We start from the raw sequence: 72,089 nt of genomic DNA, 5'->3' as shown, positions 1-72,089 counted from the left end.
AAAATGGGAAGCGTATGCTCTGTGACCGACATGCTTCTCATATACTCCCTCCCCTTTGAAAATTGCTAACTATAAACTTGCTGGTTTTGCGGCTCAGGGGGCATCATGGAACCTGCCAACATGTGATGTAACCCCCAGACACCCAGCTTTAAAATTTCTCTTCTTTATGCTATTTCCCTTTATTTCTCAGACCGGTCAACAGTTAGGGAAAATAGAAAAGAACCTGTGTTGAAATATTGGGGGCTGGTTCCCCCAATAAATCACTTGTCTCAGGTATAGGTCAAAATGTCATCAGTGGGCTATAACTAGGCAGGATTATTAAATCACTCAGGAGCTGGGCAAAGGTATATGTCACAATAAAACCTGTGGAAAGTTTAGGGTTGAGAGTCACCATCCTGCACATGTCCTGGCTCCAGGTACAAAAGTCATTGTTAGACCTTTCATATAGTCTCAGGTATATAGCACAACATCACCTGTGGGCAGGGAGAAGAAAGGAAAGCCACATCACCTGAGTGGGATCTGGTCCGGTGAAATGTCACAATCCTTGTGGGCTGTATTCTGCAAGAAGAGTCACATTACATAAATGTTGGTTTCACTGAGATATCTGAATCCCTGCTGTGAGCAGGGGTTGGGTAGGGCCCAGGCAGTATAGGAGACAAACTTCACCTAGACAATTGGCATGGATATATGTCACAATTTCCACTGTGTGCAGGACCATGCAGGAGAGGGACCAGACTTGGTGGTGGGTTCATCGATATTTCACAATCTCTCTGGTGATCAGGGCCCAAGCAAAAGAGAAGAAACCTCACCTAGATACTGAGACAAGTGATATGTCACAAAATTTCCTATTGGCAAAGCCCTCCCCAAAATAGAGTCACATCCCCTAAGTGCAGTACCCAGTGATGTGTCACAAAGCACCGTAAGTGCAGGGCCAAGGCAGTAGAAGAAAGTCACATAACTTATGTGATGAACCTAGACATAAGCCACAATGCTCTTCACAGGCAAAGCCAAGAGTTCACATCAACTGGGTGCTGGTCCCAGGGATATGAATAAGTACCCTTTGTCACATTGCCACAGGTGCTTGGTGCACATATGTCACTATTTCAACTGTGCTCTGCTCCCAGACAGGAGGGTCAAAACACTCAGATGTTGGGCAGTCAGACTTCTCAATCACAAACTTGAAAATATTTAGAAATAAGCTTCACAATATCACAAATCCCTGCATTGAGGTATGAGAGTCAAAACCCCCTATGAAGTAGAGGCATTACAATCTCAACAACGGGAAAGATCCATATACAAGAGACCCAATCCCAGCTAACAATTGTGTTCCAGTAAGAGACTCAAAGCACCACAGTTCTACTGAATCATGGTTCAAACGTCATCAAACAACATGTGGAGTAGACTCATGAATGAGAGTAACAATATCAACTGCTCAGGAGTGAGAGATTTAGCACCTCATTCATAGGCTCTGTTCATGTGTAAGAATGACAATTGTGTCAGCTGGGTGTGGATCCAAGAATCACAATAGTACCTGGTTGCTGGTGCCAGTTATGACAGTCCTTGTACCACTCAGGCTTTATACTATATTACTGAGTAGCATACTTTTCTGTGAATTCTTACAGGTGGAAATCTGGGACATTTCCCAAGGCTGTATGACTGGCTATGAGAGTTGAAATATCTTCCCTGGCTGGGTCAAATATAAGAGTTATTATTTTGCATATGAGCTGAATCCAGGTATATGTCACACTTCCACCTTTAGACAGAGACAGAGAGAAGTGTTATGTCATCAGGGTGCTGAGCCAGGGATACATTATAGTCTCCTTTGTAGGGAGGACCATGTCAGAAAAGTCATATCACCTGGGTACAATCCCAAATATGTCATCATGCTCATTGTATACAAAGTAGAAAAAATAGTGCATAGTCACATTCACTAAATGCTGAGTACAGTAATATGTGATAACAACTGCTCTTGGCAGAGTCCAGGAGAAAGAGGAGAGTCACATCACCTCGGTTTTGCACTCAGTGGTATGTCACAAATTTTTCAGTGGGCAGGATCCATGCAAGACAGGAGAGTCACATTACCTATATGCTATGTTTACTGATATGTCAGAGTGTCCTCTGTGGTCAGAAAACTAGGAGGAGAAATGAAAAGTTACATTTTTATGATTTTTTTTCTTTTTCTTTCTTTTTTTCTTTTCTTTTCTTTTTTTTTTTTTTTTTTTTTTTTTTTTGATAGAGTCTCCCTCTGCCACCCAGGCTGGAGTGCAGTGGCATGATCTAGGCTCACTGAAAATTCTGCCTCCCAGGTTCATGCCATTCTCCTGCCTCAGCCTCCTGAGTACCTGTGACCTGAGGTGCCTGCCACCATGCCTGGCTTTTTGTATTTTTAGTAGAGATGGGGTTTCACCATGTTAGCTAGGATGGTCTCAATCTCCAGACCTCCTGATCCTCCTGCCCCAGTCTCCCAAAGTGCTGGGATTACAGGCATAAGCCACCATACCTGGCCACATTATTATGATTCTAACTCAGTAATATTTTACATCGTACCCATGGGAAAGAATTTAAGCTAAAAACTTTCAACATCAAGGTACTAGGAATAGTGACACATGACACATTCTTCTCTTCATTTAGTGTAACACCTTTAACAGTTAGCTCAGTGTGTATATAAGGGTCACGATCTCATGTGTGTTTTGAGTTATTTTATAACACACTCTACAACATCTGGAGGCTTTATGCAATATGCATGAGAGTTGCAAATCTCTCTGAGGCCTACATGCTCTTATTGACTGACAATCTTACATATTGCCCTCAACTCAGTTATGATAGTCAATATCTCTCTTATAGGCTGGGTTCAGACAGGAGATCAATTATTATGCCTGTAATCTGGGTCCAGAAATGATTCACCATCTCACCTACAGCAAGATCCACATATGAAACTCACAACTCCATCTTTGTACTTTATTTACTTGTTAAAATCAGGATTTCCATGCTGGGTTTTGTAAATGTGGTGACAACTTTTGCTCTCACCTGCCTATGTAATCAAGAGTCATGGGCCCCTTTCTCTGGGCCCTGTTATAAAACTCTGTGTATTACCCAAAGGAGCTTATAGAATATGAGTTAGTGTTGAAAGCTTATGTGAGCTTTGTACAAATACACAACTCATAACCTTACCTATTGCTCGAAACGTAAGGATGAGGGGTGAAATATCACTGTTAGTGGAATCTCAATTTAAGTTTGATCATCTTGCCTGTGAAATGAAGCAATGTAAATTTCATAATCCCATTTGTAGGGAAAAAACTTGGCAGGAGGATAGCACAAAGAAGATGTTGTGCCAAGCAATATGTTGCTGTGCCAAGCAATATGTCACAATGTCATTGTTAGGCAGGGTCTAGAAATGAGGGTTACATTAACTGGGTGCTGGACACAGCAATATGACTCAATGCCAAATGTGGAAAAAAATAAAACACAGAAAAATAACAAGAGTGCAAACGCTTACAGAATAGTCTTAAAATAAGTAAAAATACTTTCTGTTGCTCTGGCACAGGCAGGAAGGTTACATCATCAGGGTAGGGGCCCAGCAATATACCATAATTCTTTCTTTATGCAGGACCCAGACAGAAGCGGAACATCATCTGGGAAGTGGGCCCTGCAATCTGTCCAAATTTCCTTTTCATATGCATAGTGCAGGATAAAAAGCAGAATCGAATTTGGACAGGGCTCTGCAATGTGTTCAAATTCCTTTTCATGTGCATCGTTCGGTGCAAAAAGTAGAATCATATTGCTAAGTATTGGACCTGGGCTCAGATAATTGGCCAAATGTCAAAAGTAGGCAAGGGTCAGGTAGAACAGTAGAGTCATATCACCTAGGTGATTCCCTAGGTATATGACACAATCTAACATGTGAGGTGAATCCAAGCAGAAAAGCCACATCACCTTGATGCTGGGTCCTGAAATGTGGCTCCCTTAAGACGGGACCCAGGCAAGACAGTTACAACAAATAGGTGCAGGTTCTTACCTTATGTCACAATATTCCATGTGGTCAGCGCTCAAGAGTCACATCACCTAGACAATAGGCCCAGAGATATGTCACAAAGTCCTCCTTGAGGCATGACCCTGCAGAAAGAGTACCATCACCTGCATACCTAGCCTAGCAATATGTCGCTATCCAGGAAAGAAGAACCCAAGCAGGAGATCAATGTAACATAGGTGGCAGGCCCAGAAATTTGTCATAATGTCCTCTTTAGGACAAGACCCTAGAAAAAGACAACCATCACTGGTGTGCCTTATCCAGTCATACGTCACTATCCTCCACTGTATGCATTGTAATGAGGAGAATTATGTCACCCAAGTGGTTGACACAGTGATATGCCACAGTGATTTATGTGGGCATGGCTCAGAAATAAATGTCACATGATGTGATTGCTGGATCTCATGCTATGTCACAATTTCTACGGAGAGCAAAGGCCAGGTAGGGGAGTCACATCACCTAGAGGTTTGCCCAGGTAGATAACACAACAACATATGGGGGTTGAAGCCAGTGTGCAGAGTCAAATCACACAAGTTCTTAGCAAAATTTACATCACAGTCACACTGGCAGAAAATTCCTGAGATGAGATTTACAATTCCACACATGTCCTATTTTCATGAGTGACTATTGGGTTTATATATGTGAGACAGTGACAGTCATTACTGACTGCTGGGTGTGCATGTAAGACTACAATTTTACCTTTCTGCTGGGTTCTCTTATGATACTCTGTACAAGCCAAGGGCTTTATAAAATATTGGAGGTTGTTATAACCTTCTGTGACTTTTTCCTGAGCTGAAAGAGATATAATCACTCCTGTTTCTAAAAAAAAAAAAAAAAAAAAAAAAACTTATGACAGTCTAAATTAGTCCTATTTGTGGGGTCCACATATGAGAGTCTTTACCATGCCTATGAACAGTGCACAGGTTTATGTCAAAGTTTACTTTGGGGTGATGAAATAGTCATGACAGCCAAATAACCTGAATGTTGAGCCAGAAATATTCCAATATTTTCTTTGTAGGCAGAATACTTCGTGAAATGTGACATAACTTGTGTGCTAGATTCAGCTCTGTGGCACAATGTCCCTTGTGGGCCACGTTCAGGCAGAAGAAGAGAGTCATATCACCTAAATGTTTGATAATATGACTCAGCTAGATTTTGCATTCAGCACTATGTCACAATTACTTCAGTGGGCAGGATCCAGGCAGGAGAGGAGAGTCACATTACATAGATTCTATATCTAGCAATAAGTCAATGATTCCTGTTGGCAGGGCACTGTCAGGGGAGACATATCACCTAGCTAATAGGCTCAACATATGTGATAATATCCCCTGTTGACGGGGTCTAGGTGAAAGAGTCACATCATTATGATTTTGACCCAGCAATATGTAACAATTCCCCCTTGGAAAGGAATATGAGCTGCAAAGTCTCAAAACCTGGGTACGAAGCCCAGTGATATGACACAATTTCCTGATCTGTGAGGGTGGCAGCTAACTTTTAGATGAGTATGTATATTAGTGTCACAGTCTCATGGGTGTGCTGGACAAATGTATAGCTCTCTCCACAACATCTGAGGAATTTATAAAACTTTCATGAGGGCTGCAAACCTCTCTGAGGTCTCCCTGCTTGTATGGACTCACAATCTTATATATTGCCCTAAACCCGGGTTTTTTAATCAACATCTCTTCTATAGGCAAGGTTAAGTGAGAAGACCTATTATGCCTGGGGACTTGGTCCAGAAATGAGTCACTATCCAATCACTATCCAACCTTTGGCCAGATTCATATATAAAAGCAACAATTCCAACTTTCTACTGTATTCACTTGTACACTCAGAATCTCAACAGTGGGATTTGTATGTGTGGGATAATGGCAAGTTTTAATTTCTCCTTGGTGTGTAACTTAGAATCCCAATCTGAACTTTTTTGCTAGCTCCTGTTATGAAACTCTCTACCAAGAAAGTGTTTATACAATATAAGATAGTGGTGTAAGCTTCTGTAAGCATGGTACAAATATGCAACCCAAAGCTTCCCTTTTGCCCTAAGCCTAAGTATGAGAGGCAAAATATCCCCTATCAACTCAATCCCAGTATGAGTTTGATTATCATGTCTTTGAACTGAAGCAAAGTATATGTAATAATTACCTTTGTGGACAAAAATCAAGGCAGGAAGGTAACATCACATAGGTGCTGTGAAAACCAATATGTCACAATGCCCCCTCCAGGCAGGGTATAGAAAATTGGGTCATATAAACTGGGTGCTGGACCTAGCAATATGACACCATTTCACATGTGGAAAAAACCCAGCCTGATAATGAGAGATAAAATACCTAATAATGGGCCCAAGATATGTCAATATACCAACAGTGGCTTCAGCATAGGCAGCAGATTCACATCACAAGGGTGCTGGGCCCAGTAATATGCAATATGTCATAATTTCCTGCTTATGCAGAACCCAGGCAGAAGAGTAACATCATCTGATGATGCATCCTGCAATATGTCAAAATTCCGTTTTTGTGGGCATTGTCTGAAAAAAGAGGAGAGTTATGCATCTTGAGTACTGGGCTCAGCAATGTTTCAAAATCCTCCTATTGTGAAGGCCCAGGCAGAAAAAGAGAGTCACACCAGTTAGGTCATGGGCTCAGAGGTATGTCCCAGTGTGAGGTCCGTCCAGGAAACCCTGACACAATGACAAATGAATAATGTACACTGATGCACATATTATGCTCATCAGTCTGACTGAGAGTCCAGGCCACTTTCAGGCTCCAAGGAGAATGCCATCAGCTGTGGCCTCAAGTCACTGGCTCTTGTGGCATTTATTCAGCACATATTAAATGACAAAATTCTCAGATAAACACCATTGGAAGGTAATTACCATTGCCAACCCCCCAAGTTCAGAGCAATCATGCACTCACGAATGGCCAAAATTTAGATATAGGACGACATGAGTAAACAAGCTATTTAAATAGACTCCTCTACATTCCCTTGTTAAAAACCATTGCTATAGCTCAAAAATAAATAAATAGATAAATAAATAAATAAATAAATAAATAAATAAATAAAGACTGCCTTCAGTCAAACACTTTGTGCTGACCTCCAGGCCTTTCAAGAGATTCTGTGTTTCTATGGTATAACTTTCTCTGAAAACTTTTCCCACCAGACTGACTGAAACCCTGCATCCCAATGTCCATGGCAGGCAGGGTTCAGGGAGACGAGGAGAGTCATATTACCTAGGTGCTTTCCTAGGAATGTGTCACAATGTAACATGGGGACAGAAGGTAGGCAAATGAGCCACATCACTTGGGTGCTGGATCCTGAGATACTTCACAAGACTCTCTTAACACAGCATCCAGCAAAGAAAGTTACATCACCTAGGTGCAGGTTCTCTGCTTATGCCACAATGCTTCATCTGGGTAGGGCTAAAGCAGGGAGTCACTTCACCAAGGTGATAGGCCCAGATATATGTCACAATATCCTCTACAAGGCATAACCCTAGCAAAAGAATATCATCATGCCTGGCCTGAAAATATGTCACTCTCCACTTTGGCGAGGCCCAAGCAAAAAAGCCACATAAACTCTGTGATAAGCCCAGAGATATGTCACAATGCCCTCCTTTGGGCATGGCTCTGGCCTAAAAATACTCTCACCTATGTTCCTGGCTGAGCAATATGTCACTATTCTTCCTTTGTGCAGGGCCAACGACAGAGAGAAGAGTTACATCCCCTAAGAGGTAGACACAAAAATATGTAACAGCAATTTTGGTGGGCATGGGGCAGGCAAGAATATAACATAACCTGGATGCTAGATGCAGTGATACATCCAAATCCTTACTGAGCAAAGGGCCCAGGGAGGAGAGTCACATCACCTCCATTTGGCCTAAGTAAATATCACATATTTATCACATAATATCATATAATATAATATCACATACATATCACATAAATATCACACAGTCTCATATATGGGCTGATACAATTCTGGTGAATCAAATTACACAGATACTTGGAAAATATTTAGATCACAATCACTCTGTCAGAAAATTCCAAAGATAATATTTACAATACCACACGTCGTGTTTTCATGTGTGACAGTTGGCTTCATATATGTTAGATGATGACAGTCATTACTGTCAGCTAACTGTGCTTACAAGGTTCACAATTTCACCTGTGTGTTTAGCCCCACTTAGATTCTGTGTGTGTAACCCAAAGACTTTGTAAATATGTGTGACTGTTATCATCTTTTATGACCATTGAACAAGAAGGTGATCCAGGACATCACACATGCCCCTAAACCTAGTTATAAGACTCAATGTATCCTTTATTGGGTGAGTCCACATAAGAGAGTCATTATCATGCCTGGGGTCCTTGCCTAGGTATATGTTACAATTCCCTCTGTGGTTATGAAGCAGGCAGAAAAGCCACATCACCTAAATGCTGGACCAGAAGTATTCTAATACCTTATTGTAGGCAGGTTCCAGACAGAAATGTCCTATAACTTGTGTGCTAAATTCAGCTTTCTGCACAATGTCCCTTGTGGGAACTGTCCAGGCAGGATAGGAGAGTCATATCACCTAACAGTAAGACCCCAAAATATGTCTCTTTCCTGGGCCCTGTCTCATGTTGACAGGGCCCAGGAAAGAGAATCATGTCATTAGGATGCTGTGTTTAGAAATGCTAAAATTACTAAAGGAAGCAGGGTACAGTCCAAAGAGGAGAGTCACGTAACCTAGATGATGGGTCAAGAAATATGTGACCGGCCGGGCGCGGTGGCTCAAGCCTGTAATCCCAGCACTTTGGGAGGCCGAGACAGGCGGATCACGAGGTCAGGAGATCGAGACCATCCTGGCTAATTCGGTGAAACCCCGTCTGTACTAAAAAATACAAAAAACTAGCCGGGCGACAAGGCAGGCGCCTGTAGTCCCAGCTACTTGGGAGGCTGAGACAGGAGAATGGCGTGAACCCGGGAGGCGGAGCTTGCAGCGAGCTGAGAGCCGGCCACTGCACTCCAGCCTGGGCGGCAGAGCAAGACTCCGTCTCAAAAAAAAAAAAAAGAAATATGTGACCACATATTAAGACAGCACAATCAATTCACCAAGATTCTTGGCCCAAGTGTTTGTAAAAATCTCATTTTTGGACTATATCTAGGCAGAATGATTAAATCACTCAGGAGTTGGGCAAAAATATATGTCACAATTACACTTTTGAAAATGTTTGATAATATGACCCACCATCCTGTATAAGTTCTGAGTTCAAACATATGAATTGCTATTAGGCTTTTCTTATGGTCTCAGATACATGGCACAATATTATTTGTGGCAAGAGAGAAGGTAGGAAAGTCACATCACCTCTGTGGGTGAGGGAGGGTCCAATGAGATATCACAATCCATCTTATGGGCAGGATCCTGGCAGAAAATTTGCATCACCGGAATGTTCATTTCAGTGACATACGAAAACTTCTTCTGTGGGCATGAATTTGGCAAGAGAGGAGACTCAGTTCACCTAACAACTGGCCTCGCTATATATCAAAATGGCTCTAATGTTCAGTACCAAGGCTGAAGAGTGATCTCACATTGGTGCTGAAATCAGGAATATGTCACAATTTCCCTGTACTCAGGGCACAGACGAAAGCAAAGAAACATCACCTAGGTGCTTAGCCAAATGATACAATGCTTCCTATTGGCAGAACCCAAAAACAGAATCACATCACCCAGGTTCAGTACCAAGTTACGTATTACAATGTATTGTAAGTGCAGCAACAAGTCAGTAGAAAGGAGTCACATCACTTATGTGATGGACCTTGATATGAGACACAATTATCATTGTAGGTAGGTTTTAGGCAGATAATTCACCTCACCAGGGTGATGGTCCCAGTGATATACAAAAATGCCATTTGTAGGCAGAGCCAAGGAATGTGTTATATATTGCTTAGGTGCTTTTTCCATATATGGCACAATTTCATCTGTGGTGTGGGCATAAAAAAGAGATTCAAATTATTCATGTGCTGGGGAAATTTACCTGTCCTAATCACACTCTGAGAAACATTTGGAAATAAGTTTCACATCCTACACAAATCCTGGTTTTGTGTATGAAAGTTGAGCCAACACAAAGGTGTCACAATTTCAACAATGAGCCAGATCCATGTATAACAGCCTGACTCCCACCTGAAGATTGTGATTTACTCAGGGACTCACAGCACCACAGTGTGCTGAATCATGGTTCCAATATTACCAAGCTACTTGTGATTAAGATGCGGGCATGAGAGTAATTATTTCAACCTTTGACTGCTTTTTAGGTGTGCATACAAGATTCATATTCTTACCTCGTTGTTTGATCTCTTTTATGACACTCTTTGTACCATTAAGTGTTTATATGATATACCTGAGTAGTGTAATTCTTTGTGAACTTCATACAAGTAAAAATCCCAGGATTTTACTCATGGACCTGAGAATGGCTATGAGATTCAAAATATCTCTACCGGCTGGATCCAGGTATGAAAGTTGTTGTGCATGTGTACTTAACCCAGAGTGTTAAAATATTTCTGCTGGGGTTGGTCCAGTTATGACAGGTATTATTGTATATGTGTGCTTAACCCACGTATATGTCACAGTTTCACCTGTGAGCAGGGACAAGGCAGAAGAGTCACGTCATCTGGGTGTCAAGCCAGTGATACAATATAATCTCATTTGTAGGCTGGGCCTAGTCAGAAAATCACACAATCTGGATACAGCCTCACATAGTATGTCACCAAGTCTGCTATAGACAGGGAAGAAGCATAAGAGGAGAGTTACTCCACCTAGGTGTAATAATATGTAATAATGTATCTATTGGCAGAGTCTGGAATATGAAGGAGAGCCATATCACCTAGGTTTTGCAATCAACAGTATGTCACAAGTGTTTTGGTGAGCAGGGCCTTGGCCAGGAGGAGAGTCACATGATATAAATATTTTGCCAAACAATATTTCACAATGTCCTCTAGGGGCAAAGCACAGGCAGGAGAGACATGTTACCCAGCTTATAGGCCCAGAGATATGTGATAAAATCCCAGGTTGGCAGGGTCCAGGCAGAAGTATCATATTATTGTGAGTTATTTTAACTCAGCAATATGTCACAATGCACCCATCTTAAGGTATTTAAGCAAGAAGTCTCATAACTTCAGTACTAGGCCTAAAAATATGCCAAAATTTTTGGTCTTTGAGGGTGACACCATTAACTGTGACCTGAGTGTGCATATGAGAGTCACAGTCTCACATGTTTCCTGGGCTGTTGTATGGCACTCTACACATTTGAAGTATTTATGCAGCATGCATGAGAATTTTGAAACACTCTGAGGACTATATGCTCATATGGCTTCACAATCATACATACTGCCATGGTCAAAATCTCTGTAGGCTGGGATTAGGAATGCCTGTGAACTGGATCCAGAAATGAGTCACTATCCCACTTGTGGCCAGATCATGCTCGTAAACTGAAGTAAAGTATATGCCATAGCCCCATTTGTGCGCAAACAACTAAATTGGCAAGTAACATCATTTAGCTGCTGTGCCAAGTAACATGTCACAATATCCTCTCTAGGCAGGATATAGAATTAGAGTCACATTAACTGGGTGCTGGATTCAGCAATCTGAAGCCATCCCACATGTGCAAAATCCAAGCCAAAGAATGAGAGTCAAAACACCTGCGTAATAAGCCCAGCATATGGTTAAAAAAAGATAACTCCATAGCTATGGGACAGGCATGATAGATGAAATAATGTCCTGCTCTGAAATGACATTTTCAGGGTGCTGGTCTCAGCAATATGCCATAATTCTGTCATTTTCTGGGCCCAGAAAAAGGAGTAACATTATCTCAAGGCTGGGCCATGCCATAGGTAAAAAACTCTGTTTGTGGGCATGGCTCCAGAAAAAAGTAGAGAAAATAACCTGAGTGATGAACTCAGCAATATGCCACAATGCCCCCATTGTAAAGACCAGGGAGAAAAAGAGAGTCACTTCATTTAGGTCATGGGCACAGAGATATATCTCACCGTCCCCAGTAGGCAAAGTCCAGACAGAAACAGTGAGTCACATCACCTAGGGACTTTTTTGGTTATATATCACATTCTAACATGTGAGCAGACACCAAGCAGAAGAGCCACATCACCTGGGTACAGCATCAAGCAATATGTCACCATCTCCATAAGGACAGGTTTGAAGGTAAAAAAGAGAGAATCACATCTCCTGGGTGCTGGGCTCAGCAATATGTAATAATTCCCACTCTTGGCAGAACCCAGGACAAAGAGAAGACTCATGTCTCCTATGTTTTTGACTTAGTGGTCACACCTTCTTCAGTGAGCAGGATTCAATCATCAGAGGAGGGACACATTTCCTAGATGCTATATCTAGCAATATGTCACAATGTCCCCTGTGGGCAGGGCAGTGGCAGGAGAGCCAATATAAACTAGCCAAGAGGCCCAGAGCTATATGAAAGTATACACTGTTTGCAGAGCCCATGCAGAAGAATCATATTGTCATGATTCTAACCCAGTGATACGTAACAATGTCCTTATGGAAAAGAATTTAAATCAAAAGTCTTAACATCAGGGTACAAGGCCAAGGGATATGACTCAATTTCCTCATCTTTAAGGGTGACAACATTAACTGTTAGCTAGTTGTGTATATGGGAGTCACAATCTCACATGTGTGCTGGCCATTGTATGACACTGTCTACAACATCTGAGAACTGTATACAACATGCATGAGAGTTGCAAATCTCTCTGAGGCCTGTGCGGTTATATGGGCTTGTGATCTTACAGATTTCCCTAAACCCACATATGACAGTCAACATCTCTCCCACAGGCTGGCTTAAAGAATGAGGCCACTATTATTCCTGTGAGCTGAGTCAAGAAATGAGTCATGATTCCACCTATGGCCAGATTTGCTTATGAAAGTCACAATTCCAACTTTGTGTTTTATTCACTCGTTAGACTCAGGACATCAACAATGGGCTTTGTAAATGTAGGATGGTAACAACTTTTACTTTCACCTGTGCAGTCAAGGGTCACAATCCTAATTTTTTGGTGGGCTCTGTTATAAAACTCTCTCTACCAACCAAGAAGTTTGTATGACATGAGTTAGTGTTGTAAACTTCTGTGAGATTTGTACAAATATGCGATAAAGAACCTTAATTATTGACCAAAACCTAGTGGTGAGTGACAAAATATTTCCTATTGGAAAAACTCCAATATAAACTTGATCATCATGGCTTTCAACTGGAGGAAGTTGTATGTCATAATCTTGTTTGTGGGCTGATAGCTAGGCAGAAGGTTAACATCACTTAGGTGCTGGGCCAAGCAATATGTCTCAGTGCCCTCTCTAGGCAAGGCCTGTGGAAGAGGGTCACATTAACTGAGGGCTGGAGTCAGCATTATAATGTAACCACAGGTGGAAGAAACCCAGCAAAGTGCTGAGAGCCAAAGCACTTCTAGAATTGTCCAAAGATATCCCAAAATACTGTCTGTAATTCAGTTACAAGCAGAAGAATCACATTATTAGGGTGCTGGATCAAGCAATGTGTCACAATTCTCTGTTTATGCATGACTTATGCAGAAAAGTAGCATCATCCAGGTGCTGGGCTCTGAAATACTGCAAAAGCCCTGTTCGTGGGCATTGTTCAGCAAGAAGGTGAGAGTCACGTTACCTAAGTGCTGGACTCATTCATATGTCAAAATGTTCCTACTGTTTAGGCCCAGACAGAAGAAGAGAGTCACATCACTTACGTCATGGGCTCAGAGATATGACCCAAAGTCATCAGTAGACAAGGCTCAGGCAGAAAAAGTCATATCACCTAGATGCTTCTTTAGATATATGTCATAATTAACATGTGGCAGAAACCATAGTGAAGAGCCATATCTTCTGTTCCTGTGTCCTGAGATAGTCACAAGTCAGTCCCCCTTAGAAAAGAACCTAGTCAAGTTAGTTATATCACCTACGTTTATGTTCCATGGTTCTTTCACAGTTCTCCATGTGGGCAGGGACAAGGAGGACCAAGGACCAGGGCCAATCACATCACCTAAGTGATAGGCCAAGAGATACGTTACAATGCCTTCCTGAAAGCATGACCCTGACAAAAGAACACTATCACCTTTGTGCCTGATTTGGCAATATGTCACTATTTAAGTAGGCATTTCCTGAGCAGAAGAGTTGTATCACCTACATGATAGGACCTGTGTTATGTCAAAATGCCCTCTTTGAGGCATGACCCTGGCAAAATAGTATCATCACCTGTGTGCCTTTCCTAGGAATATGTCACTATTTTGCCATTTGTGCAGGACTCATTCCAGAGAGGAGAGTTACATCTTCTAACTGATGTACAAAGTGATTTGTCACAATGATATCTCCCGGCCCAGTGCAGGCAAAATGTAACAACACCTTGATGGTGGATCCAGTGATGTCACAATTGTTACTGAGAGAAGGGACCTGGCAGAAAACTCTCATCCCTTCAAGTTTGGCCCAGGTAGATATCCAAATCTCATATGTAGACTGGAACCAGTCTGAAGAGTGAAATCACACAGATGCTTGGCAAAGATTTATATCACAGTCACAATGAAATAAAATTCTAGGGATTAGACTTACAATACCACACATGTCCTATTTTCATGTAGGACAGTTGCCTTTATCCATCTGTGATGGTCAAAGTCTTTACTGGGTATGCATTCAAGATTCAGAATTTCCTCTCTGTGTTAGGCCCTATTATGACACTCTCTACATAATCTAAGGGTCTTATAAAATATGTGTGTGTTGACATCTTCTGTGACATTTTTACCAGAATTAGACCCTGGACATCACTCATGTACCTCAACCTAGTTATAAGGGTTTTAAAATTTCTCCTATTGGCTGGGTCCACATATGCCAGTCAGTATCATTCCTGTTAGCTGTGTTTAGATATATGTCACCATCCCCTCTGTAGTTATTAGACCAGCAAGACAACCACATCACCTACATCTGCAGCCAGAAATATTCCAATATTCCCTTTGTAGGCAGGGATATAACAGAAATGTCACAAAACTTAGGTGCTGGTCTCCGTGATTTGTAGATTTTCCTCTATTGCATTGCCAAACAATGTGTTATATATTGCTCAGGTGCTTAGTGCACATATGTCACAATTTCCACTGTCCTCTGCACCTAGAAAGGACAGTCAAACACTCAGATGCTGGACAAAGTTATAGTTCTCAATCACACACTTGAAAATGTTCAGAAATATTTTTCACAGTCCCACACAAGTTCTGCCTTTGGATATAAGTGTGATCACCTCCCATAAGTTGGGCCAAACTATACGAGTCACACTGTCATCAGTGGGCAAGGTCCATGTATAAAAGCCCCATTCCCGCTTGAAGATTATGTTCCAGTAGGAGAGTCAAAACACCACAAGTCTGCTGAGTCATTATTCAAACATCAAAAAACCACCTGTGGGTCAGTTTCATGTATGAGAGTAACAATTTCAAACTTCAACTCCCTATCTGTGTGAGATTTAGTACCTTTTTCATAGGCTCTGTTCATGTGAGAGAATGACAATTGTATCATCTGTGTGTGCATCCAAAAATTACTATAGCACCTGGTTGCTGGTGCCTGTTATAATTCCTTTTCTTGGCAGTGTCCTGGAAAAAAAGGAGAGTCACATCACCTAGGTTTTGCACTCAGTGGTATGTCACCATTTTCTTAGTGGGCAGGATTCAAGCAGGAGAGGAGAGTCGTATTACCTAGATGGCTGTATCTAGGGATAAGTAACAGTGTCCTCTGTGGGCAGGGCACTGGCAGGAAAGACACATCAACTAGCTGATAGTCCCACAGATATGTGATAATATCCCCTGTTGTCTGGGTCCAAGCAGAAGAGTCACATTGTTATAATTCTGACACAGCCATTTGTAACAATGCACCTAAGGGAAAGACTTTGAGCCAAAATCTCTCAAAGCCTGCTTACTACGCCCAGTGATATGCCACAATCTCCTCGTCTTGTATGATGATACCTTTAACTTTTAGCTGAGCATGAATATTAGAGTCAGAATCTCATGTGTATTATGGGCCAATGTACGACACTCTCCACAACATCTGAGAGATTTATAAAACTTCTTTGAGAGTTGCAAACCTCTGTGAAGTTTTTATACTTGAATGGACTCACAATCATACATATTGGCCTAAACTTATGTTTGATAAACAATATCTCTCCTTTAGGTAAAATTAAGGGAGAAGACTTCTTATTATGTCTGTGATCTGGGTTCAGAAATGAGCAGCCATCCCACCTGTGGTCCGATCCACATGTAAAAGTCACAGTTCCTACTTTGTGCTGTATTCCCTTGTTAGAATCAGGACCTCTATAGTAGGCATTGTGAATGTCAGATGGTGACTACTGTTAATTTCAGCTGACTGTGTAACCAAGAGTCTCAGTCTGAAAATTTTCCTGGCCCTTGTTATGAAACTATCTACCATAATGAGTTTATACAATATAAGATAGTGTTTTAAGATTCTTGAGGTTGGTATCAATATACAACACAGGATCTTACCTATTGTTTTAAGCTTAACAATGAGAGAAAAATATCTCCTATTAGAAGAATCCCAGTATAAGTATAATCATCATGCCTGTGAACTGAAGTAATGTATATGTCATACTCCCACTGGAGGCAAAAAATTATGCAGGAGGGTAACACAACTTAGGTGCTATGCAAACCAATGTATCATACTTCCTTATGTAGGCAGGGAATAGAAAATTGGATCACATTAACTGTATGCTGTACCCAGAAATACACTATCTCACATATGGAAAAAACCCAGCCAAGTTATGTGAGCCAAAACACCTACATAGTAGGCCCAAGACACATCAAAATACACAGGCAGGAGAGACACATAGCAAGAGTTCTGGGCCCATCAATAGGCAATATGCCATAATTTCCTCTGTATATAGAACTTCAGCAGAAGGGTAATATTGTCTGGGTTATAGGCCCTGCAATGGGTCACAATACCTTTTTTGTGGGCACAGTTCAGGTAAAAGAGGAGAGTCACATATCCTGAGTGTTGGGATCAGCCATATGTCAAAATCCTCCTATAGTGAAAACCCAGGCAGAAAACGAGAGTCACAACACTTAGGTCATGGGTTCAGAGATATTTCCCAATGCTTCTATATCCAGAGATATGGTATTATCTCCTCTGATGACACTGTTAAGACATGAGAATCAAATCACCAAGGTTCTTGGTCAAGGTATATATCCACATGTCGTCTGTGGACTATAACTAGGCAGGATCATTAAATCACTCAGGTCCTGGGCAAAAGTGTATGTCACAACCAAACTTGTGGCAAGGTTCAGTTATGAGAGTCACAATCCTACATATGTCCTGGTTCCAGGTACAAGAGTCATTAATAGGCCATTGATCTGTCTCAGGTATATGGCAAAATATCACCTGTGGACAGGGAGAAGAAAGGAAACTATCATCTGAGTGGGTACCGGTCCAATGAAATGTCACAATTGTCCCTGTGGGAAGAACTCTGGAAAAAGGGTCACATCAGCTGGATGCTGCTTTCAGTGACATATCTAAGTCCCCCATCCCCCACTGTAAGCAGAGCTTAGGCAGAAGAGGAATATGAATATCACCCAGGCAATTGGCCTGGATATATGTCATAGGTCCTCTATGTGAAGGACCAAGGCAGGAGAGTGACCTCACCTTGGTGCTGGGTTCAGCAACGTGTCACAATCTCTCTGGTGTTCAGGACCCAGGTTTGAGAGAAGAAACATTACCTCGGTGCTGAAACAAGTGATAATTTACCAAACTTCACATTGGCAGAACTCCTTCAAAAACAGATTCACATCACCTGGGTGCAGTACCCAGTTATGTGTCACAATGCACAGTAAGTGCAGGGCCAAGGCAGTAGCAGGAATTCACATCACTTATGTGATGGGCCTAGATAAAAGCCTCAATGCTCTTTGTTGGCATGGTTCAGTCCAAAGTTTTAGATGAGCTGGGTGCTTGTCCCAGTTATATATAAAACTGCCCTTTGTCGCATTGCCAAAAAGGTGTTATACATTGCTTAGGTGCTTGGTACCTGTGTGTCCCAATTTCAACAGTGCTCTGGGCCTAGAAAGGAGAGTCAAAACACTCAGAAAATGGGCAAAATCATGCTTCTCAGTCACATACTTGAAAATGTTCAGAAGTAAGTCACATACTTGAAAATGTTCACAGTCCCACACATGTGCTGGCTTTGGGTATGAAAGTCAACACCTCCTATGAATTGAGCTGAAGTACTGGAGTTACAATCTCAACAATGGGCAAGATCCATGTATAAGAACCCCAATCCTACTTGAAGATTGTGTTCCAGTAGGAGAGTCAAAGCACCACAGGTCTGCAGATTCATGATTCAACCATCACCAGACCTCCTTTGGATCAGATTCAGGTATGTGAGTAACAATGCTTATGGGTGTGAGATGTTGTAGGGAGACCCTCTGAAACTATTGCTATAGAATAAAAGATGAAATGTTGCTGATTATTGTAAATACAAAATTACATGCAGGATTGTGTAAAGACAATGCCAGGTTGGACTGCTAGAATGAGCCAGCAGCATGTGATGTGCTTCCCCATGCAGACAGCCTGTGAATGGACATGCAGTCAGGGAGGTTTCACATCACCAAGATTCCTATCCCAGAAAAACAGATGTTCATAGCTCTGGGAATGGAATGTGCCCCTTGTGGAGAGACTATAAACAGATGCATAGGGGGTACCTGTCCATATGGATAAGATAGGGTTATAAATGCCCTCACCTTGCCGCGGCTCTTCTAGGCCTCTTTAGGGTTAAGGTATACTCCCTTATGAGAAATTCTGGTCTAACTGGTTGTCTAACTTCACGGCCTGTTTCCATGAATTGTTTGTAGCCAGCTTTTGCTGTAACTGGTACTGCTGATTAATAACTTGCTAATCATAGGTTACAGAAAGATTATGTTCCTGTTTTAAGGCTTTGTTAGAAATTATTGATGCACACACTATATTTTAAATTCTTACTTCTGTATACTGTACTTCTGCATACAGATATTATGTTAAAGAATTACTTCATCCCCATGTGACCATCTCACCTCATAATCAAATGACCCTAATGTCCTCACTAACCTACCCCTGCCCTCACTAAACTTAATAATAAATGCTGGCATATCCAGTGCATTGTTGGCACCATGGGACCAGAAAATGTGACCTCCTGGACCCAGCTTTCACTATCCTGTGTGTGTCTACTATTTCTCAACCTACCAATCCACCTGACAAAAAAGAGAGAGACTCATTGCATTGCAGGCTGCTGGCCAGATCCCGCAATAAGATATTGTACCTTATCCATAGGCTCTGTTCATGTGTGAGAATGACAATCATTTCAGCTAGGTATGCATCCAAGAGTCACAATAGGACCTGGTTGCTGGTGACTGTTATAACACACTTTGTACCACCCAGTCTTTATGTGATATGCCTGTGTAGCATACTTTTCTGTGAATTCTTACAGGTGGGAGATCTAGAACATTACCCATTACTGTAAGACTGGCTAGGAGAGTTGAAATATCTTCCCTGATTAGGTCTAGTAATGAGAGTTATTATCGTGTATATGAGCTGAGTCCAGTATATGTCACAATTTCACCTATAGACAGAGACAAAACTGCAGAGTCACATCATCTGGGTGCTGAGCCAGGGATACCTGTAATCTCTTTTGTAAACAAGACTTAGGCAGAAGAGTCATATTACCTCAGTACAATCTCAAATAATATGTCATAATGCCCACTGTATACAAGGTTGAAAAAATAGTGGATTGTCACACCCTCCAGGTGCTGGGCACAGCAATATGTTATAATATGTTATAATTCCCTCTCTTGGTAGAGTCCAGAAAAAAAGAAGAGTCACATCACCTAGGTTTTGCACTCATGTTATGTCACACATTCTTCAGTGGGCAGTATCAATGCAGACAGCAGAGTCACATTACCTATGTGCTATTATCTAGTGATATGTCACAGTGTCCACCGTGGGCAGGGCCCTGGCATAAGAGACAAAACACCTAGCTAATAGTTCCAGAGACATGTGATAATATCCCTTGTTGTCTGGCTCCAAGCAGAAGAGTTACCTTATGATGATTCTAACTCAGCAATATTATATATACAGACACAGACACACATACAAACATGCTATATATATAGATAGATACACATTGTGTGTGTGTATATATATATACATATATACACACATATATACATCCTATATCATCTTTCCAGTAACACCCTTAATGCAGACACACATACACACCCACACATTGTATATATATATTTCACCATGCACCCATGGTAAGAATTTAAGCCGGAAATCTCAACACCAGGGTGCCAGGCCTAGTAATGTCGTAATATGACATAATTTCCTCATCTTTTAGGTGACGCCTTTAATTTTAGCTTGGCATGTCTATTACAGTCACAAGCTTACACGTGTCCTGCATCATTATATCACATACTCTACAATATCCAGATACTTTATGCAGCATACATGAAAGTTACAAACCACTCTGAGCCCTACATGCTTATATTCACTCACAATCTTACATGTTGCCTTAAATCCAGTTGAGATTGCCCACATCTCTCTAATAGGCTGGGTTCAGACAGGAGACCCATTATTATGCCTGTGATCTCTGTCCAGAAAATAGTCACCATCTCACCTATAGCAAGATCCACATATGAAAGTCAAAATTTCAACTTTGTACTTTATTTACTTATACTCAGGACTTCAACAGCTGACTTTGTAAATATGGGATGTTGAAAACTTTTGCACTCACCTGCACATGTAAACAAGTCATGATCTTAACCTTTTGCTGGGCCCAACCAGTATTTTTGAATATGAATTCGTATTGTAAGCTGCTATGAGCTTTCTACAAATATGCAACTCACAACTTTAAATGTTGCCCTAAGTGTAAACATGATAGGCAAATATATACATTGGTAGAATCCCAATTTATGTTTGATCATCATGCCTCTGAATTGAATCAATGTAAATTTTATAATCCCATTTGTAGGAAAATAAAGCTTGCCAGGAGGGTAGCACAATGTAGGTCCTATGCCAAGCAATATGTCACAATGCCTTCTCTAGGTAGGGTTCTAGAAATGAGGGTTACATTAACTGGGTGCTGGGCCCAGCAATATGACACAATCCAAAATGTGGGGGAAAAATCAAAAACAAAAACAAAACAAACAAATGATGAGAGCAAAAACTCCTACTGGGTGTGTCCAAGACACATAAAAATACTTTCTGTCGCTCTGGCACAGGCAAGAGAGGTACAGCATTAGGGTGGGGGGCAAAGCAATATGCCATAATTCTCTCTTTATGTAGGACTCAGGCAGAAGAGGAACATCATATGGGTGCTGCAAAAAGTCAAAAGTCCTTTTTATGGGCATGTTTTAGGAAAAAAAAGAAGAGACATATAACATAAGTATTGAGCTCAGCAATATGTCACATCACCCCATTGTTCGGCTCAGGCAGAAGAAAAGAAGTATATCAGTTAGGAAACTGGCTCAGATATATGGTCCAATGTCTGAAATAAAGAAGGCTCAGGCAAAAGAGAAGAATCATATCACCTAGGTGCTTCCCTATGTATATGAAAAACTCGAACATGTGAGGTGAAGCCAGGCAGAAGAGTCACATTGCCTTGATCCTGGTTCCTGAGATATGTCATGAGGTTCCCTTAGGATAAGACTCACACAACAGAGTTACAACAAATAGGTGTAGGTACTACCTTTATGTCACAATGATCTTTGTGGGCTATGCTGAAGCAGGGAGTTACATTACCTAGGTGACAGGCACAGGGATATGTTGCAATGTTTTCCTTGAGGTATGATCCTGGCAAAAGAGTACCATCACTTATATGACTAGTGGAGCAATATGTCACTATTCCGGAAAGCAAGATCCAAGCAGGAGAGCAACATCACCTAAGTGATTGGCCCAGAGACTTGTCACAATGCTTTCCTTAGGACATGGCTCTAACAAAAGAGTACTGTCACCTGTGTGCCTGTCCCAACCATATGTCACAATCCCCTACTGTGTACAGGGCCCATTCTAATGAGAAGAGTTACATCACCTAAGTGGCTGACACAGTAATATGTCACAATAATTTCTGTGGGCATGGTTAAGGCAAAAATGAAACATGACCTAGGTGCTAGATCTAGTAATATGTCACGACTCTTAGCGAGAGCAGGACCCAGGCAGGAGAGTCATATCATGTGGAGGTAGGTGCAGGTAGATACCACAATAACATATGTGGGCTGGATCTATTATGGAGAATTAAATCACACAGGTGTTTGGTGAAGATTTACATCACAATAACACTAACAGACAATTCCCAGGATGAGATTTGCAACATCACACATGTCCTGTTTTCATGAGTGACAGCTGGCTTCATATATGTGCGATGGTGATAGTCCTTACTGTCAGCTAGGTGTGCATTTGAGACTCACAATTTCACCTTTCTGCTGGGTTCTGTTATGACACTCTCTGTACAAGCCAAAGGCTTTATAAAATATGTGAGACTGTTATAATTTTCTCTGGCCTTTTTTTATCAGATAGGGATTTAACCACTCATGTCTCTAAAGCAAGTTATGAGAGTCAAAATTACTTCTATTTGAGGGACCCACATAAGAGAGTCATTATCATGCCTGAGAGCTGTACTTGAGTATATATCAAGTGGTAATTTATTCTGCGGTAATGAAAAAGGCACGACAGCCAAGTCACCTAAACAGTGAGCCAGAAACTTTTTAGTATTCTCCTTGTAGACATGCTCTGGGCAGAAAATTTGCGTAACTTGGGGGTTACATCAAGATGTATAACACAATACCCCTTGTGGGCAGTATTCAGGTAGAAGAGGAGACTCGTATCACCTAAATGATAGACCCAGAGATATGTTACAAGGTTTACTCTTGAAAGAATCAGGCAAGAGAGTCACATAATTTGGATGTACTTAGAAATGCTACAATCCCTTTTGGGCACGGTGGCTCATGCCTGTAATCCCATCACTTTGGGAGTCTGAGGCTAGCAGATCAGGAAGTCAGGAGGTCGATACTATCCTGGTTAACATGATGAAACCCCATCTGTACTACAAAAAAATACAAAAAAATTAGCCAGGCATGGTGGTATGTGTCTGTAGTCCCAGACACTTGGGAGGCTGAGGCAGGAGGATGGCATGAATGAGGGAGGCAGAGCTTGCAGTGAGCAGAGATCATGCCACTGCACTCCAGCCTGGGTGACAGAGCAAGAAAAAAAAAAAAATGCTACAATCCCTACTGGAAGCAGGGTCCAGGTAAGAGAATAGTGTCAGGTAACCAGACGATGGGTTCAGAAATGTGTTACAATCCTTCTGGAAGATATTGTTAAAACAGGAGAGTCAAATCATCCAGGTGATCAGTTGAAGTATACATCCAAATCTCATTTGTGGGCTACAACTAGGCTGGAGTATTAAATCACTCAGGAGCTGGGCAAAGGTATATGCCACAATAACACTGGTGGAAAGTTCCAGGAATGGGAGTCTCCATCTTGCCTATGACCTGGATCCAGGTTTAGCAGTCATGATTAGTCTTCTTAAGTGGTCTTAGGTATATGGCACAATATTACCTGTGGGCAGAGAGTAAGCAGAAAGGTTACATCATCTGGGTGAGTGCTTGTCCCATGAGATATCACAATCTTTCTTGTAGGCAGGACATGGGAAGAAGACTCACATCACCTAGATGCTGGTTTTAGAGATATATCAAAATTCCCCTGTAGCAAATCTTAGAAGTGTGAGGACACTCACTTTACCTATGCGATTGACCTAGATATAAATCACAATGTTCACTATGTGTAGAACCAAGGTATGAAAGTGACCTCACTTCAGTGCTGGGTTTAGCAATATGTCACAATCTCCCCCTGGTCATGGCAAGGCAAGAGAGAATAAACATTATCTAGGTATGAACCAAATGATAGGTTACAAAGCTTCCTGTTGGCAGAACCCAAAACAGGGAGTCACATCACGTGGGTGCAGTACCCAGTTATGTGTCACAATGCCCTGTAACAGCAGGGCCAAGGCAGTAGAAGGGAGTAACATCACTTATATGATAGACCTAAATGTAAGCCACAGTGCCTTTCATAGGCAGGAAAGAGACAAAGAATTCACATCACCTTGATGCTGGTCCCAGTGATATGTTAAAGTGCCCTTGATAGACCCAGGCACGTTTGCTTAGGTGTATGGTCCACATATGTTGCAATTTTATCTGTGGTTATGGCCTAAAAAGGACAGTAAAATTATTTAGGAGCTGGGCTAACTTTTATGTCCTAATCACACACTGGGAAATGTTTAGAAATAAGTTTCACAGCCCTACACAAGCCCTGACTTTGTGCATGTGAGTCAACACCTCCTGTTTATTGGGTCAAAGCAGAAGAGTCACAGACTCAACAATGGGCAGGATCCATGCATAAATTGTCCAATTCCACTCAAAGATTGTCTTTCAGTAGGAAAGTCACAGCCTTACAGTTGGGCTGAATACTGCATCACCAAACCAACCATAGGGTTAAACTGTGTATGACAGGAAAAATTTCAACCTTCAAGTGCTCTTTTGCGCAAAATTCAGTACCTTATTTGTAGGCCATGTTCTTGTGTGAGAATGATGATCAAGTTAGCGGGGTGTGCATCCATGATTAACAATCATGTCTGATTGTTATTCCTTGTTATGACGTTGTTGCACCACTGAGGCTTTAAATGGTATGCCTGAATGTCATAATCCTCTGTGAAATTTATGTAAATAGGAGACCCATTATTTTACTTATGGCAATAAGCCTGGCTATGAGAGTCAAAATATCTCTCCTTCCTGGGTCCAGGTATGATGGTTATAATTGTGGATGTCAGATGATCCCAGGTATATGTCATGTGTGATGATCCCAGGAATACATCACAATTTTAACTGTGTGCAGAAACAAGGAAGGAGTCTCACAACATTGATGTGAGCTCACGATACATTATCAACTCCTTTGCTTGCAGGACTAAGTCTGAAGAGTCACATACCCTGGGTACAGCCTCAAGTAATATGACACCATGTCCATTGTAGACAGGGATAAAAAAAAAAAAAAAAAAAAAAAAAAAAAAAAAAAAAAAAAAACAGGAGAACCACAACACCTAGGTGCTAGGCCCAGCAATATGTCACAATCCTCTTTTGTGACAAACTCCAGAAGAAAGAGGAGAGTTGCATTACCTAGGTTTTGCACTTAGCAGTATGTCAAAATTCCTTTAGTAGGAAGGACCTAGGCAGGAGAGAAGAGACACATTTCCTAGCTGCTATGTTCAACGATGTCACAATGTTTCTTGAGGACAAATCAGAAGAAAGAAAGACAAATCCCCTAGCATTAGGCTCAGAGATATGTAGTGATTATATTGATGCCAGGGCCAGGGCAAGAGTCACATTACTATGATTCTAACATGATACGTCACAACACACACATAAGAAACAATTTAAGCAAAAGTTTTAACATCTGGGTACTAGGCCCAGTGATATGACATAATCTATTCATCTTTATGGGTGGCAACTTTAACTGTTAGCTTGGTATGTATGTGAGTCACAATGTTACGTGTGTGCTGGGCCATTATATGACACCCTTTACAACATCCAAGGGATTTATATGGCATGTATGAGAGTTACAAACTACTCTGAGGCCCACATGCTTATACAGACTCCCAGTGTTATATATTGCCCCAAACACTGGTATGATAGTCAACATTTCTCATTTAGGCTCAGTTCAGGAATGAGACCCATTTTTATTCCTGTGAGCTGGGACCAAAAATGAGTCATGATTGCACCATTGACTAGATCCACATATGAGTGTCGCAATTCCTTCTTTGTACTGTTTTCCTTTGTTAGACTCAGTACCTTAACAGTGGGCTTCATAAATGCGGGTTGGTGACAATGTTTACTTTCACCTGGCTATGTAATTGAGAGTCACAAACTTAACTTTTTGCTGTTTCTTGTTATGAACCTCTCTGTACCACACAAGGCGTTTATACATTATGAATTCATGTTGTAAACTTCTGTAAGCATTGTACAAATATAAAACCCATTTTAGCTATTTCCCTAAGCTTAATGATGAGGGGCAAAATCTTTTCTATTGACTGAATCCGAACATAAGCTTGATCATCATGCCTGTGAACTGAAGCAAGCTTTATGTCATAATCCCATTTGTGTGTGAAAAATTAGGAAAAACAGTAACATCACTTAAGTGATGTGGCAAGCAATGTCATAATGCTCTCTCTAGGCAGAATCTAGGAAGAAGGGGCACATTATCTGGACCCAGCAATCTGACACAATTCCACATGTGGAAAAATTTAGCCATGGGATGAGAGAGCCGAAACCCATACACAATGAGTGGAAGTTATATCAAAACGCTCTCTGAGGCTTGGGCACAGGTAGGACAGTAGCATCTTCAGGGTGCTGAGCCCACCTGTATGCAATAATTTCCTCTTTATTTCGAACTCTGACAAAACTGTAACATCATCTTGGTGCAACAGGTCAAAATTTCCCTTTGTGGGCATGGTTCAGAAAAAAAAAGGAGAGTCACATAAGTTAAACTCTAGACTCAGCAACATGTCACAATCCCAATATTTTAAAGACCCAGGTAGGGGAAGAGAATCATGTCACTTAGGTCATGTGCTCAGATATATGTCCCAATGTCCCCAGTAGGCAGGACTCGGGCAGAAAGGGAGAGTCATATCATCTATGTGCTTTTTTAGGTATATGTCACAATCTAACACTTGGGGAGAAACCAGGCAGAAGACCCATATCACCTGGGTGCTGGGTTCTGAGATATGTCACAAGGCTTCCTTATGAAAACACCAAGGCAAAAGAGTTACATCATCTTGCTACAGGTGTAACTTTTATGTACAATGCTCTATGCGGGTGAGGCCCAAGCCTGGAGTCACATAATCTAGGTGATAGTCACAGAGATACATTACTATGCTCTCCTTGATACATAGTCCTGGTGAAAAAGAATCATTACCTGTTTGCCTGGTCTAGAAATATGTCACTACCACCCCTTCTGTTCAAGACCCATTCTAGACAGAAGAGTTACATCATCTAATTGGTGGACAAAGTGATATATCACAGTGATGTCTGTGGCCAAGGCTCAGGCAAGAATGTAACATCACGGGGGTTTTTGATCCAGTGATATGTCTCAGTCCTTACTGAGAGAACGGCCAAGGCAGGACAGTCACATCATTTATATGTTAGTCCAGGTAGAGATCACAATCCCACATATGGGCTGGAACCACTCTGGAGAGTCAAATCACACAGACGTTCAGCAAATATTTATATCGCCAGCAGAAAATTCCTGCAATGAGATTTACAATATCACACATGTTCTGTTTTCATGAGTGACAGTTGGCTTCATGTATGTGACATGTGACAGTCTGTACTGTCAGCTGGGTGTGCATATGAGACTCACAATTTCACCTTTCTGTTGGGTTCTGTTATGACACTCTTTGTATAAGCCATGGGCTTTATAAAATATCTGAGGTTGTTATATTCTTCTGTGACCTCTTTACCAGAAAGAGATCTAAGAAGTCATTCGTGTTTCTAAAGCAAGTTACAACAGTCAAAATTACTCTCATCTATGGGGTCCACAGATGAGAGTCAGTATCGTGCCTGTGAGGTGTGCCTAGGTATATGTCAAAATTTACTCTGTGGTAATGAAACAGGCATGACAGCCTAGTCACCTAAATGCTGAGCCAGAAAGTTACCAGTATTCTCCTTCTAGGACAAGTTTCTGGCAGGAAAGTTGTATAACTGTGGGGCTACAGCAAACTCTACGGCACAATGCACCTTGTGGGCTGTGTTCGGGCAGAAGAGGAAGTCGTATCACCTAAATGATAGGCCCTGAGATACATCACAATGCCTCCTGTTGAAAGGGCCAGAAACATATCATTTCCAATTATACTCATTTTAACTGGAAAGATTGGTATCTTATTTTGGCTTTGATTTGCAGTTTTCTAATAATTAATAATGTTGAGCATCTTTGCATGTAATTGGCCATTTGTATGTCTTCTTTGGGGAGATGTCACTTAAAGACTCTTGTCTATTACTAAATAGTGTGTTATTATTGCTCTTAAAATTGGTATATATTCTATATGTTTATCTCTTGTCATATGTATATTTTTCAGATATATTCTCCCACAGTGTAAGTTGCCTCTTCACTCTGTTAATTTATTTTTACTTTTTTTTTTTTTTTCAGATTCTGGTAATTTTATTTGACTGCTTTTGCTTTTGCTGACTGCTTCTGGGGTCTTATTTAAAATTTTTTCTGTCCTATCTGATCAAGAATTTCTGTATGTTTTATTGAAATACTTTTATAAGTTTAGTTTTACATTTTAATCTTCTATTTATTTTTAATTAAGTTTTTTAAATAAGGAACAGGTAGGTATCTAGTTATATTTCTCTGTATTTAAACAATTTTACTGGCACCATTTATTGATGGGGATGACTTTTCTTAAATGTATGTCTTAACTTAAAAATTATTTGGCTCTAGGTTTATTACTTTATTACTAGAATGAATGGATATTTTGGTCTATGTGTCTGTTTTCTATGCCAGTATCATAGTCTTTGCTTGTTATAGCTTTGCAGTATATTTTGAAGTGGGGTAATTTGATGTTTTCAGCTTTGTTCTTTTTTACTACATAACTTTGTCTATTTGGGGAGTTTCTTTTGTTCACTATACATTTTACGCCTTTTTTCTTCCATTTCTGTGAAAAAATGTCGGTATTTTTATTGAGTTTGCATTGAATCTGATTACTTTGAGTAGCATAGCCATTTTAAGAATATTTTGTATAACTCATGAACAAAAAATATTTCTCAAGTTTTTTGTTTTTTAGTTTCTTAATGTTTTATAATTTATAGTGTAGAGACTGTTTATCTTTTTAATTAAGTTTACTGCCAGACAACTTTATTTTTTACTTTAGATGTAGAAAAATTGTTTCAAAAAATTTAACATGCCTTTGTGATTAAAACAATTGAACAAGTTAGGTGCAGATGGTATGTACCACAACAGTTAAGGCAAAATATGACAAATCCATAGCTGATATCACACTGACCATAAAAAGATGAAAGTTTTTTACTTAAGACCTAAAAGAGGACAGTGATGTCTACTTTTACCACTTTTATTCAACAGAGTACTGGAGGTCTTCGCAAGACTATGCAAAGAAACAAAAAAAAGACATCCAAATAGAAAAGAAGAAAGTCAAATTTTCTGTTTACAGATCGTATAACTCTCTATATAGCAAAACTTAAATACTACACTAAAAATCTTGAGAATTGTGAAAGAAATTCAGTTAAGTGGCAGAATACCAAATTAACACAAAAAAATTAGTTGGAGCATATTTTCATGCCAAGAATAAGCCATCTGAAAAAGAATTCAAGAAAAAAAATTTACAACCACTATAAAAATAAGTCTTACTTCATTTCAGCCTGAAGGCTGAAAAATTGGACTTCTGCTTTCAAGTGAAGCCACCCCTTTTTTGACGATTTCTCTCTCCATAACGCCTAGCTGTGCAATGGGAAAAGGAGGTGGAGTCAATGAAATTCACACCTTTTGGCAGAAGAGGAGCTAGGACTGTTAAATTGCTATGTGGTGACCTGGTCTTCCTTAATCTGTGAGCTTGGGGCCTGGTAACAGGAGTTCCTCTCATTTTGCTGACATTTTTGTTCTTGTTATTGTTTTCTTTTTCCTTTTTGCCCAATAAACTTTACTCCCAACCCTTCGGTGTATTCATTACTCTCTTCCTTCATAATCAAGTGAGAAGATCCTTGTTTTAGCTTAACTAAGGAAAAGTTCTATAACGTTTTGGTGTCTAGATGTGGGACTTGAGGTAAGGTAAGATGTAAACCAAAAAATATTTTTCTGTTTTGTTTGTAAGGCTTTTCACGCTTACACTTCTCCCGAGGGTAAAGGAAACTCGGCACTACGGTACCTACCCAAACAGTGCCAGGCACATGTGGGATGGATACTTGAATGGTGGCTCCTCATTCCCATCCCCTCTAGGCTGAAAAACACCAGGCATTCATGGTGTTGACACCTTCAACCACCAAGGGATCCAGCCTCACCGAACAGCAATTAAGTTTTTCTCCTTGTTGAAGGAATCCGTTTGCATAAGAATGAAAATTTTCTTTCCTGTCCTACACTTAAGACTTTTTTTTTCTTTTCTTCCTGCTGTCAGCAATTTACTTTTAAGCAGAAGGCTTTTTTCTTCTTCTTACAAAATGCTTCGCTAGGCTGTCCCCCAATGATCACTGCTTATATTCTTTGTAGAGTTTTGATTATGAATAGGTATTTCTCAGGTTGGTCTAGAGCTGTGGCCAATCTGGTGTGCTATGTATGTCGTTCTCTGTGGTTGTCAGGCAATTTTGCTGCAGGCATCCCTCTTGTTTTATGTGTTTAGAAACATGACCTGTAACAATGTGGATATGTTTGTTTTTGGCCTCTGCCATTTTACAATGGTGGCCCAGGTTTAATCCTGGCTGAAGGAAAGAGTCTCCTCTGGTTTTATATCAGCATGTAACTTTTGCCATTTGCCGATTCTCTTTCCCTTAACAAACTGCCTTCCTTTTTTCCCCCTCTCTGAGCACCTGGTAAGTTACTTTTGTTAATATTTGAAAGCCAGAAATACTGGCTGCTTGGTGCTGCTAGACTCAGGTAATAAAAAATTTAAAAGGATATTCTTAGTCTTCAACTTAATGAAAAGTGGATATCCAAATTATAGGTATATTTAAAAGATCTGTATGTTTTTCTCTTCTTTGATCTTGTTTTGCTGGTAAAAGGTTTCTTCTCAGCCAACTGAATTCTCTTTCTTCATTTTGTCTTGTCACTCTAATGCATGGATGAGAGGACAGTAATTCAATCTGGAAATTGGCAAATAAAAAACCTTATGACAGCCAGGCGTGGTGGTTCCCGCCTGTAATCCCAGCACTTCGTGAGGCAGTGGATCACGAGTTCAGGAGATCCAGGCCATCCTGGCTAACATGGTGATACTCCATCTCTACTAAAAATGCAAAAAAATTAGCTGGGTGTTGAAGCAGACGCCTGTAGTAGTCCCAGCTACTTGGGAGGCTAAGAGAGGAGAATAGCGTGAACCCAGGAGGCGGGGGTTGCAGTGAGCCAAGATCACGCCACTGCACTCCAGCCTGAGCGACAGAGTGAGACTCTGTCTCAAAAAAACAAAACAAAACAAAACAAAAAAAACCCAAAAGCAAACAGACAAACAAAAAAAAATCTCATAAATACTGGGTTTTCTTCTGCCTGTCTGTGTAGTTATATATGTGTTGTGTGTATGATGTCTGTATAAAGAGCTCTAACAAATTTACTCAAAGGGTGATAAGAACTTGGATCAAACATTTATTGAAGGGGAAAAAAAAGTGTAACTTTTTGTTCACATGACTTTTAATCTTTGAGAAAACAGATTTAAAAACAGCCTTAAAGATTATCAGTAAAACACAAATGTCATCAATGTATCAGTGGGTGGACTAAATTATGCAGGTCAGATACTAGATTTGCTAAATGTTTTAAGGTTATAAATAGCATTTTTGGTTTTGGGGAACAGTTCAACTTTGCTTCACTATTGATAATGCCTGAGGACAAATAGAATTAACCATACCATTAATTATGGTGAAAGGAGTCAAACCCTTGACTGCACCTAGCACATAATTAAAACAATTTACCTGGTTTTACATTAAAGTTAAAATTGCTAGAAGTTACCATTATGACATGTACTTAAAAGCACTGGAAGTAGATTTACATATGAGTAAATCATTTACATGAAATGTGTTTTTAATAAAAATGTGCTTTTAATTAACAAATTATAAGAAGGCATGAATATATAAATTCTTGCCTAGAGTAAAACATTTGTTCTGGATTATATAAGATAAAGCTAAAAGTTCAAACAAGTTGTGGAAGGATTGTAAAGATAAATCTTGCCAAAGGAATTCTCTTTGTGAACATTAATTAAACTGTAAAAGGTATTGTATGGGTTTTTTGTAAATTGAGCCTTGAAATAAAAGTGCAGCAAAGTACTCTTAAAGTACAAATCTGTTCTTTGCAAAATTTGTAAATAATTAAAAAAGGGTTTTGCTTTTTAAATTTCTAAGTCATTTTGGTTAAATGATTGATTTAAATAAATAAATAAATTAATTAATTAATTAACATGCTTAGTGATATTGTCTTAATCTGGCCAATCTCAAAATATGCTCAGGTGCTTGCTGAAGTCAAAGGGAATATAGAATGGGTAGTAGAAGAAGGTGGTCATCAATATCAGCTATAACCACTTGACCAACTGCAAAAATGAGGATTGTAACTGTCATATGTATTTCCTTCTTTTGTTAAAAACATTTTTGTGTGTTTATATACTTATACTAAGAAAATATCTTTATTTCCTTTTTCCTTTATTATGTGTTACAAGATTTATTGACCTCTCATTAGCACTTAAGTATTATTAACTTTATGAAATGGTATTTGGGTTGGGGATTGGTGCATTTCCACAGAGAGAGAGAAAGATATTCATCTTAACACTGGTTTTCAGGTATCAAGAGTATAGATGTGATTCTTATTCTTTAATTTTTATAGCCAAAATCTGTTGTTATGTAGATTTGATAGCAGAATGTATACCCTCTCTGTCACTTTGCAAAAACTCAGTGTAAGAATTGGGTGTAAAAAAGTCTTTTGTATAGCACCCGACTGCTGCACAACCAATATCCATTTAAAAAACTTAAACTCAGCCCTTAAAGAATTTTCCTAACGTTTAGATGATTCACATAAACAAAAAAAATTAAAAAGTCATTAAAGAAACCAACATGAAAAACATAAGCACAAACAACAAGAACCATTGAAGAAATACTGCAGATCCTTTTCTAAGCAGATATTGACTATAACATAAGTAGCTTAATGCTTTTAAAAAAATTAATATTAAAAGTGTGATCAAGTATTAAAAGATCATAAAAGATAAGATAGATCTGAAAATTTAGATAGAAAATAGAAATTTTAGATGAAATAAATACAATACTTGGAAAGTAAAAACTCAATAGCACATTTAGAGAACAGTCAGAAACAGTTTAATTCCTTGAAAGACTTGAATGAGTAAACTAAAATCAAGAAAAGAATTTTATTCCCAGAAAAGAAAGAAAAATTCATAACAAATAAAATGACTTAAAAATGCTGAAAGATTTTCTAGAATAGAGAATTTCTCTATAAGAAATTTCTAGGAAAGAAAGAGAGGTCATTCTTGAAGAAACCTAGTAAAACAATGGCATGCAGTTATCAGCAACAATGGATAATAGTAATACATTTCATATAATTTAATGAAATAAGAAAGAATTTAAGAACACATTCTCTGATTCCAGTACAACCAATTATAGAAGTATATATATTTTTAATCCTATAAATTGGACATCTATAATACAGACTTGTTAATAACACATAAAAAACATTTAAAGATATACTATGCCACAAGACAAGTCTTAATACATTTCAAACGTTCATATATTATCAAGAATTTGAATTTAAAATATCACATTAAAGCATACAAAATTAAAAAAAATCTATAGACATATATCTAAATATTTGAATAATAAAAAGTTTAAATAAAGTTATTCAAAGTATGTCAAAGGATATACTGGGTAAATTCTATGCCCCTAGTAAACACTGCATATTTTCATATTTAAAGCAACAATTAATACTAAAGGAAAAGTTATGGTCATTTAGATAACAACAAAACTTTCAGTAGACTAGGAGGATAATACAGTTTTAATCTACACTTCTAAAATATAGACAACAAAATTGATTAAATCATAATAAATTAATTACATTATAATGAAACATTTTAATACAATACGCCAAGATAATTGGTTCAACAGAGGTTAAACTAGATAAGAAGCTATTCAAAACCTTTCTCTGATAGGCAGTTATAGGATATACTCTCTAGCAGCGCACACTGTTCTAAAAATTCAGAAACATTTAAAGACATACTATGCCACAAGGCAAGTCTCAATACATTTCAAACGTTCATATATTATCAAGAACACATTCTTTGATTCCAGTACAAATAAGTATAGAAATATACATATTTTTAATCCTGTATATTGGAAATATATAATACAGACTTGTTAACACATAAAAAACAAAATGTGAAATTCAGAACTAAATAACAGCTTAAAATATTAAGTATTAGTACTTTTGGAATGCTGCTCAAAGAAAAGTTAGTGATAAAATAAAAGGTTAACATTTTTTGTTTCATGAAGAAATAAGAAAAACTAGCAATGTTATGTGAATCATTTGTTATAGTTAGGAAAAGAAGAAACAAGTACACCAAAAGAAAAAGGCATAAATAAGAAAATAATGAACGAAGAGCAGAAATTCATCAAATAGAAAAAGAATTAGTTCTTTGAGAAGATTACCAAGCTTATGGATCTCTTACCAGATTCACTGAGGAAAGAAAGAACACATAATATTAACACACAAAGAGGGGATATGTTTAAGTAGGCAGGAGAAATTTAGAAATACAGCAGTATTGGAAATATCTTCATGTAAACAAATTTTAATTCTTCAGTGAAACAGGAAAGTCTCTACAAAAAAAGTCAGTTACCCCAACTAGGAACTAGGAAGAACTAGGAAACTGCACTTGCTATATCATTTTGAAAAAAATGTGTCCACATTGAAATTATCCCTATAAAAAGTATTAGAATAAACTGCTTTTATACTTGGATTCTACTACACAATCAAAGAAAGAAATGTTTCAGAGAGGTGAAAAAGAGAAGAAAAACACAAAACCCTAATTAATTTTCAAATTAATAAAGTCTTGTTGCTACATTCAAACAAAGAGCATAAGAATTAAAAACAGAAAGATTAATTTTACTTCAGAACAACAATGTGAAAACATGAGCAAAATATAAATGTATTATTTTGTTTTCACACAACTGTAAAGAAATACCTGACTCTGGATAATTTATAAAGAAAGGAGACTTAATTGTCTTATAGCTTCTCAGGCTGTGCAGGAGACATGAATAGGAGGCCTCAGAAAACTTACAATTATGCGAGAAGGCCAAGGTAAAGCAAGTGTGTCTTCACATGGTGACAGGAAAGAGAGTGTAAAGGCAGAAGTGATACACATTTTCAAAAAACTCGATCTCACGAGAACTTATTTGCTATCATGAGAATATAAAGAGAAAGTCTGCTCCCATGATTCAATCACCTCCAGTCAGGACCCCCTCCAAAACATGAGGGTTACAATTCAGCATGAGATTGGGTTTAAAACAGAGCCAAACCATATCAATGAGCAAACAAATGTAAGGTTATACGTCATAACCAAACATCTACACTAAATTTATTTCAAAGAAGAAAGGAGTGGCTCAACTTAAGAATATCTATTAATTTAATGCATCATACTAATATATTACAGTAGGAAAAAATAGAATTACATCAATGAATACAGAATAAGCATCAAATAAACATAATAGCTATTTATAATAAGACACGAAAGTACAAATAAAGGAAGTGTTCCTTATCTGAGAATACTTCTTCCAAAATCAGGAGAAAGACTAGAAGACTCACTATTACCATTTCTCTTCAACACTGTCCTTGAGATTTTTAATGTATAATATATGATAAATAATGCTAATAATAATCTTTTAATGTATAAGAATTGGAAAGAAGTAAAATATTCCTCATCTGTAGATGAAATGATTATTTATATGGACAACTTCAAAGAGTATACAAACCATTTACATTAATAAGAAAACTCAGAAAATTTTCTAGATGTAGTATTAAGATGTCAAATTTGAAATTACCTACCTGTAAGAGAAAGTCACAGGACAGCCAATTACTTGAGTGATAATGGAGGTTTTATTTCCATTGTGAGATGTGTGATATTGAAGTATACATAATCCTCCCTCAGTATCAGTGGGGGATTGGTTCAGGACTTCCAAGTATACCAAAACCTGCAGATTCTCAATTGGCATTAAATGATGTAGTATTTGCAAGTAACTAGCTGTCCAGCTCTTAAAGAAGGTAGCTGTGATTCACTGCAGTAGGCACTAAAAAAAGGTCCTTCTATTATCAAAGGAAATTCTCTGGGAGAGAAAACAGCTATGGCCACATCTAAAGAGGTACCATTGTTACAGGCCACTGGTTAATGCCAGGTACTGCACCATGTCTGGGACACCACACTGTACCCATGAAGAAATTTAATGGGCAGAACAAAAAGGGTTACAAAAGAATCCCTCTGGATAGTTACTAGAAAGCAACAAAACTCTTTCTCCCTGAGGCAGTGCAATGAAAGATAGTTAAGTCTTTATGCGACTCCTCACATTTGGGACAGGTCTCAATATACAAGTTATTTTCTCAAATCATTTAATTAAAGAAACTATTCTAGACTATAAAGCGGATGACCAGAGCCTGTGAACTTTGTGACTGTAACAATCCACGAAGCTTCTCCATACCCCTTCCTGTACTCAAACCTTTACAACATTGAGGAGCATACCCTGGAAAGTCTGGCAAATATAAATTTTGTTCGTTTGTTTTTGACAAGGAGTCTCACTCTGTCGCTAGGCTGGAGTGCAGTGGCATGATCTCTGCTCACTGCAACTTCCAGCTCCTGGGTTCAAGCAATTCTCCTGCCTCAGCCTCCCAAGTAGCTTGTATTACAAGTGTGTGCCATCATGTAGAGATGGGGTTTTACCATGTTGGCCAGGATAATCTCGATCTTCTCATGTCATTATCCACCCACCTTGGCCTCTCAAAGTGTGAGCCACAAATACCCAGCAGGCAAATAGATTTTTATCAGATACAACCATACAGGTGAAGTAAATATTTGCCAGTTTTTATAGACATCTTCACCAAATGAATTGAGGCTTTCCCACAAGGACAGAGAAGGCATTATGAGTGTCCAAATTTTTGCCTAATAAGGTCAACTGAAAAGTTTCAATTACCTGAAAGTCTGCAGAGAGGTAATGGAACTACCTTCACAGTCAAAGTGACCCAGCAGCTTGCATTCAATCTTAGGTGTTACCTATCACCTTCCCTCCCCATGGAGTACTCAATCCTCAGGTAAAATAGAAAAATCTAATCATGTTTTGAAAAGACATTAGCTAAGTCATGTAAGGAGACATCAGAGATCCAGGTTCCTCCCTTAGCCATAGTCTTTATACACATAGGAATGACCCTTTAAAATCCTCCAAAACAATCAATTTGAGAGGAGTTATGTGAGGCCATTTTTAGGTTGGGGGTCTCCTGCTTAATAAAGACATACATAGTTGACTCGTAAGTTGACACATATTGTCACCTTAGGCCAGGTTAGAAAACTCCTCCAAGCCCATGGACAAAAAGTATTGCCCCTGACCCCCACCTCGACGCCCACAAGGCAATTAACAGACCTCCTATTCAATCATGAAACTTAATCTTTGTAAACATTTTGAAAGAAGGATCCCCGGAGAATCAATTACAACCAAAATAGAAGGGCCTCTATCAGGTGTTGACAGGGGGCTCACTGTGTGACAGGGGGCAGCTGTTGGGCAGGGGGACTGTGAGGGGGACAGGGCAGGCCAGCGGGGAATAGTGAGGATAGATTCTGGATGAAACTATTCCATCTCAGGTCACCCTCAGGCATTACATTTTTCTAAGGATAGCATCACCTAGATCCGCGTTATGTGCAGTTCACAGTAGGACTCCTACTCCTATGAGAATCCAACGTCTTTGCTGATCTGACAGGATGCAAGGGTCAAGGAGTGCCAGCAGTTCACCACCTGTTCTGTAGCCGGGTTCCTACAGTCCACAGCCAGGTACTGGTTGGAGACCACGTTTTGGGGATCCCTCATCTATTGCATATTTCAAATCACTAAAATATTGTAAAAAATTTAAAATGTTCTCCCCGAAGAAAGCATGTATTTTAATTAACTTGATTTAATCATTTATTAAAATAGCAAGCTGGGTGTGATGGTTCACCCTTGAAGTGTCATCACTTTGGTAGCACCAGGACAGAAGATTGCTTGAGCCCAGGAATTTGAGGCCAGCTTGGGTACCATGGGGAAACCTGTGTCTATTAAAGAAACACAAAAAAAAAAACGCCTACTAGCTCTGGTAATGAGCTCCTGTAGTCCTAGGTACTTGGGAAGTTGAGACATGGGAGGATCACTTGAGGCTCAGTAGAGGAGGCTGCAGTGAGCAGTGCACTTTGGTAACAGGAAATTTATATCTCAAGAAAAAAATACACAAAACATCACATTGTACCGTATATATAGTTTTCAAATGTAATTATTTAAATGGGGCATTCTGCGTATTGCAGCTTAAGAAAATTACAATAGTTTTTCTCATCTCATTTTTGCAAACAAGTTTTTGTCAGGTACTTACTAAAATGTAGCATTTGTCCTTGAAGTCACTGCCCCTTTCGCTCTGTATGTTACACATTTTACCTATTTAAAGTCAGAAATACTAAAAAGATGCCAGCGTCTGTCAGGGAATTTCACTTGTGTTTTCAACACAGTATGTAAAAGAAAATTATCTTTTGTCTATTTATTGTTATCTAAATATCAATTTTTTTAGTTTTTTTTATTATACTTTAAGTTCTAGGGCACATGTGCATAATATGCAGGTTTTTTACATATGTATACTTGTGCCATGTTGGTGTGCGGCACCCATCAACTAGTCAGCACCCATCAAGTCATCATTTATATCATGTATAACTCCCAATGCAATCCCTCCACCCTCCCCCCTCCCCATGATAGGCCCCAGTGTGTGATGTTCCCCTTTCCGAGTCCAAGTGATCTCATTGTTCAGTTCCCACCTATGAGTGAGAACATGCGGTGTTTGGTTTTCTGTTCTTGTGATAGTTTGCTAAGAATGATGGTTTCCAGCTGCATCCATGTCCCTACAAAGGATGCAAACTCATCCTTTTTTATGGCTGCATAGTATTCCATGGTGTATATGTGCCACATTTTCTTAATCCAGTCTGTCACAGATGGACATTTGGGTTGATTCCAAGTCTTTGCTATTGTGAATAGAGCTGCAATAAACATACGTGTGCATGTGTCTTTGTAGTAGAATAATTTATAATCCTTTGGGTATATAACCAGTAGTGGGATGGCTGGGTCATATGGTACATCCAGTTTTAGATCCTTGAGGAATCGCCATACTGTTTTCCATAATGGTTGAACTAGTTTACGATCCCACCAACAGTGTAAAAGTGTTCCTATTTCTCCACATCCTCTCCAACATCTGTTGTTTCCTGACTTTTAAATGATTGCCGTTCTAACTGGTGTGAGATGGTATCTCATTGTGGTTTTGATTTGGATTTCTCTGATGGCGAGTGATGATGAGCATTTTTTCATGTGTCTGTTGGCTGCATGAATGTCTTCTTTTGAGCAATGTCTGTTCATATCCTTTGCCCACTTTCTGATGGGGTTGTTTGATTTTTTCTTGTATATTTGTTTGAGTTCTTTGTAGATTCTGGATATTAGCCCTTTGTCAGATGAGTAGGTTGCAAAAATTTTCTCCCAAGCATTCTTATACACCAGTAACAGACAAACAGAGAGCCAAATCAGGAATGGACTTCCATTCACAATTGCTTCAAAGAGAATAAAATACCTAGGAATCCAACTTACAAGGGATGTCAAGGACCTCTTCAAGGAGAACTACAAACCACTGCTCAGTGAAATCAAAGAGGACACAAACAAATGGAAGAACATACCATGCTCATGGATAGGAAGAATCAATATCATGAAAATGGCCATACTGCCCAAGATTATTTATAGTTTCAATGCCATCCCCATCAAGCTACCAATGAGTTTCTTCACAGAATTGAAAAAAACTGCTTTAAAGTTCATATGGAACCAAAAAAGAGCCCGCATTGCCAAGACAATCCTAAGTCAAAAGGACAAAGCTGGAGGTGTCACGCTACCTGACTTCAATTTTTTAGTTTTTATTGTTTTTTGCCATTTACAGCAAAATGGTGGAAGCAGATCGACCTAGTAGTCTTTTCATTGGTGGCCTCCGTTTAGAAACCAATGAAAAGATGCTTACAGCGGTATTTGGGAAATATGGTCCCATATTGGAAGGCAACTGTTATATATATGTGTGTGTTTGTATGTGTGTGTGTGTGTGTGTGTCTGTGTGTGTATGTTGGTTATATATAGATTTTCCAAAGTAAATATATGTCCAGTATATATACTGAGTACATAAATAAAAATATGTATTTGTTTTTAAAGTGTTACTTTCAAGTTTCTCTTTGATATTGGGAAAATTCTCATGGCAGCAGGTGAAGGGTCTGTGGTAAAGGTCACCTACTGCTGAGAAAGGAAAATGAGCAAAAGTAAACATGTTGTGGAGCTAGGGAACAAACTGTAATAAAATAGGCTGAATATACAGGTGACTTAGTATTAAGAATCACGGTAATGATGTGAAATGCATTTTTTTTTTTTTTTGGTTGGTTAGTTCTGTGGTGAGTCCATTATATAAATGTAAAGTGTTTTCATATAATTTAGTTCTTCAGATAAATGATTAGGAAACCAGCAAGTTCAGATGCTTTGTATTTATTTTGAGGACACTGCAGATGCTAAAAATGCTGTTGAAGATATGATTGGAAATGTAATAGGCCCTTATTAATAATATCGTAACTGTTCTTCACTTAACAGCATTTCAGGGTGTTTTTAGTATCACCGAACTTTTAAAGATAGCATAATGTCATATGAGCTCAAATGCTTTAGTCATCCTCTTCTTTTTGCCATGTAAGTGCAAGTGTAGTTGGAAGGGTATTGGAATAAACGTTACATAAATCAACATATGGTAAACCTATTTGTATGTTAGTATTTAAAGTATAGATTTTCAAAGCTTTCAAGCAGCTTTAAAACTTTGAAGGAACCCTCACAAAAATGAAAGAAATCAGTCAGTATTTATTAAATGCTATTAATGGAATTACTTCCAATTCATGGAAATACTTCAATAGCATAGACAAACTGGATAGACAGCTAGACAAACTTACAAAATGGAAATTTTCTATAGTGAGACATCTAGACAGACTCACAAGAAGGAAAGTTTATTTTGCATTTTCTGAAAATACATTCTTGAGAAAGTATATTTAAACAAGACCTTTAAATTTAAGGAAGTGTTAAGTACTTGAAAGTAGAAAATAATATGAGTACATTGAGGTTGGGTAACTGAACTACTAACTGGCATTTTTGCCCATCCTTGCTCTTTTTCTCCTAAAAACATTTTTATCCTATCACCAGAGTGATTTATGTAACATGAATACCTAATTACTCATTTTCCCAGTGTGTCTGGGGACTTATTTTGATCTAACCAATGGTCTCTCTCTTATTGAATCTTAAATTCTAGTGATTGTGTGTTTATTACAGCTTTAAACCTTTGTGTAATTCTGTTACCTACTGAATTCCTTTATATTACCATCAAAATCATAGCATTCTGGATACTTTGGAGCTTGTTTTATAACATTATCCCAATCTGTTTTTAGTAGCCATTACTCTTTATGCTTTCACCGATATGTGTTTTTGGACTTCTTGAGAGTTATTCTTCACTACGTGTGTCTCAAAAACAGCAACTTATGCTTCAAAAACAGCTTAGATTTTACATTTTCTTCTTCATTGTATATTGGGGTATTTGTCCTCACTGTACCATGTATTAATCTATTGATTGTTAAATCGTTTTTAGTACATATTTAAATTTTCTTAGTTGCTTTTATTTCTCTTACATCTAGCAGAGTTCATGGTACACAGCAGAAAGTGCATTTTTATTCAAGCTTATACTTTCATATTTTAAATTTTTGTAGAAAATGAAAGTTGCTTTTGGCTCATGGTTTTGTATTAGGTATGGAAATAATTTTGACTTATGTGTAGTAATTTCTACTGATAATTTCTACTGATAAATTCTACATGATAATTTCTTTTTCCCCATAGTTTTCAAGCACAAGAACAGGTGATTTCTGTAGATGTTATTTCTAAATTACTTCATCTAACATATCTTATTGTGTAAGAACAAATATAAGTGTAAAACAGACACAAAAGTTAAGAAGGAATATAAAGGAAGTACTTAGAAGTTTCAGGGGGAATGAACAGTTTAAGAAAGGTTGGCTGACTTCTGAATACTAGTAAGGAAGCAGTCATGCACAAATCTGGGTAGTATATTTTGGGCCCAGAAATAACAAAGGAAGTCCCAAAATTGGAAGGACTGGCTATGTCACTGCAAGAGTTTTGGAGAGGATTTAAGATCTTCCCCCAAATAACAAAGGAATGTCATTTTTAAATACAATTTTTGCTGGTATTTTTTCAAAAATCCCCTTAGCCTATAGAAAATGTTAAACTGAAGAAAGTTATTATGAAATTAATTAGAACATTTAAGCATTTCTGAGAAATAACATGAAGTACTATATTAAGAGTCATTTATTAGGGACACTTCTAAGGCAAGATAATAAATGAATAAGGCAAAAAATCTGAATGAAACCAAACAAGGTTCAAATTTACAGAAACAGAACTAGAGTAAATATAGAATTGTAAATCATATAGGACATTTTATTTAAGTGTTAGCAGAACAAACAAGAAACAATTCATAACAAATGTGGCTAATCACTTTGAATAATCTCTTTTTTTAGATGACACATTCTTTTTTATCCTTATGACACTGAAACAGTTAAATATGTGATGTGAATACAAAGATACAGTAGATTATATATTGTGAAAAAGAGATGTGCTACATTATCCCATAGAGGGTGTGATGGGTTAATTTTTTTGAGGTGTTATTTTTAACACTGGAAAACTTTTTAAGGAATTTGAATAATAGAATTTGTGTTTGATCCCTTAATGGAAGGCATGTGCTCAGTAAATGTCTCAAATTTGGCATTGTTAAAGACATTGTCATTTCAGAAAAAAATAGATATCTGCCTTGGGAGAAAACATCTAGAACTGAAATATAGTGAATGCAAAAATGTTTGTAAAATGTGTTTAGGTTAAATGTGACAATGTTATTAATAGGATACGTAATACTTTTGGTCTTTGGAGGAAAAAAGCAATAAAAGTAGAACAAGTCAAGAAACCATCTTTTCAAAGTGATGGTAGGTGGAGATCAGCACCTTCTTGGAGAAACAAGAGCGCTTCAGGAAGTCTGAGATCTGCAAGAGGAGGTAGTGGAGAAACAAGAGGGTTGCGTCCCTCATGAGAAGGACACTTGGGTAATGTTTTAAAATATAAAGATGGAACCGTACGACTGAAAGAAAATAAGTTTGAAGATATCAAAATTTCTCAACTTTATTTACTTTATGTACAGAAAATTAACTTACTGATAATAAGCAAAATAATTTTTAAGTACTAAAGGTGAATTATAAGAATGATAGAAATAATATGAAAATTTTATTTTGAAATTTTAATTATTTTGCATTGAAATAACACACATTTAAAACTAAATTGAGTTTATTAATGTTGATCTTCTGTACTCAACAGGTTTTCTGAAGAACTCATTTACATTCATTATGCTTTAGAGTTTCTTATTTTGGGGGCCAGAACTTCATATAAAGTGTATTATCAAAATATGATAGAATCTTGAAAACTTTCCAACAGGAAATAAGTCATTATTTTAGGATTGATCTTGCAATATTTGTTATTTATGTAGACACATGGAAATAGCCATACAAATATATTCCTTTGCCATTTCGATATGCATAATTTGCACGTTGGCCTGCCATAAAGCATTTTGCATTTAAGAAATCTATAACTTCAGTTTCTCAAAGGAGTCTGTGATTCAGAAAAAGTCTACAAAACACTGCTTCACAAATATGTTAGTATCTTTCTTTGCTGGAGGATGAGACTCTGAAAATGGTATTTATGAAAGATTTACTCTATAGGGATGAGGGGGTGAATTTTTACTTAAAAAAACCCATGTATTTAAAAAAATTTGTTCAATTGTATTATCTATTAACCAGCTTTCAAAAATCTAACATTTGAGTTTTAATAACCAGATGTGTAATTCTCTGGTTATGTTTTCTCAAGTTGAAATTGCAGTGTTTGCTTCATTTTAAGGTACATAGCTTCATGATATTTTTTTTCTCAATTGATCTTGATGGTGAAGATTAATACTACTCTGCCATGTATGAGAATATGTATTTTCTTATGTGTGACACTGCCAGGGTTTTAGAATATATGTACCTTTTTTGTAGATATATGAAAATACTTTGTTATTTAATATTCAATACTTAATATTCAATAATTTTATTTATTATATATTTAATATTTAATAAAGTTTAAGCTAAAATTAATATTTTATAATGGATTTGTAAGAATTGTATACATATATACATACACATTTGTTTTTTTTTGTTTTTTTTTGAGGGGAAGTCTCACTCTGTCACCCAGGCTGGAGTGCAGTGGTACAATCTTGGCTCATTGCATGGTCTCACTCCCAGGTTCATGCCATTCTTCTGCCTCAGCCACCCGAGTAGCTGAGAGTACAGGCGCCTGCCACCAGCCTGGCTAATTTTTTGTATTTTTAGTAGAGATGAGATTTCACCGTGTTAGTCAGAGTGGTCTCGATCTCCTGACCTCATGATCTGCCCGCCTCAGCCTGCCAAAGTGCTGGGATTACAGGCATGAGCCACTGCGCCTGGCCATAAAAAGATTTTCTTTAAAAACAGAAGATGGTGGATACACTCTTGGATCTCAACATGACTTCTTCTAGGGGACCATTTCCAGTTCAAAAAAATCCATCTTCAAGAAGCAGGCATCCTTTTCCTAAAAAATCTGCTCCTTCTGGATCAGGCAGGGTGGTTCATGCCTCTAATTCCAGTACTTTGGAAGGCCAAGGCGAGAGGATCGCAAGGTCCAGAGATGGAGACCATCCTGGCTAACACAGTGAAGCCCATCTCTACTAAAAATAAAAATAAAAATTAAATTAAATTAAATTAAATTAAATTAAATTAAATTAAATTAAATTTAGATGGAAGTGGTGGCAGGCACCTGTAATCCCAATTACTTGGGAGACTGAGGCAGAAGAATGTCGTGAACATGGGAGGTGGAGCTTGCAGTGAGCCCAGATTGTGCCACTGCACTCCAGCCTGGGTGACAGAGTAAGACTGTCCCAAAAAAAAAAAAAAAACTGCCCCTTCTGTGGCAAGAAGCAATAGTGGGATCGGCAGTGGGGGGGCAAAGTAAATGCTACCTGATAGACAGTTGTTTTTGTATGACTAAAAATGAGCTATTTTAACTGGATGCCAAAACTTTAGTTCAAGAAACAAAATAGTAGTGACATACACATGGACGTATTTACTGATAGCTTTTATTGTAGTTTCTATCTCACATTAATTTCAGATTCATTATAAGGAAATACTTGAGCTCCTAACTGTAGGTCAAAGAAGTGATTACACTGAGGCAAACATTAGTTTTCATCCTATGATTGCTAGAGAATTCCTCTTAATTTTTAAGTTCCTGGAAGTATTCTCTGATGGTAGGCTTCTTAATCTAATGAATTCTTCCATTTCCTCAGTCCCTTGGTAGTGATCCCCCAGTGTGCCAATCTAAAAATCGTTTGTTCAGTTTTTTTGTTGTGTTGGAGTCTTGTTCTCACCAGTTAAGAGTGCATTGGTGAGATGATGGCTCACTACAGCCTCAAATTCCTGGGTGTCAGGCCTCTGAGCCCAAGCCAAGCCATTGCATCCCCTGTGACTTACATGTCCACATGCCCTGTGACTTGCACACATATGCCCAAATGGCCTGAAGTAACTGAAGAATCACAAAAGAAGTGAAAATGCCCTGCCCCGCCTTAACTGATGACATTCAACCACAAAAGAAGTAAAAGTGGCTGGTCTTTGCCTTAAGTGATGACATTACCTTGTGAAAGTCCTTTTCGTGGCTCATCCTGGCTCAAAAAGCTCCCCCACTAAGCATCTTGTGACCCCACTCCTGCCCTCCAGGGAACAACTCCCCTTTGACTGTAATTTTCCTTTACCTACCCAAATCCTATAAAACGGCCCCACCCTTATCTCCCTTTGCTGAATCTCTTTTCGAACTCAGCCCACCTGCACCCACATGATTAAAAAGCTTTATTGCTCTCACAAAGCCTGTTTGGTGGTCTCTTCACATGGACATGCGTGTATACATAGCTGTTTTTTTTTTTTTTCTGTATTTTTGTAGAGACCAGGATCTCATTACATTGTCATAGCTGACATTAAAGCCCTGGGCTCAAGCAGTCCAGCTGCCCCAGCCTTCCACACTGGCTCACAGAGCCACTGCGCCTGGCCATCCAGGTTCTGAGACCTCAATAAGACTTACGTGCAAGGCATTATTACTGGTTATGTGAGGATACAAGGACTAAAAGACCAATTTACAGATAAGCGATTACTGGGCTTAAATAATATTTATTAATAAAATTACTAAGATTGTACAAGGATATTGAAACTTTATCACAAGATTCTTACTGTAGGATTGGGAATTTTGTGAGGAAAGAATTTAGTTCTAAGCAGCAAGAGATCAACAGTAGGACTGAATAGAAGTAATGTTTTTGAGAAGTGTGAGATTTCAGACTGAACAGAATAAAACAAGACAAAAAAGTGGAGTGGCAGTTCTTGGCAAAGAAATTTAAACAGAACAAATTAAAATGCTTACCTAATCCTCCATCATAATATGGAGGAAACTGAAAACTGCCATTTTCAATTTTACATTTATTGGTGAAGTTAAGTATTTATTGATTTCAGAATACACAAGCAGCACATTTCCATTAGAAGACTAGCCAGTGAAAACATCATAGGTGAAAGACTGACCTCTATGGATTAGCATGTGAAGAGTATGTTGAAGGAGGATGTTTTCTATATTTGAAAGAGGTACAGTGTTGTAATGACCCCTTTAAGAGTATTGCTAACTGCAGTACAAATAAATATTGGCCACCATTAGAAGAGCTGCACTAGTACATTTTAATTTGTCAACATTTAAGATAGAGCCAATCACTTAGAGATAAAGGAGCACTTTTATGTAAAATTTAGCATGCAGTCATTCAGAAGTAGCAATGTTTGTGTGTGAGAGATGGATTGAACAACATGGGAAAATTTACCTTCTTCAATTGAGAAAGGACATGGTATGTAAACGTTATATTCAGTGAAGAGTTTGATGGTTTTACATGTTTTCCTTGTGTCATTAGTAGTCATCAGTGATTCATATGAAAAGAAAAATAATAACTAACTAGATATGTACAATTAAAAATGAACTTTTACGTAAGAATTAAAGTCTGCCTTCAGTTTCGTTAGAAAAAAATGACTTTGCGGGAGCCATGGGATTAAGCAAAGCCAGAGGATATACTTAAGTTGTCATGAGTGTTTAGTAATTTAGAGAAAGAAGAAAGGAGTCATACAAGAAATCATTTTAGAAAGTTGTTTTAGAGAAGAAAAAATTGTGTTTCAGATTTTGTGTTCTTTACCTAATATTTAATCATTTTAACATTAAATGTCCCATGTCAGGTGGATGAGAGAATACAGAGGTCTTTCGCACAGAGAGCCAGGCTCTTACCAGAGAAATGACCTTGTGTCACCAGGAGGATAAGGTTTATTCAACTAAGGATAGGTAAAGGAAAAATGGAAAAATGGTCAACTTTTGTTATGGTTATGAAATTTACATAACAAAATTAAACATTTTAAGGTAAATAAGTAACATTTAATACATTCTGTGTGGTGCAACAGCTACCTCCATCTAGTTCCAAAACATTTTCATCACTTCAAACTTCAATTCCACTACCAGTCAAGCAGTTCCTTTCATTTGCTCTCTTCCCTCAGCCAGTAGCTAACAACAATCTGTTTTCTGCCTCTGAACTTACCAGTTCTGGGTATTTCATGTTAATGGGCTCAAACAATACAGGACTTTTTATAACTATCTCCTTTCATTTGCATGATGCCCTGAAGGTTCATTTACATTGTAGCACTTCTTTCCTTACACAAACTGCTAACCCATTGTTTTATTTGGGTTGTTTCCACCACAGTATTTCTATATACAAATACTTGTTTGCATACACTTATTCAGTTCTCAGTATAGATGAGTGGAATTGCGTGGTCTTATGATAATTTTTTTTTTTTTTTCTTGAGGAACCACCACATTTCTGCATAGTAGCTGCATCATTTTCCATTCCAAGTAGCACAGGGTTCCAAATTATCTACATCTCCTCAAACACTTTATATTTCCTTCTTTTAAAATTTTGTTTCCATTCCATTAAGTGTGAAGTATAGTATCTCATTTTGATTCTGAAATGCATTTTCTGAATAACTAATTATGATTTTTCGTTCCATGTGCTTTTTGAACATTTGCATATTTTATTCGGAAAAATATCTATTCAAGTATTTGGCCCTTTTAGGTTGTAAGTTATTATATTTTGGATTCTAGAAGTTGATAATTTAAAATATGTTGCTCTAACTTATGCAAGCAGAATTCATACAAGTTCCTGAGACACCAGGGATGATGCTTCATGACCTAGAGATTATGGATACCATGATTATGGTCATTCTAGTCAGGATAAACATTCCGATAGAGGATATAGGTACTATAATAATTACTGATTTTGTCAAATAGATTTCTTAAGTTGTTTGTTTCTTAAGGTTTGACATTAGTAAACCTTTTTTAAATTTAGTGACCATGATGGCTATGGTAGGGGCCATGGTAGACATCATTCTGAACGTTCAAGTGGAAGTTCTTACAGAGATGCACATCAGAGTTATGGTAAGTGTCCAGGTGTGATTTATAAACTATAGCATTGCATTAATAAGCCAGATCATTGTTTTAATACAATTTTAAGGAAAATCATAAAGGAAAAATTTAACACGTTTAAACACTGAGAATTGTTAACAGTATAATGCATAGTGAACATGTAGGTGAGAACTTCAGTTCATTTTCAGAAAATGTGACATTTACTTTAAAATCAGCTTTCTTATGCTTGGAAATACTATTCTTATACTTCTTTTAAATAAAACCTTTTGACTATTTCAGGCATAATTAATATGCTATCAGTGAAGACAGAGGAAAGCACATTTTCCAAATAGTACTTTAACTGATACATGCATTAGTGATACCATTAAAAATGTTTAAATGTAGTTCATTATAAGTTCTATATTTTAATCAACCTTTCAGGGACCTCTCATGGTACACCAGCTGCATGAGAGAGCCTTGGATGAGTTATGGTGGGAGCAGTTGCTCTGATTATAACAGTACATGAGACAGACACGGCAGAAGTCAGGAGAGTTACTCATGGAGCTGCGGTGATTTATATTCCTGTGGTCATGAGCACAGTTGCCAAAAGAAATGAAGGAATCTGCCTTTTGTGGATAGGGTGCACCTTGCTCCTCATGAAAGATATGGTAGCTCAAGTTATGGGGCATCTACAGAAAGTGGTGAGGGAAACAAATGTGTAAAAAGAGCCCAAAGCAGATATTAAAGGAGATATTAAAAATAACAGTTACCTTGGTACTCAGGAGGCTGAGGCAGGAGAATTGCTTGAACCCAGGGGGCAGACGGTGCAGTGAGCCCGGATCTCATCACTGCACTCCAGCCTGGGTGACAAAATGAAACTGTCTCACAAAATAAAAAGAATAAAAGAAGAAGAAAAAAACAGAAAGATAATAGTTATTGCACACCAAACCTTGCTTGCAAATCAAAAATTAAAATGTTATTTCTGTATCATTATGTAACACTAAAACAAAATGTTGATTTTGGGACAGAGGTAGATCCTAACTTCCTCCATGAATTTTTTGAGGTATTAAGATGAAACGGAATTTTTTTCAAAGGAATTTCATAATTGTTAATGCTATTTGAAAACTATTAGATGATACAGCTATATTAATATTTTCAGAATAAAATTATACATGTAATGCATAATGCCTGATTTTATTGCTACATGTGCTTAAAAGCAAATTAAATAGGATATTGAATAGTGGTGTTTGTCGAAATTTTCTTTTATAGCTTTGAATATAAATAGATACAAAAGTAGGCATAGGTTACGTCTCCCTTGCAAGATGCACACATTTTCTAATTAGGTTGTGTTTCTCTTTAATAACTTAACAAGCTTTAAAAGCTTGAGAAATCTTCAGAAAAACTAAAAAACTGTCTGCCTCACCTTAAAATGTTTATCATTCACAGGAACCATGTAGGTAAAAGGAAATAATTAGATATGGTTGATACTAAAATTTAAGACATCCAGAACATACCTGAAGCCTTTCTGTGACTGAAGAGGGATAATGGTGATGAAAACATCATTTTCCACCTAAATAAAAACTGAACCAGATATGTTTCCTAAGTACATAGCTTAATGAAATTAGTGTTCTCATTTAAATAGTGGAAAATAAGTGTTTGATGTGGGAGGGACTCATGTTAATTATTTCCTATAATATTTGACAATGTTTGTTGTAAGTAATGGTTTAGCAACAAGTTCTCATAAATAGAAATCATCTAGAAGGCTTGAGATTTTATCAGATTTTTTTTTGACAGTCTAGCTTTGTTGCCCAAGCTTGGCTGCAGTGACTGGATCTTGGCTCCCTGTGACCACTACCTTCTGGGTTCAAGCTATTCTCCTGCCCCAGCATCCTGAGTAACTGGGTTTACAGGTGTATGCCACCAGAGCTGGCTATTTTTTTTTTATTTTTTTATTTTTTGTATTTTTAGTACAAATAGCATTTCTCCATGTTGGCAAGACTGGTCTTAAAATCCTCATTCATCCTCCTCAGCCTCCCAAAGTGCTTGGATCACAGGTATGAGCCACCAGGCTCAGACTATGAGATGTAAGTGAAGATATGAATAGGAATGCTTTAAACCTCATGGTTTTTGGACAGTGAAGTGTATGAAACATTAAACAACATCATAAAGCTTCAGATAGGTGATTATGTAAAGGTTTAAGATAACATCTAATGATAAAAATGAAAAAATTTGGAACCAAATAAGTAAACCAATTAATTTTCCTGATCAAACAACCTAAGGAAATGAAATATATGAAGGTCCAGAGTTTCACAGTCCATAATTCTTAATATTATCATACTAATCTGTAAGGAGGACATATCTTTATGAGAAAATTTTGACAAGATCATAATTTTTATAGGGTAAGGTTGCAAATAATTTTAAAGGGAGAAGTTACCAACTTTGATTTTCAAGTGATTTATTTATGCTATGAAGTTGTGTTTTCATTCACCTATAATGTAGGATTGTGAGGATTAAGTGAAAGGATGCAACTCCCTAGTCTTGTGTATCTTCACAGTAGCAACATAAGAAACAGTGTCTGTCCAGGTGTGATGGCTCAAGTCTTTAATCTCAGCATTTTGGGTGGCTGAGGTGGGCATATCACTTCAACTCAGGAGTTTGAGAGCAGCCTGGAAACATGGAGAAATCTTGTCTATAAAACAGACAAAACATTGTTGGATGTGGTAGTGTATCAGTGTAGTCCCAGATCCTTGGGGGCTAAGGTGGGAGGATCACTTGAGCCCATGAGGTCCAGGCTACAGTAAGCCTGTTTTTTGCTCCTCAGCATTTCAGCCTGCCTGGCAAAGCAAGACACTGTCAAATACAAAACAAAACAAAACAAAACAAAAGGACAAAGTGTCTATGGTACTCTGTCCTTAGGATATTTTAACTCTGTCTCCATGAGACAGTCTGTCATAATGATTAAAAAGTATGGGAAACAGAAGAGTAACATGTAAGATATAATTTATCAACTTTGGAATAAGAATTCTGTTTCAGCAAGTTAGAATAAATTCTGAAAAGCCTGTATATAACAAGAGCTAAAGCCTTATTGCATCATTTTTCATAGGAACGTAATGCTTTTGAATGAATAATAGGATAATTTTTTAACATCTTTGTCCACAGGCATTGCTATGAGAAAATATGTGGACTTGGTGATTTTTAATAAATATTTCTTGTAATCCCAGAGGCTAAGAAGCCCAAAGTCAAGGCATCAGCAAATACAGTGTTTAAATGTGGGGTCACTTCCTGGATTTTATTTTTATTTTTATTTATTATTTATTTATTTATTTATTTATTTATTTATTTATTTATTTATTTATTTTGAGATGAAGTCTTGCTCTGTTGCCCAGGCTGGAGTGCAGTGGCACAGTCTCGGCTCACTGCAAGCTTCGCCTCCCATGTTCACGCCATTCTCCTTCCTCAGCCTCCCGATTAGCTGGGACTACAGGTGCCCGCCACCATGCCTTGCTAATTTTTTTGTATTTTTAGTAGAGACAGGGTTTCACCATATTAGCCCAGATAGCCTCGATCTCCTGACCTTGTCATCCACCTGTTTCGACCTCCCAAAGTACTGGGATTACAGGTGTGAGCCACTGTACCCAGCTTTTATTTATTTATTTATTTACTTTTGAGATGGAGTCTTGCTCTGTCACCAGGCTGGAGTTCAGTGGCATAATCTCAGCTCACTGCAACCTCTGCTTCCAGGGTTCCAGTGATTCTCCTGCCTCAGCCTCCCAAGTAGCTGAGACTACAGGTGCCCGCCACCATGCCTGGCTAATTTTTTGTATTTTGTAGAGACAAGGCTTGCCCATTTTAGTAGAGAAAAGGCTTGACCATTTTGCGAGGTCTCGATCTCCTGACCTCATGATCCACCTGCATTGGCCTCCCAGAGTGCCAGGATTACAGGCGTCAGCCACCGCACACAGCCACTTCCTGGATTTTAAACATCCTTCTTGCTGGGTCTACACGTGGCAGAAGTGGCTTGGGAACTCTATAGTCCTTTAGGAAGGTGCTAATAACATTTATGAGGGTGCTGTCTTCCTGACCTGATTACTTTCCATCAAACGCCGTTTTCTCATTCCAGAGGGCAGTCAATTAACAATTCTATATGTTGAGCTTAAAGTATGTTTTAGATGGTGGATGGAGTGAGGATGGCAGTGATGAATTCTTTGGTTTGCAGTTTTTAATGCCTCCAGTGTTGGCATCAGGAATTAAAGGCATGAAGATGATTTTTTAAATTGCTCATATGTAGTCATCTACCTTCAGCTTAAAGGTTTGAGGATAACTGGGCAGTTTCAGTTTTCAGTGATGCTAAATCACGAAAGAGGGACACAGTGTTGAAATTTTAGTTTGGGGAGTTGTAGCTATATATTGGATAAAATGATAATTGAGATTGTAGACTAACAAAATATGTAAGACAACTCACATAGGTGGTTTTAGTTTTCCATTGAAACAAAATTCTCTCTGCAGTTATTTCTCTTGACTCTTGTTCACAAAATAAGTCTGGTGTGACTAGCTCTGTCCTCATTTTTTACCTAAGAATATACCTATATTGAATAGGTATATTCAATGTAATAAGAATTGTCATTGACCACAAAGGCATACACACACACACACACACACATATACATTTATATACACATACACACATATACATATATATGTAAATTAAATATATATATACACACACACACATATATATTATTTTTTAAATTAGAGACAGTATCTGGTTTACTGCAGTCTCAACCTCATGGGCTCAAGTGACCCTACCACCTCAGCCTCCTAAGTAGCTGAGACCATAGGCACACACCATCATATTTGGCTAATTTTATATCTCATTTGTTTGTCTTTTTGTTTGATTTTGGAGATGAGGTTTTACCATGTTGCCTAGGCTAGTCTTGAACTTCTGGACTTAACTGACTCTCCCACCTCTGCCTCTGAATGTGCTGGGATTACAGCTGTGAGCCACCATGCCTGGCCACAGAGGCCTTTCCAGTTTAGTTTGTTAGAGCTTTATATAATTACTTTCAGATTATACTTTTTAAAGCTTTGAGAGAGTATAATTTTTAAAGCTTTGAGACTAGAAACCAAGCCAGGAGCTTGCCACCAGGCTTCCCTTTCAGAACCTATACATTTGGTTGAATTCCTTTCCTCACAGAGTCTCCAAATATTGTGAGGTTCCAGAGCTTGCCCAGAAGTGACCTTCCTCACCTCTTAAAGGGCTAGGAACTCTTAACCAATTACCAGACTGGATTTTCCAAGAGGGCTGTATAAGTATTTTCTCCACAATCAACTTTAGTTCTTAAAGCTGCCTAGTTATCTCTGATTTTAAGCAAATCATTCTTAAATGTATTTGACATTTCAGACAAGGCTTTGTATAAAAAAAAAAAAAAAACAGGCTCTAATTAGGTTCCGTTGAAAGGAGAACACATGCTTACTGAACTTCAGAAATGACTCAACAGCCGTATAAATGTTTATAAAATCTTAAACATCCAGTGAACATAACACAGCTTAAGTAGTAAATTAGTAAATCCAAGAAGGATACAAATACCAAATGTAATCTCTCTCTCTCTTTTTTTTTTTTAGACTGAGTCACCCTCTCGCCCAGGCTGGATGACAGTGGCATAATCTCAGCTAATTGCAAGCCCTGCCTCTGCCTCCCAGATTCTAGCCATTCTCCTGCATCTGTCTCCCAAGTAGTTGGGATTACAGGTGCCTACCACTATTCATGGCTAATTTTTGTATTTCTAGTAGAGATGGGATTTCGTAATGTTGGCCAGGCTGACCTCAAATTCCTGACACCAGATGATGCACCTGCCTCGGCCTGCCAAAGTGCTGGAATTAAATGCATGAGCCACCATGCCTGGCCCATAGATGTCTTTTTATACTTAATAACAACAACAATCCCTAAAATGTAGCTGTTTATATTAAAAAATTTTAAAGTAATATTAATTACTAAATATTTGCATGAGTGATATGAACTGGAGTACATATTTCTAGGATTATTAGGAGTATGTAATTCACAATAATGCTCATTTATCTCTAAGCCAATTTGAATAGCACCCTTTTAAGTGATACTAAAAATTAACTTGGTAATATCCAGAGGTAGAAATGTATCACACACATATAGAATATATGCATAAAAATATAGATAGAGACAAACAGATTTTATAGCTCTCCTAAAATTTGGCATGAATGAGGCAATAGAGTACTATAAAACTCACTGGTTTATATCCATTTTATATTGTATCTAAATTGTTCTTCTGGCAAATGAGACAAGGTGGCCTATTCAATAGGAAGTTTAATACCTTTTGTCTGTATTGGGGAAGCAGACTTTTGTGATACTATTTTGCTTTAATATTTTATCTATGGAGCCAGAGGACTACATTTTGGGCATAGAATACATCTAGTTGCAGTCTGGATGTCTCCAAAGGCTTGATAGATAAAATACTCAGTCTCTTCTAATTAGCCATTTTTTCATTTCAACTTCAGGCCAACAATTTTTTGGAGAGTGAGGAAGATACACAAGCCCCTCAAGGGCCTCTGATTTAAGCCCCTCTGAGCCTACATTTCTGTTGACTATAGAGAGTTGAAAGGCTGAAATAGAAATAAAAAAGGCTTGTTTAGGGGTAAATAGAAGAATGGATGAATGATGAGAGATTTGAAGGAGGATATGTCAAAGAATTCAAGGAAGGTAAAAGGAAGATTGAAGGTGGTGAAAGAAGAAACAAGAAACATGAGTAATAAGAAGGAAGACATCAAACAGGCACCAGTGTAGTAGATGTTAAGTTTCTCAAAGACCATTAAAGTTCCAAATTATCCTTGAAAAATGCATGCCAAAACAAGGATGTAGAGTAAGCAAAACCTAAAGTCCACAAGGGTTCGAGAAGGTGGGTTGTAGTTGGCTACAAGACTTCCATGGTAGAGGCAAGAATCCAAGTGAAGAACAGAGAAGTGACAAAGAGCTTCAGTGGAGATTAGTGATAGAGTTGTGAGATAGAAAGATAGATATAGAGATAGAGTTAGAGATAGAGATAGATTAAGATAGATATGACAGGTCAGAAAGATGAGGAAATTCCTGTTAAGGAAAAAAGATCTGCAACATGGGGAATCCGTAAATAATTTCCACTCAGGAAAGAGGCTAGAAAAAAAGGTCACCCAGCCAGTGGAGTCAGGGAAAACCCCACTCAGGGAGTAGATAGCATAGAGAAACAGGGAAAAAATCTTACTTGAGAATAGACATCCAAGAGGAAAATTCAGGCCAAAAATGTCAGAGAATGAGCCCCTCTTGGGAAGAAGAAGGATACACAACACAGAACCTAAAGGAATAATCTCAAACATGAAGCGTAGCCAACAAAAAAAGAGTTGCAGACTTGGAAATCAGGAAACAATTTCCAGTCAGATTAGAGAGCAAGGCAAGAGAGACCTGCAACCCCAAGGGTCAGGGAATAACCATAAGAAAAAATTACAAGCTGGGAAAAGAAAATGTCACCCTAGGAGACAGGGAATAATATCCAATAAAGAAAAAGAGCCAGGAAGATGAGATTTCCAACTAACATATCAGGAAGTAATCCTCAGAAAATTGGAAAAATTGGAATAATCTATAATAAAGGGAAAAAAGTTAAGAAAAACAAAATGAGAAACTGTCAATCTCCTGGAGTCAGACAGTAATCCCTAGTAAGGGAAACACCAGGAGGAAAATACTTTCTGCACATTACGAATAAATGCCACTCGGGAAAGAGAGAGTCCATAAGAGAAAACTTCTACTTAAGAAAGTTAGAATAATCATTATTATGTTTTTAAAGAGAGAGAAGGAAGGATTTGGAACAAACTCAGAGTATAATCGCCATCAGGAAATAGAGTCAGAAAAAAGAATATTGAGCCCAATGTCAGAGAAAAATTTCAAATCAGGAAAAAGAGTGAGCGATGACAAACTTCTATCCCAGGCAGCTAGGAAATAATCTTCAATCAAGAAAAGAAGTAGAAAAACAGTCTTTCATCACAGAGCTCATTTAATATTTACCGCAGAGAAAAGAACAAAGAAAAATAGGAAGTTCAGTCCAAGGACTCAGAGAATAATACCAATTTTGGACAGGGAACCAAGAAGAAGTGACTACGAGCTCAGAATCATGTGAGATTATTCTCACTTAGAGAGAGAGAGACAATCAAGTAGTCACAAAATTTTACCCATTAACAAAGAGACCAGAAAGAAGAGCTATCTAGCCAGAGAATCAGAAAAGAGAGCTAATAAGAAGTGACTTACAGCTCAGGTTCCAGGGAATAAATTCCATATGATAAGAGAGCCAGGAGGAAGGTCTTTCAAAGCAAGAAGTGAGAAATATAATTTTTACTCAAGGAAGAGGTCTGGAAAGACATGACGTCCAATCAGGAAAATAATTTCTATTATGAAACAGAGCCAGGGAAAACAGGTTTTCGTTCCAGGAGTCAGGAAATTTCTACACAGGAAGTAGGGTCAGGACTTTTTTTTTTTTTTCTGCTTAGCAAATAAGGTCCGAAATTTCCAAACCAGGAGTCTAGGGGAAAGTCTTCAGTCAGAAAAACAATCAAGAACAAGAATTTTCTACCCCAGGAAGCATGGAATACCTCCCACTGAAGTAAAACAGCCAAAAAAAAGAATACTATCCCAGAAATTGGGGAATAATTTCTATTCAGATAAGACATCCACTAAAAAGATATTTCTATCCTGTAAAGTCTGGGATTAATCATCAATAAAACAACAACAATGAAAAGATATGACATTCAGCACAGAGTCAGAGAATAATTTGTATTAGGTAAGGATAGAAAACGTAGACAAGATTTTCACTTCAGGAGTCAAGTAGTAATTCCTACCAAGAAGTGATAGCAAAAAAAGACACTTTAAGCTCAGAGAGTTAAGGAATAATCCCTATGGTGAAAACAAAGCAAAAGAAAAAATATTTTATCCTATGAAGTAAGAAAATAATTCCCTACTTAGGGATATCAGGAAGTCAGGATTTCCTGACTTAAGCCCAGTGAACCAGAAAATAATTTCTACTAGCAGGAGAGTCAGGAAGAATAGATACCCCACCTACATGCAAGGAAATGGGTTTCCTACAAAGAAAGACAGTCATGAAGAAGAAAGGTTCAGATCAGGAGTAAATGACTAATGTTCACTGAAAAAAAAAAAAAAAAAAAAGTTAAATAGAGCTGACTTTCACACCAGGCTTGGAAGAAACATTTCACAATGAAGAATACATTTCTCTCTCAAAAAACAGTATCAGGATGAAGAGAATTACAGCCCAGGGGAGTTGTAACCAAGGCTGTAATCCCTACTCAAAACAAACAAAGAGTAGACCTTGTAGAGCCTAATGGGAAGGACATCATTCGCTAGGCCTTCTTCCCTGGCTTCCTTCAGTGATTAGGGAAAGTCTATGTTCTCTCCCTGGAAAGAGGTTTAAAGTCATCAGGAGCAAGAAGAAAGATCTCAGCACTTCTAATCCCTTCTTTCCTAGCTTGCTTTAGTAACACATCTCTGAAATCTCTCCCTGGAACGAGGCTAGAACAAATACTACCGAAAGACTAAATTAGAAGAATGACAATCACTATGCCTTCTTTCATTTCCTTCAGTGATTTCTGCAATGATTCTCTCAAAATAGACTGGAGACAGACCTCTATGAGCCAAACACAGACAGACAGCACTCTGTAAGACATTTTCCTGACTTGCTCCAGGAAAATTTCCTTCAATCTCTATCTGGAATGAGGCAGAGAGTCAGAATACTTCCAAGCCTAAATGAGAAGGAAAGCGCTTCCCACACTCAGTTACCTGGCTTGCTCTAATAGCAATTTCTGCCATCACTTGCTAGAGAAAATCAGGCAGTTAGATCTCTGAAATCCTGAATGGAAGAGACAGCATTCCCATTCTGTCACCAGACATAGCCTGCTTGCTTCACAGACTTGTTCTAGCAACAAATCCCACCTGCTGTTCTCCCTGGACAGATTTTTGGTATAATATAAATGTGGCAGTGAACTCCTCTCAGGCCTTCTTGCCTTCTTCTCTGCCTTGCCACAGCAGGAAATCTGACTTGCAGGTTCTTCCTGGAAGAAACTTGTGTAACTTTGACAATGCAGAATGAGAAAGCAGGTACTCTGCACTACCTTCTCCCTGGCTTGCTCTGGTGAGAAATCAAGGTCTGTAGAACCTCTCTGGAAGCAGGTTCTGCACACATCATGTGTCACAGATTTTTACAGCCTTTACCTAAGGGATTTGTCCTAAATTATCTACTTCTGGAAGTGAATGGGACTCTGTATTCTGACTCTCCTATATCGCAGAGAACAAGATTGCCAAAGTTGTAAATATTCAGTGGCTATCTGTCCAGACTCAGAGTCAGCATAATGAATGACTATACAGTTGTTAGTCATGGACACTGTTCTCAGAACTGGTTGGACATAAACTCTGAACCTGAGTTTCTCCACAAGTAATATACATCTAATCCCAAAATCTTTTAGCTGCATCATATCATGGGACCGGCTACTATCTTGACTATGTCAAAGGAATAGTATTATTTTGCACATCCTGCAATCCAGGGGGAGCATAAGAAGAAAGACAGTGAGTTGGGCAATCACAGAATGCAGAAGCACCTGGAATCTCTGGTTGCATTGATAAGGAAACGAAATTTCCTACATAGCAGGAGTTAAGGAAAACAGAGAAAGATGGTGGTCTTTAGCAACTAGCAGAAACCAAATTATACTCAAGAAAAATGAGGCTAGTGGTAGTGGGTACAGGAGGGCAGGGTAGCGGGGGAGTGCAGTGGAGAGGAAAATATATTCTGAGGAGAGGAAAATATATTCTGAGGTAAAGAATGAAAGAAATAACAGAGTTGGACTCTGATAAAATGAAAGTATGTAATGTCCCTGACAGGGAAATCAAAACAAAAATCACTAAAGTATTACCAGAAGTCAGGAGAGCAATGAATTTAAAAACTGATAAGTTTAACAAGGAGGTAGAAAATATTTCAGGATCAAGCAGAAATCAAAGAAGTAAAAACACAAGAAGCCAAGTCAAATATTAAATAGAGGGGCCGAACAGTAAACTGGGTCAAGCAGAATAAAAGGTAAGCAAAAATAAGCCAAGTCTTTAAACATAATCAAATGGAGGATAAAAATGAAAGAGAAAAATAAGGAATCTTGAAGATAGCATAAGGAACTTGGGAAACATTATGAAGCAAGATGATAATATATAGAGTACTATAAGGAGATGACAATGATAAAAGGAGAGAAAAGTAATTGATACATATTTTTAAACAAATAAAATCCCGGGCACAGTGGGTTATGCCTGTAGTTCCAGCACTTTGGGAGGCTGAGGTAGGTGGATCACCTGAGGTCACGAGTTTGAAACCAGGCTGGCCAATATGCAAAATCCCATCTTTACTAAAAATACAAAAAAAGAAAATTACCCAGGCTTGGTAGTGGGCACCTGTAATCCCAACTGCTTGGAAGGCTGAGAGAGGAGAATCCCTTGAACCAGAAGGAGGAGGTGGCAGTGGGCTGAAATCTCTCCACTGCACTCTAGCCTGAGTGACAGATCAAGGTTCAATCTCAATAAAATTAATTAATTAATTAATTTAATTAAATATAAAACAACAAAAGGATAAAATGGCTGCTAGAGTCACTCAAGACTCACCTTCTGCACAAAGAAGGTCCAAAATAGCGAATAGATAACTATGCATTGAATCAAACATCTTTGGGAGAATGCTAGAATTCAGCAGGGAAGTGACTGTGACTTTCTGAGTCATGAAAACCAGAGATCACAGCAGTATAGAGAGGGACCAAAGCAGCCAGCTGGAAACAGCTTAAAACCAAAAGGAATTCTCCACTGTGGGAGAAAGAAAGACTGCATTTGCAATCCTAGATGCAGAGAATCCCCTTGGCCCAGTGAGGACAGATCTTAAGCCTAATACAGAGACCTGCCTGATGCCCATACAACTACACTGTCTTAGAGAGGCAACTCACACAAGACCCCATGCCCACAGAGGCCCACACTGCTGGTGCATGGCCCAATATTGAGGGTGATATTGGGCAAAAGGCTGTCTTTAACCTATGGCAGAGAGCCTTTTGTCCAGTCGTCCAGTATCCCCCGCATCTCCATGTCCTTGCTGACGTGCCCTCTTGTCCACACAGAGGCCTCAGTTTCACAATGTCAGCTGGATGCAGCAATGTGGCTGGGTCCATGGTAATGGAAATCATGCAGCATCCTATACCCCAGGGAAGAGGCATTCCAGCATATTTGACAGGCTGCCTCAAAACACAGGGAACAAAAATGTGTGATCTATAGAGCATGGAAAATACCTGCCTGAGGATGCGGCCACTGAGGCACCAAATCCTCCCAGCCCTTCAGCAGCAAGACAACCACATACCAGTGAGTGTCATGTCAGTACCCACAACCCAGAACCTAAGCTGCTACTGCCACTGTAGCCACCCACACATACCACATGGCAGACTAAAGACTGGCCCACCTAGCCCACAGCCACCACAGTGGGGCCCTTCCATGCTGCCTGGGACCCCTAGGAGTGACTTGCCCAAGGCAGCTCCCACAGCTGCTGTCTTCTGATGCTACCCAGGAGCCTGACTACAGGCCTGCCCAGCACACCAAACCCCAGCAAACTGTCACTACAGGCTATTAAAACAACTACAACCTAAGCCATTAAGGCACCCATACATTTCTAGTATTGAGTATAGCTAAAGAAATGGGGAACATTCTATGCTACTTACCCAGAACCAAAGTCAAAATATTCTGCCCAGTCAATATTATAGATGAATGTACAGGGAATAGTTTTGTTCCAGGGCTTGCTTTTAAGCTTCAGATAATTTTCTCACATGGATATGCAGATGAACCAGCAGACCTTCCTGAGCTCTTTTGCCTCTCTGGGGTTTTCTTTTTGTTTAAGTCCTCTTTTATTTTCTGGCATTTTGTTCTACAGATTCTAGCTTTCTTGATACAGTTGAAGTCTGATTTTAGTCTTCTCAATCTAGTAACATAGTTATGGCCTGGCAAAAAACAGGGTTCATCGTTACACTGTCTTTGTTCATATTTTCTGAGAAATTATTGTTTGGTGCTGCCTGTAATTGAATGTAGAAAAATCTTTGGTTCATATTTCTGTTTAGTTTTATAGTTATTTAACCTGGGAGGGTAAATGTGGTCCTGTTATCCCATTATGGTTAGTGTTGTAACAGGGCCATGGAAGGCTTTCAGAAGTTATTTTTGAAGACACAATGCAAATTCTGTTTGCATGATGGACTTAGGTAAAATACAGCCAATAAATTAATGTTAGCAGAAACCAGGCCTTACAGAAATCTTTTTAGCAAGTTATTATGCTCAGACTTAAAAGAATCAAAAAAACAGACTGAAGGGTAAAATATACATTTTCTAACTTTAATCTGGGGTATTAAAATTATTCAGACAGTTGTACAAATAAAATTCAAATATAGTTGAAATATTTGTATAAGCTTGTCTATATATTACTTTCTGTATCAAAAGAATACGTGCAGATAAAAATTTCAGAAAGACCATAAAAAACTGGCTTATTATGTTTTTAAAAAAATCCACATTTATTTTATTATATTTTACTTTTTTTTTTTTTTTTTTTTTTTTTTTTTTTTTTTTTTTTGAGACGGAGTCTCGCTCTGTCGCCCAGGCTGGAGTCTGGAGTGCAGTGGCCAGATCTCAGCTCACTGCAAGCTCCGCCTCCCGGGTTCCCGCCATTCTCCTGCCTCAGCCTCCCGAGTAGCTGGGACTATAGGCGCCCGCCACCGCGCCCGGCTAGTTTTTTGTATTTTTTTAGTAGAGACGGGGTTTCACCGTATTAGCCAGGATGGTCTCGATCTCCTGACCTCGTGATCCGCCCGTCTCGGCCTCCCAAAGTGCTGGGATTACAGGCTTGAGCCACCGCGCCCGGCCTATATTTTACTTTTTGAAACAGATTCCAGATCTCTGGGCCACACTGCAGTGCAATGGCGATATTTTGGCTCTCTGCACCCTCCACCTCCCGGAAGTGATTCTCCTGCCTCCTGGGTAGCTGGGACTACAGGCATACACCACCAGACCTGGCAAAGTTTTTTGTATTTTTACTAAAGATGGGCTTTCGCCATGTTGGCCAGGCTGGTCTCATTTGAGATATACCTGTCTCAGCTTCCCAAAGGGCTAGGATTACAGGTGTGAACCACCTTGCCTGGCAAAAAAAAAAAAAAAAAAAAAAAAAAAAAAAAAATCCACATTTTTGTTTTGAGACAAGAGTTTTGCTCTGTCGCCCAAGCTAGAGTGCAATGGTGCAATCTCGGCTCACTTGAAGCTCCGCCTCCTGGGTTCACGCCATTCTCCTGCCTCAGCATCCCAAGTAGCTGAGACTACAGGTGCCCGCCACTGCTCCCAGCTGATTTTTTGTGTTTTCTCCTTACCTCGTGATTCGCCCACTTTGGCCTACCAAAGTGTTGGCATTACAGATGTGGGTCACTGAGCCCGGTCAAAATAATCCACATTTTAAAAAAATAGAATACAAATTAGTATAGACATTACCATTTTTATATCACTCACCTGAAAAATGGCACTTCTCTCAATTGAGTATTGTATATAGGAATTAATTTTGCAAAATCTGAAAATGTGATTTATTTCTGGGGATTCTAGGCATAGTAGACATTTTTTACAGTTACATTTACTATAGGGAAAAGAGCTAGGCAGATAAATTCTGTGACTTACTGCAGCTAGTCTATGGCTACATAGGATAAACCTATAGTCTGATACAATTGCGTTGACTTGGTAGAGTAAGGTAGGACATGCTGGTGGAACAACTAAAGTAATAAAACGAGGTACTGTAGGATTTATGGGAAACGTGGTGAGTAGATATTTAAACAGAGCAGTGTTTCAGTAGGTTCAAGGTAAAGTGTATGAAAGGCCAAACATGATGTTCAGACTGTGAGAGAACCCACTGTCTTTATTCCTTTTAGATCACAAGTTGATATTTGTGTGGAATTTTGAGCACAAATGCTTGTTATTTGAAGCTATATATACCTAGACTAGAAATTGGTTTTTCTTCTGTGGAAAGTGACAGAGTCAGGCAAGAGTGCCAAGTTTTCTCTTCACTGATAACATTTCAAACAGCAGATCTTCTGTTTATAAGTTTAGAACATAAAGTTTCTCAGTGAGTGAGAAAGCAGAAATCATTCAGAGATGATAATTTTTGTGAACCTTTATAACTATACCCAGACTTTGGCAGAAATATTGATTTCCATTAAGTCGGGAGCCGACTTTTCAGTTCTCCCCTCAACGTGAGGAATTGAGATAGTGGATTTTAACCTTCTCAGCTTTATTTTCTAAGCTGTTAGAATTTACTTATCTCAGCATTATTGCTGTTTCCAGTAACAAATCTAAACTTGTTTGTTTATACTATATATAATTTAAAGTAAAGAAAAATACCACGTTAGCACCTATAGTTGAAAGTAAAACTAAGTAAAATTTGGTCATTTTTATTACTGTGAGTGTCCATATACTTTTGCTACATTTGTATGCAATTTAATATAACTAGTTTTAATTTAATATTAGTATTAATAGTATCAACTGTGGGTGCTCTGTTTTCTATTGGTTCTTTTTTTGTGTACACACTTAGGTGATTTCTTACTTTATGTTATTAAATATTTTTTCAGATAACCTTCTTCTGCATTCCTACTTTCTGAATGTACAAGGAAATTTGTAAGTAGTGATTTTATATTGATAGTCATGCAGCAACACACATGTACACTTGTACATGTTTAATATTAACAGACCAGTTAGATAATGTGAAGTGCAAAATAAAACAAGTGAATATTGCTCAGTTCTCAAATGATAAAGAAACCAGTCTTCATGGCAATATCTTTAGCATGAGTCATTTGCCACTCTACAAAATAAACAGAGGTCGGGAGCTGTGGCTCAGGCTTATAACCCAGCACTTTTGGAGGCCAAGAAAGTCAGATCACTTTAGGAGTTCAAGACCAGGTTGGCCAACACCAGGAAACCTGATCTCTACCAAAAATATGAAAATTAGCCAGACATAGTGGTGCATGCCTATAGTACCTTACAGTTACTTGGGAGGCCGAGACATGAGAATCGTTTAAACCTGGGAGGCTGAGTCTGAAGTGAACTGAGATTGCACCATGCACCCTAGCCTGGGTGACAGAGTGAAACTTCAACTCAAAAATAAATATAAAAATAAATATATAAATAATAGACATGGTATCCTTCACTTCAGGCAGTTACCATTTTTTTCTCCTTTTTTTTTTTTTTTTTTTTTTTTTTTTGAGACAGTGTCTCACTCTGTTGTCCGCACTGGATTGCTTTGGCATCATCATAACTCACTCCTGGCTTGAACTCCTGGGTTCAAATACTTGGGCCTCCCATTTCAGCCTCCTGAGTAGCTCTAATTACAGGCACACACAACCATGTGTAGTGTGTGTGTGTTTTGTGAACTATAATTTCTTTTGAAACACATCTTTTTATAACCCAATCTTTCTATTTATTATTATTATTTTTTTATTATTATTATACTTTAAGTTCTAGGGTACATGTGCATAACGTGCAGGTTTGTTACATATGTATACTTGTGCCATGTTGGTGTGCTGCACCCTTCAACTTGTCAGCACCCATCAATTCGTCATTTATATCAGGTATAACCCCCAATGCAAACCCTTCCCCCTCCCCCCTCCTCCCTCCCCATGATAGGCCCTGGTGTGTGATGTTCCCCTTCCCAAGTCCAGGTGATCTCATTGTTCAGTTCCCACCTCTTTTTTAACTATAATGTGCTTTCATATTAACTTTTTTTCATGCAGTAGCATGGGATATACTTTCCGAGCTCTGGTATATGTGAAATTGTCTTTCCACTAATTTTCCATGAGGTTGAAAATGTAGGTGTATGAAATTTTGGGTCATGCTATATTTTTTACCAAGAATTCTTTACACATTGCCAAATATTCTGGAGTTCTGTTTATAGAAGAGATATATGAGGCCAATTTGACTAGTGACTTCTATTCAGGGAAATTTCTTAATTTATGTTTATGTTATAAGATTTTTTTAACACATTAAATTAAAAAATTTAACCAGGATAAGCTCAGTGCCTCTCTCAGTTTGTGTAAGTGAGGTTAACACAAGACCATTGTGTACTGTGTTATTTGTTGATGGCATTAATTTATCTCACTGAATTATCACTACCTGTTGACCTGCCTCCTTGCCTCATAGACGCCACTTACCTCTTTAGCCACATTAATGTTGGGTTTTTAAATGCTGTATCTTTAGCATATTGCACAGTGCTTGCTACAGCATAACTCTCAATAAATATTTGTTGAGGGGATGAGTAAGCCAGCAAATATAAACCTTTCATAAAATTTCAGAATTTGACACCATTTCTGTAAGTGAAGTCGAATGCAATCCATGAGATAGACATGTTTAGGAATGAGAATAAAGAGTCTATATATTTTTAAATAGAAAATTGAGAGAAGATTAAAATATTGGTACAAAAATTCAAAACATTATTTTGTAATGTTATTTAATATTTGATAACACATTATCAAATATTATTGGATTCAGGTAGCCTTATCTTTAGTGCATCTATTGACTCTTGCATGGATGTTTACTTAATTACGGTAACTTTTTGTGATTTCTGATGCTATGATTATTTCTAGTAGGCATTGTCTTTTCTGGGAGCACCCTGCATTTCTATGCTGGTACACACATGCATTTCCATTTTGCCTCTGAGAGGAGGCAAAATTTACTCTTAATGCAGTAGATGTCCATCTGTAAAGTAAAAATTCTAATTGAGTTGCATGTGTGTAGGCTTGTGTTCCAATTGCTGACAGGCCACTCCCTCACCCACCACCCCCAGGTGATATGCAGAAGGAACACTACCAATGCCATACTCCAGGAGATAAACCAGATGATGTCTCAGTTTCTGAGTTTATATGGAGGTTTTGTGCCTTTCAAGATATGAGAACCTCATCTTGCACTCTTAGTTGGGAATCAGAACACATGCTCTCACCCTGCAAAGTGTAAATCTGTGTTGCAAAATAGTAAGACATGGCACCATGGCTTCAGCTATAGCTTATTGCGTGAGCTTTGTGATCTTGCTTCGTATCCCACGTGTGATTTTTTTGAGTTCCACCATTAATATTTCACAGTTTTCATTTACATAGCATTCCTCTATTTTTGGAGAAGAAGTTCACTCTCCCATGTAAATTGGACATCTTTCTATTTCCAGCGTCTTCCCAAACCTGTGGGCCATGGTTACGTCTCCTGAATTAACCATTTAATAAATGAATAAAGCAGGTGTGAATACCCTATGAGAGTCACAATGCTGGTGTCCATTGAGAGGGTGGACAATAGACCCCAAAACATTTCAGGAAAAATAATAAGAAATAATGGGAAAGGGGAGAGTATAAAACAGCAGACAATCCAACACTAAGGAATAATTTCTGTGACTTGCATAAACTGCCTGAGACCTGATTTCTGTAGGAAAGTATTTTTAAAGTCACCATAATGACCCTAGTTTTGCCATTCTGATGCTTTACTTATTTCATTTTATTAAGATTCTGTAGATGTTCACTAAATACATGCTATAAATCTTCTGCCCAAACAAAGGAAGATGTCATCAAAAATAAATAGTTTGGAATAGTGGAAATACCATGTAATGTAAATTTCTGGTAGCAAATTGCTTTCTGTAACACCCCTGGCTTGACCAATTTGGATCATACTACAGGTGATTTTTTGTTTGTTTGTTTGTTTGTTTTGGCGATAATGTTAGTTTTCTCCCAAATAGAAACTTCGTGTTGACTGCTTTCCAGATGTACCCCACCTGGCTAATTCTTATGAAAACGCCTTTCATTGTTCAAAGAAAAAAAAGTTGAGAAAATTATTCTGTGTATTTATTTTCCATTTGATAAAAAGAATAGTTTAAGACATGCATACCATTCTCTCAGCTCCTGTGGTAACAGAGCTTTTTACTTTCTTTCATCGATATTTGTTAAATATATTATGAATGGCAGGATAGTACTTGCTAAGAAATTAGATAGTAAAAATAAATGTAAGAAGCATTGCTTTATTTCCCCAACTAGTTGCAAATGTGCCTTTATTATGTTATATCCCATAAACACCAGGACAACTACACAAGCTGTTCTCTACTCTCAGAGGGCATGGTATTTCTTCTTATTCTGGTAACAGCCACCACATCCAAAGGAAAGAAACCCTCACAAGCCTGAAGTAAACAGGTGGAGCTTTCCCCAGTGCTACAGATAAAACAGTAGGACCTGATAGCTCTCTGCTGACCATGTGTTTTCATTAAAAAATAATAATAATAAAATATAAAAGACACGAAATTCAAACATTAAAAACAATTATTTGAATATTAAAAATTGTAGTTTTCTAATTTTTTTAACAGTTTTATCTATTTCTCTTGGCAATGTTCCACTCAGTGGGAGTGAAAACAAAGAAATTTTACTCCTTAGATAGACTGAATAATACGTGTTACTCTCTTCCATTGGTATGAATACTTTCTTTTGTGTTACTGCATTTTTGTACAATTGTGCAAAAGGAAATTGTGTTATTGTGTTGTACAACATGCACAGTACAAAATGCATTGTACAAAATTGTGTTATTGCATTATACAAAATGTACAATGTGTTAGCTTTTGTTAAAATCAGAGGCTGGGTGCAGTGGCTCACCCCTGTAATCCCAGCAATTTGGGAGGCCAAGACAGGCAGATCATGAGGCCAGTAGATCAAAACCATCCTGGCTAACACAGTGAAACTGCCTCTCCACTAAAAATACAAAAAAAAAAAAAAAAAAAAAAAAAAAAAAATTAGCCGGGCATGGTGGCGGACGCCTGTAGTCCCAGCTGCTGGGGAGGCTGGGGCAGGAGAATGGTATGAACCCAGGAGGCGGAGCTTGAAGTGGGCCGAGATTGTGCCACTGCACTCCAGCCTGGGGGACAGAGCGAGATTCTGTCTCAAAAAAGGTAAATAAATAAAAATAAAATAAAATTAGAAACCCCATTCAAGTGCCATAAAAATATGGGATGTATATTATTTATTTTATGGGTTTTATTATATTCTATTGAATGGTGAGATTAGACATTTTCTTTCTCTTAATAAAAAGATAACACTACACTTTCAAAAAAGCCTGAGAAGTGCTGTCCTGAGCATCTTGATTTCAACATTCTTGAATACTGGCCATAAATTGCTAAGTTACTGTTTGATACTGTAAAAAACATCCCAACCCAGCTCCCACTAAGATATGGAATTACATCATTCCAAGCTTGACAAACTACAGTATGATGATTTCCTAAAAGGGATTCCAAATCTTTTGGCAGTTTTTTCTCAATTCACACATACTCCCTTTAACACTTTGTTGAATTTCCATTGTGAATTCACACATGGACATACACCCCACCCTACCATATTCTGCAGTACAAACACTGCTGGCTCTGTTCTGGTGAAGGGCAGAGAAATAGAAATCCACTGAGTCCCCATCAATAAGCCCATAGGTTAGTACCTCTAGACTCCTCTGAAACAGGCAGAAGAACTTCAGAAAAGTTTCCAGAAAAAAATCTAGATTCATAATTTAGCACTGATACTTAGGAGAGTTTATGCTGGAATTTATTTATTTTTCAATCTTTGTTTCATCGTTTGTAAAATAACTAAAATAACCTGTGCCATTTCTTACCTAATGATTTTCATCATAATCAGGTGAGATAACATATGTACAAATCTGGAATTTGTTTATAAAATTTAATATTCCTATTTTTGGAAGGTTTATAGTTGGTATATGTAGCAGATGAGCATGCCTTTCTGTTTTCCAGTCAGTTTTCTCACTCATTTAATCATCCCAATCTCTGTATGAAGTATAAATGATTATTAGCACCATTTGATATGTCAGTAAACTGAGACCCTGAGAGACAAAGTAATTCATTTATGCTATTAATACCTACACTATACCAGTTTTGTATGGATGTCACTGCCTGGACTTATGCAATGCATATGTTATGCCATACCTAGGCTACAACACCAGTAGACTGGTATATAAATTGGTTTAACTATACAATGTAAAAGAGAGATTCCACATAGAAACCCTCAAAATAGAGTGCAAGCCAATCCTAAGGAAAAGTTAGAAGAGAGAAATCAAAATATCTAAATCATCTAAATGGAAACAATGGACTTTGGGCACGGAGGAAGAAAGGATAATGACAATGACCTGCTCCTGAACAGCCCTAACTGCATAAGGTTGGGCCCTTTGATTGTCCTTTGGTAGTATCATTATCATAGTACTTGTAAGCAATAGCAGAAATTAGAAATGTGGCAGTGAAGTATTTGAGATATGATACATCCTATTGGTGAGAGTAAGATGATGAAATGTGATGAAATGAAGATATTATTAAATTAAAATGAGCAGAGGAAAGATGGGAATACAAAGAAGTAAGTATCACCAAATTGCTCAGATAATGCAGAAAGAGCTCACAGAATGCATCAGAGTAATTCTACCCATATTATACTATTTGACTAGAATACCACATCCTTAAGAGCTAACCTTAAGTAGGCATGGCACCAACGATACTTTTGCAGGTAAAGCAGAAATTCTGATGCATTTACAGAGTCTTATGGCATATATGCAACCTCCCTTCAGCTATTCGATCTGTTTTTTTATGACTACTTTTTTAGAGATTTTAATATTGCTTCCCAGTTACCAATTACCTAATCACATAACATTAGTTTCTAGCATACACTTTAACTGCTAGAAGAAGAGATGACTTTGGTAAAGGGGCATAGCTAGTTTACTTATGATCTATCACTGAGTAACAAATTATAGCAAAACTTAGTGGCTTAGAAAACACCATTAATTCAGTTTCTGTGGGTCTGGAAAGTGGGTGAGGTTATCAGGGTATATCTAGCTCAAGGCCTCTGATGAGATTGCAATCAAGGTGTTAGCCAGGATTTCAGTCATTTTAAAAGATGTTGGGAAAGAAGTGCTTCCAGCCTTGTTCACCTGGATTTTGGTTCTTCATGGGCTGTTGGGCTGAGGACCTCAGTTCCTAACTGGCTATTAGCTAAAGGCTGTCTCTACTGTATTGACACATGCATGTTCTCATAATGCAGTTGAAACATGACAGCCAACTGTCTAGGAAACAGCTTGGACAGGGGATGAATGAGGTGCTCCACATTTGGGCTTCCGTGAGTGAGATGTATAGGCAAGGTTCTTTAAAATATTAGTAAAATAAATCATTAAGGGGACCATGCATGGTGGCTTATTCCTCTAATTCCGGCACTTTGAGAGGTCAAGACAGCAAGACTGGTTGAGGCCAGGAGTCTGAGAGTAGCCTGGCCAATATAGCAAGACCCATCTCTACAATAAGTACATAAATAAAATTTTCACTTGGCAAAGTGGCATGCATCTGTTGTTCCAGCCACTTGGGAGGTTGAAGTGGGAGGACGATTTGAGCTCAGGATTTTAGTACTGCAGTTAGCTATAATCATGCACTCCAGCCTGGACAACAGTGTGAGACCCTATATCAGGAAACAAAATAGTAAAACAGTGAAAGATGATGGCTGAACTAAAGTGTAAGAGAAGGTCTTTGGAAACTAGGAATTTCAGGAGCTGGTCTTATTTTGTGGGCCTTTGTGTGAATGTTAAAGTCACTGTCATCATAGGCAGGAATTGGAATGGACAGGAAGATTGTGAGAGTAAAGGGAATGAGTCATACATTAGGAAAGTATACCTGAATATGACATTAGAAAGGCAGGAATAAGAATCTATGACCTTACTCAGGCCTTCCAGTGTATGGAGTGTGAGAGAATAAGTGCCCTCTCCTTGGGTGGGTTGCAAGAGAAGTAATGACCTCTATGGAGATCCTGTGTTATTTCAGGCACAAAGGTTGAATGTTATTAACTAAGGTTGTTGTGTATACAGAGGATTTTCTTTGCCATAAAGTATTAAGTCTAGATGTCCAAATTCCCTCTCAAACTGGCCCACTTGATAAAATGTTGTAGTAAATCTCCTTCCTTCCATGTGTTGCTTGTCCTGTATCTCATATTGCCCACTAAACAAACCTCAGGCTTGTTTTCTGATCAACTCAACCTAGGACAAAGGGAAAGGGAAGCATAATACTGTCCATTCAAAGTGGTTTATGTGTGCACATGTATAATATACATGATGTATTCCAGTGAATGTTAGCAAATTATGATCAAACAGAAAAATTTAAGATACAAATTATCCTGTTTCTAGTAATCACCATCATTATCAGCACCATCATCAGTGTCACTCTCATAAATTCCTGTC

General features: G+C 38.2%; 1 pseudogene; it reads left to right on the top strand.

Moving 5' to 3' along the window:
- The first annotated feature begins 40,026 nt into the window (after positions 1-40,026).
- On the top strand, positions 40,027-49,352 carry LOC104653918 (annotated as a pseudogene).
- Positions 49,353-72,089: the final 22,737 nt, after the last annotated feature.

Source organism: Rhinopithecus roxellana, chromosome 22 (assembly GCF_007565055.1).
Source record: "Rhinopithecus roxellana isolate Shanxi Qingling chromosome 22, ASM756505v1, whole genome shotgun sequence".
In the NCBI taxonomy this organism is placed as follows: Eukaryota; Metazoa; Chordata; class Mammalia; order Primates; family Cercopithecidae; genus Rhinopithecus; species Rhinopithecus roxellana.
The sequence above is the reverse complement of the archived record's forward strand: the minus strand, read 5'-3'. Positions and strand labels throughout refer to the sequence as shown.